Below are 52315 nucleotides of genomic sequence, written 5' to 3' on the forward strand. Positions count from 1 at the left end.
TTGTCAATCCATAATATGGATGTAATAATAAATATTAATGGATGTAATAATCCTTCTCTTCCTCTCCTTTCCAGTTTTATGAACCTCTTTGGCATAGCAACTTACAGTATCTTCATTGCATTACCAAGCCATCACTGAAGTGTTATAAAGCCTGTCCTCATTACAATGATTTTGACACAACAGTGTGAGGCAACTCTAAAAGGTGCTATAACTTGAGAATGGGGATTTTGATGCCACTTTTAGTGACATCAAAAGCAAAACAGCAAAGGAAATTCTAATGTCTATATGTCATTTATTTATGATAATTTTACTGGTCAGGCAGTATAGGATGATTGTTGACAATCCTACAACATAGAATTACTTATAAGGAAACAGTTCTTCTCTCACGACGACTCTAAATGATAATAAACCAAGAGGAAAAAACAACTGCTTGGGAATTTTCTGTATTATCCCAGAAGTGCTAGATCTTTTGTGTACCTGTAAGTTAGCTCACTGTCTCATTGGCATTTACTAGGAACATATGTTGTATGGCAATTCAAGTATTTTGTTATTTTTTATTTATCAAATGTTGCCACCACCCATCTCCCCACAAGAGAGGTTATGTGTTTGCATGTGCAAATATTGTTTATGCAGGATGTAGAAAGGAAGCAGTTTTAAAGTAAAATATATAGGCCTGACAAGACATTTAAACAGCACATTCAGATTGCTTGTGATGCTCATGAAAATACTTTAAAATGCATGTGTTCTATATTAAAAACTCCCTTATTTATGAAAGAAACCATGAGCTCTGTACTGTTAAGCAGAGTTCACTTGCTTATTCTAACTTCAGCACAAAGATGCCTCACTAATGGTTTTTAAAGAACAGTGTAAGACACAGCCTAAATTTCTCTTTACCTGTTCTATTTTTAAAATAGTGTGTTCCTCTTATCCCTATACGAAGTCTTATCATGTGAGCTTTGTTCAATTTCTCACTGACAACATTGTTGAGGACATGACCGAAGGTTGGGATTTGCCCAGTGGCTGATGCTGCTGCAGACACCCAAACTTCTGTCCAGTCCAAGAGCCTCTCCCTGTCCTTGGCCATTTTGTCTTGAGGTAATGGAGAGGCCAAACATCTGGCTTTTGCAGAAACATGTGCTGCATGATGCCCAGTTTTCCAAGCCAGTGGTGAATTATGCAGACTCCTTAGAAGCACGGATTCACCACTTTTTTGAAAGATCTCTCTTAAAAAGAAACAGCAAAAGTTCTCAGCTGGGAAATAATACTAATATTAATAATTTCTTCCCTCCTTTCTGAATGTCAATTAATTTCAGTTCAACACAGAGCAAGTTTCAGACCTGCTTGAACTACAGAATAGTGATTTTTCCTTTAAAACTTACCGCCCCACAAAAGTCCCAAATAACTTCTTCCATCTCCAAGATGGAGATCTTGAAATGAAGGATCTTGAAATCTCTCTTAGATTTACAGAAGATGCCTTTGCAGTGATGCCCGGGTGTGCCTCAGTTTCCTGCTAGCACTATTCTAGAAGCTTAACTATCAGCTGTTAGTTGGCTGCCTTGAATGCACCCATGCAGAGCTCTTACACAAAACCAAGCAAACTCTAGGCAATGACCAGCCAACGTCCATGGCCCATCCCACGTTAAGAAGAGTGATCGGTGGATGTTTTTCCTGCCAATTAGTGAGCATTGGTGGGAGGGCAAATGAAGCAGAGTCGACCAATCACTTTCCTTACCTTGTCCCACATCAAAGCTGTGAGGACAGCACCAGCCAGATAGTTTTTGTCAAAAACACAGCACAGAAAAATTATGGAATAATTAAAGTATATCTATATGAATATTCTTTATTAAGAACATATAAAACTTATTTTTTTTTACTTGCAAAACAGATACAGTACAAACAACTGCATATTTAAAAGGCTATTGTTGGAAAATGTAAAAGGTTCAGTAAACTAGGTTTTCTAATGTAGAACTGCTTATAGGAGAACAATGCAACCGTTTTGGATTCAGCTCCTATCAATAGCAGAACGGACAGTGGTTAGGGATGATGGGAATTGTACTTGAAGAATATCTAAACAGTTACAGATTCCCTGATTAAGGAAATGGGGAAATTAAAAAAGCCTTTACAGTACACAGCAATCTTCTCAATTCTTACCTTTGTCCAAACAATAGTAGGTTACACCTGCAGGTTTTTCAGAAAAATGTTATTGCTTTTTTTGTTTTTAAAAAGCTTGAATTTATTGTGTGACATATTATTTTATTTATTTGTCAAATTTTATCACCACCCATCTCCCTCCAAGCCATTAATGAGAGGATATGTTATATGACACATATAAATAAATATAATTCAACTACGTTTTGGAGAAACACATGCACACACAGGGTATAATTATTATTAGAATTCAAGTTAGACAAATTTATACTATCAAGAGTGCACATTAGAAATTTAGTTATAACTATATAGATTCTCTGTGCAAAGATGTTCACATATTCAGTAGTCATCCTGGATTATCAGGATGAATGTAGGTAAAGAGAGGAAAGTGCCCCATTTTAAAAAATAAATACCTCTATTTTTAAAATATAAAACATAAAAAGAGCCAAAGCACCATACTGCCATGGATATGTAAGTTTCCTTGATTTGGCCCACAATCCAGAGAGCATGTAAACAGTCTGCAGATCTAATGGATCTTTGAGTATGTTTATTTTTCAAACATTAATTTTTAAATGGCCTGACAGAGCACTTTGAATATCAGGAGAATGTAAAAGGCTGTTTGATACAGCAAGAAGGTTGAAAATTAAAAATATACACTGATATACAAGGCTAAGTGCCAGATGTGCCTCTCATTGCTCAAGGGATTATGGGCCTAGTATTAAAATGTTTTAAAATGTTCCTGAGGAAAAAATAACCTTTGACTTTTTAAACATCTGGTAAAAGAAGGAACTCTTGGATGGTATTTCTTCTAGGGTCCAACTACCACTATAGTAAAACCTTTTAAAGTTTCCACCGCAGTTACTACGCCATCAGCATAATGAGATAATTTCACCAGTCAATGGAAAGTACTACCGTTCAAGACGAAAAGTATGTAAATTCAAAATCTAGTAAGCTTTGCAAAGTTTAGGAGGGAAAAAGTCTTTCCCAGAAGATACTTCTCTGGTCTTACAGAACGAAGGATGGGAGGGGGCCCTTCCTTGCCTTTTCCTCAAGGGGGAGAGCAGGAAGCACCATCTAGGCTCCACTGGTGAGGGTTATTGCCCCTCTGAATGACTGAATAACAAAAAAACCCACATACATCACCTAAGAGGGATCAGGTAGTGGTGGCCTTTTCAATTTAGGATTTTCTTCTCCAGATGCAGGTTGGCTCCTGCATCTCCAAAAGGATTCAATGAACCACTCTGTAAGAATTTCCACATTAGCAATTTATCATATCACCCAACCATAACTGTGGTTGTCTATCCCTGATACACCAAAGGAATGGTCCATGACTGGCCATTCAAGAGTATAATTCCAGCATTCTTGCTTCCAGGGAGCCTGATTAACTAACTGCAGTTTGTGCATAACACCAATCACAACATTAGAGTTATTGACTTGGAATGTCATGGCCAAAGCTTGCTTCCCTTAAATAATTAAAGAGGCTAGAGAATCTTGCTACTATAACATTATGCAAGCAGGAAAAAGAGTTAAAAATAGAACTTTGGGTGTATAAATGTGTACAAACAGCCCTAAAAGAATTAAATGGCCTAAGGAGAAAACCATAAAATAAGCTGAAACGAAAAAAAGATTTTGCATTTTCAATGCTACCTATAAATTATAGTTTTAGTTTATTAAACATCTGTGGGAAGCAGGAGTCTGGATTGGGGAGGAGGAAAGGGAAGCACTTCAGCCACATGTTTGCCAATGCTAGCTTAGTGCTATGAACAAAATCCAGATTTTAATAAAGAAAGGGGTGTTCTGGAGAGGGAACATGTTCTTGGAAGCAATTCCAGGTAACAACCAACAAATCCACCTGCAAAGGGTTTATATACTGTAATGCCATCCTTAGGCGGAATGCTTCTCAACTCCTTGTTTAATTCCAAGCACAAGATGTAGGAACCAGTTGAACTGCACAGTCCAGCCTTTATCCCGACAAACTTCTATCTGGTCTAGAAAATACTTCTTAGCATCGTCTTCATGTTTTCCAACCGTCAGTGCATCACGGATATATTCAATATCTTCTTTGCTAGTCAGCTGGGGCATCCCCGTCATTAGCATCATAGAAAAGAGGATGATGAGAAGGTCTGTGTGCTTCCGAAGAGCAAGGTAAGCCCGCACACAAATATCCTATGGAATAATCAAAACAGTCTAGTGAAACACTTTCTTCATTCTAGTTGAATACCAAAATTACACCTAAAACATCTTCCATTTGAAATTAGCACTGGCTTTGCATGGTCTTTTTCAGTTTCTAATCTCAGCCTGAATTGTGGTCCTAAGGAAGAACTTATGACACTAATTGGTCTTACAGATCTGGAATGATGATCCACCCTGCACCAGATTCTTAGAACACGTGGTGAGAATCTGAAGCATAGAAAAAAGAATCCAACAGAGGTGTCCACAGAGTTTGATCCATGAAGTCAAGATGGCAGCTGCAACGATGGGATCAAAGTTCTGCCTGGTTTTATGTGCATCATGCTTCAATTGCATCAATGCAACCACTATTTTTACTTTGTTGACTACCCAGGAAAATGCGATAAATCCTGTTGGACTGATCACAATACCCTTGAAAATTATTGTTCTGTGTACTTGAAGGAAATGCACTGCACTGACCTATTTGAGAAACCACAGATCTAACTCCTTTCCATCACTGACATTTTACACTGAGTTTTTCTGACAAAGGACTCAAGACAGCAGTTTGTTCATGAAAGGTTTTGATTGAGCAATTCATGATAAGCTTTTGAGAAGATTCAGATTAGTTGGAACAGCAACTGGGTTCACTCATAGTGTAAGCTATAATTTTACCCAATGTAAACCAGATCGTTGTTTTGGGCTTAGCAAACAGGCAGACAAGATATGTCCACCTATTTGCAATTGCCAGAGCAATCCCAGGTAACCCTTCAGAAATTCAGTACAAAACAGCAAAAATGGGAGGCGATTTTTAGCTGCTTTTAAAGGACAAAATGCAGACATTAACTGAAGCTTGACACGCTGTAAATCTCTCATGGCTCCCTCCAACCATTTCAATACAGAAAGACTTGCCAAAACTTCCTCCCCATTGGAGTAACACAGCACCAGACATGATTCCTATAGCTAGGAGCTGTCTTTTCTTTTTATAATTAAATTTGCCCCACTGAAAAAAGTTGCCTGCCCCTGTGTATGTTCTGCAGACCCAGCTATTTGCATTTTATTCAATAAATCATGGTTAAAAGAGCCACAAATTACTACGAGGCATGACCAGATCACTCTACTGACAAAATGAATTACTTGAAGAGCAATTATTGCAACTGAAGAAAATAGCGAAGGAAACTCCCAAGGTTTCTGAAACAATATATGGCTCTAAGATGACAAAGGAAACAGAAAAGGAAAGTTTGCATTCTGTATTTCACACAACACAGATATGTTTTATTTAGCACAGGAAGAATTACCTTCAGGTGCTACTTACTGTAGAAGCCAAAGGAAGCTGAAAGATATGGATTTGTGCAATACTTGCTTATATTGCCTCTTATATTTATGCTTTTATTTGTCCAAGATATACAAAATAATCCTACAGGAGCACCAGAAAGGATGCAGTGTCGGTTTTGCAATAATACTCAGTTCCTGTATATTTCAAGTGGTAATTTTGCTGCAGGGAGATACCCCATCATTCATTTTTAAAACTCAAAAAGAACCAGTCTAGTGCTTATGAAAAGGAGCCTCCAAAAACAACTTATCTCCTTCAAACTTTTTTTTACAACAATGGATGAGAACGATTACAACTTTTTAAATCTATGTTACATCACAGAGGTTTATTTCATTGCCAAATTACCTGAAAATTCTGAAAACGCAGACTTGTTTTCTTTCCAGATGTCCCCATGACAAAAAGAAAATCTGGTGTTAACACAAAAGGAACTCTTTCCTTATTAATTCCAAGGAAGCTTTTGTAATTTCCAAGAATATGGCCAAAGTCAATATGAAAGAGATTACCTTGGGAAGAAAAAATCAATATTATGCTGGGCAATTAAAAGCAAGTCAACAAGGCTCCTAGGATGACTTGTTTCAAAAAGCTCTCTTGGGCCTTCCATCTGTACCTTTATTGTATCTTTCTATGGACGGAGGTCTCCAATTTTGTCAAAATCTGCTTTTCTATAATCAAATGACTGTATTCTTGCCACCTTCTCTTCACTCGCCTTATTTGTTCGATCTCCACCCCACTGTCCTGTTCCAGCAAGCTCTCAAAGCAGCCAACAAAATTTTAAATGGAGGAAACCAACTTGGGGGATACGCAACGATGTCAAAATTAACAGTATACATTTAGAACCAAAGTTTGACTAAATAAGCAAAAATGGTCCCCTTATATTTCATGTCATACAACATGGCAAATTCTTAGAATACTTAGAATATGATTTTAAGGGGGAACTAATTGATATAAAGAAAATAATTAGAAAGAATTTTCATGTTTATAAATATGTTGATTCAATAATCAGTCAGGTACAATGGAAAGGAATTTAAAATTTAAATGTAGTTTCCTAATTTTGTTTTTATTGATTTTTCTCTTATTTTCTTTCTTTTAAAATTGTTTTTCCTTCTCCTTCTCCTTTCTATTTCTTTTCCATTTAAATGATTACAAATAGTAGTGATATCATGTGTAAAGTTTTATAAAGATTTCTAGTTATTTCTTAAGGTGACACAAAAAACTTAGTTCTATGTATCAAATGAATGAATGAATGAACACATTTCAAACATGATGGTAATTGCAAACTCTTAGTTGAGGTACTGATATTTTATTCTTTATCCACCATGCCTCCCTCCTATCTTTTTTTAATTCTTTGATGTAGCTATTTTTTCTGTTCCTTTAAATATTTTAATAAACTGTGAAAACAAATTAAAATAGAAACCAATCATAAGTGTTTAAAAATAGATATTAAAATGAGCCTCTGTAATGGAGATATCTTCAAAAGAATTGCTCCTGCCAATATTGCAAAAATGGACAACTTCCTGATGGGAAAGGCAGTTCTTCAGATAAGCTCTATGTCATTAAAGGCTTTAAAACTCAACATAAACACCTTAAAAGATGCCCAATAAGTAGTGGCAACCAGTGCAGATCTTTCAGGTCAAGGGTGAAATATTCCCTGTATCTTGCACTAGCTAGCAGTCGAGCTGCTACTTGCGATAACAGCAACTTCTGGAGATGTTTCAGGGTAGCACCATGTACAGCACACTGCAGAAGTCAAGTCAGAATGTAACCAAGGCATAAATAATCATCACCAAATCCAACCAGTTCAGGAATGGATGCCTTCCTGATGTGATTGTGCAAAGGGGCTTCTCCCCATGGTCACTACCTGTGAATCCAGTGTCAGCTGAGGACCAAGGAACAATTCTGTATTGCAAATCAGTTATTTCTGGGGCTGATTTCATCAGTCAAGAAGCACAAAGATTCTAGCATAGCTTTATCCAGGGTGTGTCAGCTGCCTGCTTCAGGGGGCAGAACCACCATCCCCCCCATCAGAGCATGTAGGATGTACATTTGTCAAAACTTGCCTGCTCCCTTAAGAGCGACTGATGATGGTTCTTCTCTCCCAGCAGAAAACCCATCAATCATTATCCTTAAGTTTTCCCACATGAAATGTATAAAGATAGCCCCAGCCATAGGCCTGAATGGCTGAGGCAAAATAGGGAATAAGGAATACTCTCTATCTAATATCGTGCTGCCTTAGGACCTGGAGGGAAGCACATTAATGCAACCTTGGAAAGAGCTTCAAGGCTGGATATCACAATGGTTGCTCTCTAAACAGACAGTTATTTTCTTTCTGGTGAAGAATTTAAAAATGCATTTGCAGAATTTCAATGGTTTGTCTTCAACAAGACTAAAGCCAGTTGTAGGTAATCTCCAGTGACCCCTGCAAGGCAGGACAGGTAACATCTATTTTCAATGTCCTCCTCTACTGTTAATTTTACAGGGAAAACTATTCTGCTTCTGATAATATTACAGAATTTACCAGCCTACAATGTGTACATTTCCTGCTATCAAACACTGGCCCTAAAATAACATGTGACATTACATTAGGTTCTGCAAAACTCAGGTAAAATAAGGCACACAGTAACTAAACACAGATGAACCTGCTTGATCATGGTCTGCTAGACATGGCTTACTCCTAGCACTAACTCCTAGTGACTGACTTTTTTATTAGCCAAAACTACTCATAGTTTAAGTGAAACATTTTATCTTTAAATCTTCTTTTAGTTAAGATTACTGTTTTATACCTACTCTCTGTTACTTATTGATTTGAACTTCTGTAGTGCTCCAAATTAATAGTTGTTCAGTGCTGATATTTTGGGAAATGTAAGGGTTCGTGAAAAATACCAGAGTGAAAGGAGTACATTGCATCAAACAGAAAACTGGTTATTTATCATTTAATGATCCTTTTCTCTCAATAATCATTTTACACTTCCCAATCACTAACAATTCTTCCATAGGGAAAGAATAACTATGAACCATAAATCACTGCTTCGTTACTTGCAAATGAATGGTAAGCAACAGACAATAAAATAAAAATTCACATTAAAACAACAATCTAATTAAGACATAGCCCAATATCCAAATGCCACTGAAACTGCTGTCACTCATCAAAGTCCACAACATCAAAACTCACCTGATCCTGTGATCATAATGTTGTCATTATGCCTGTCTCCTATCCCAAGTACAAAGGTTGCCACACAATAACCTGCACAAGAATATACAAATCGCTCCACTGCTGCCTGAAACTGTTAAGAAAATGGTTCAGGTTATCAGCTTTGTGCCAAACTGCAGTATACCCCAAATCAATATAATCAAAATTGTTGCTTTTCAGTCATTATTACACTTCCCATCAGGTTGGTGTTGCCAGCTCAATGACCTTCACATTCTTGTGTCTCTGTGGTTGTGATTGTTTTACAAATGTTCAGACAAGACAGAGAATTTACTGAAGAAAAGAAAATGGGACGTGTTCATCAACTCACAAGGCACAATGAAAGTAAACTTTTAAAAAAAACACTGATCTGAAACAAATGCAGGGCACTGAAACATACAGATACTGTATGTATGCTATATATACACAGAGAAAACTCACATATATGATCTCTCTCTCTTAAGTGAATGTTCCTATCCATCCCGTGGCTTTTCTGTTCGAGTCCCAGCTAATTGTCTTATTTAATGTATAGCAACATACAGAGAAAAGGGATATCCCATATCAGTTGCAGGACAGCTCTCAGCCTTAAAAGAAGGATCCTGAGATACAACCTACTTAACAGAAGGACAGTTCGTGAAAGGTTTGCTAGACATGTGCAAATTGCTAAAACTCCTGCAGTATTACAGTCTGTTTTTCCCCCTAAAGAATTTTTTAAGCAACGTTTTTAACATCACAGTTTCGTAACTGTTATATTCATTATATCTCTAAACACATAAAGACTTTCTCTGCATCTTCTCCTAATTTACTAACATAACATAAATGGCCAACAAAGCCTTTTTTAATTAAAAATATTTGACTTTCAATCTTCAGTAATATACTTCCATGATCCCAGGTTTTTAAATGCAGATTTTTCTGATGTAAGCTCTTTGTCTAAAAGAATAAGTAGCTGTCACTGCACACAACTTTTAGTGGTATAACTTTTTTTGAACTTTCTGTTGTGCTTTTTTGATTGAGGAACAACAAATGCTAGCAGATGAAGTGAAGTGAAGTGAATTTTGGGGTGCCATTCTTCTATATTCCTGCTCACAGTAGATTTTAAAAGTTTCATAACTTCTCCTGTTGGAATGAACTGCATGAAAAGTGTAAGAATATTAAAACATTTAAAAAGTACCACTAAGATGATAAAGCCCATAGTGGCCTACAAAGAAATAATACTGTTTTTCAAACCAGGAATGCTTACCTTATCTTCAATTACACACTTCTCCTTAAGCCACTGATTTAGTATTTCATCTTTAAATGCCCCAGTGTTTCCAACTGTGCTTTGCTGGATTTTGGCAATTGTATTAGCATCCTTTACAATTTCAATCATTCCTGTTTTTAACAAAAAAAGCAGGGCATGAACCAATAGTATCATTCGATGTGGCAGAACCACACAATTTCTTTCTCTTCTTCTGCTCCTCCAGATCTGCTACTTTCAGTTCTATAAGGTAGACCAGACTAAGATGCCATATAGGTCAGGACTACTTTTATTGTAACAACTGTAGTAATGGAACCTTGAAAGTATGAATGTGCTTTCCCCCCCCCCCACCTGAATTTTGTGTGAATTAGAATGGGGTGTGTCTGAGATGTTTTCTCAAATTAGTTTCTTGCAATGGGCTCAAGCCCCGCTTATCTGACCATTGCCTTGGTAGCACCTTTTCCTTCTGTCCTTCAAGAACATTCCCTATTCCCTCTACAGCTACAGAGAGACTTGTGGTCCCTGTCAGCCTTACTAGGTAGACCAGATGGGAAACACGACCAGATGAGCTAATTCTACTTTACTGTAAGGTTACATTAACAGAATCTTGCAAGTCTGAAAGTACATCTCTCCCTGCCCCCATCCCCTTTACAGCCTAAAAAACTAGGTTCTGTTCTGAGCCTCTTGCTCTGCCCACGTTCCTGCTGTGGGCTACGTTGCCTTTTATCTGACCATTCCTTTGGATGCATCTCGTTGCCCTGTCTCCCAAGGTCATTCCCACTTACCATTACAGTCCCTCTGGAGGAGATCTGGGGTATATTTAGCATGGTGATAAGGAAGGAGAGAGGAAAGTCTTAATTTGTGATTCGATGGCTGCTCATAGGTCATATGAGAGTCAGTGTGGTGCTGGACTAGAAATTGAGAGACTGTGAGTTCTAGTCCTCTGTAATGGTATGTGGGAATTGATGGAGTTTTTAAAGGTTAATAAAACTTTATTAGTTTTATAATAAAGCAGCTAACAGCAATCTTGCAGAGTAGAAGTGTGAACCAAAAGAGAACTTGCACATTAAGCTTAATTATGTTCAGAAATAAATTCAGTCTTCACACTGTAGTTAGATGAAGAAAAAATAGAGATAGCTTACTTTTATTCAGTAGATCTGGATACAGGTAGGTTCCTGGTAGAAAGCACTTAATCATCACTGGTTCTTTGTAGACACTTTCTAAAGTGTAAGAGCTGCATCCTGCAGCAGCTCCTGCTTGCATGCTTGCCAGAAGGGTAATGGAGACTGTTAATCCCCAAGCCCGAGGAGGAGGAGGAGGAAGTAGAAATCAGGTGACCGATGTGACATCCCACAAGCACAATAGATATGTGTTTACTAGAGAGACCCCCTTATGCTTATGAGACAATGCTGAATTGACCCCTGATAATTCCAACAGGAATGACCTTGGGAGACCGGAGGAAGAGCCGCAGCCTAAATAATAGTCTGATAAACAAAATCTGAGTCCAAAGGAGGGGTGGGGGTGGAGAAAGTGTCTCAGAAGGGGCCCTCCCTAGTTTTCAGGAGAGTAAAAGTGAGGTACAGGAGGGGTACTTTCAGACTTGCAAGCTCCTATTACTGTAACCTTATAATAAAGGTAACGTTGGTACTCATGGTAGGTGCTTCTTGTCTAGACTACCTCTAAGTGCTGACATCCTCCCTCAGGGGGGAGAAGCTGTCTAGGTGACTTTGGGCCACCCACTCTCTTTCAGCCCAACCCAGCTCACAGAGTTGTTCTTGCTGGGAAAATAGGAGGGAGCATTAGATAACCTGCCTTGAGAATACAAAATAAATAATAAATATGTTGTCTGTGACAAGATTCTTAGACTACCGCTATGACAGACATCCCTCCACCTCCTCTTAAACAAAACAAGCCTGAACAAGGAGGGAGAGATAGGAACATGTCACAGTTCATCAATCACCTCATGAGCAGCAGTCAGTATGTCCCCATATTTGCACAACCCCAGTTACACCGAAATGGAAAAAGAAATCGAGGTACCAACTGATAAAAGGATTTAATCTCTGCAGAGCAACTGGAAATAATCTAATCAGTCACCAAGGTCATTTTTTTAACTCAATACTGCCAAGTGTGACATTCAAGTCAAATTAGAAACTGTCAGATTCATTGTGACAAATTTCATGTGCCATTATTTATATTTACTTATGTAAATGAAGGGAGCTCCGTACAGGAAGGACATCTTGTGTGAGATGGCTGTCAGTGTGAGTCTGAACTAGTATGCAACCCACAGATCCAAAATCTCTGGGGTACTCTGAGGATGAAAAGAAACCCACCTATTTCTAAGAACATTCAGTGAAGTTTCTTGAGAGAAAATATTCCAGAGATAAAAAAGCCAGGGAAGACTGCAGTATAATAAGACAGGAATTCATCCCAACACCAAAAGGATTTTAACTCCTGCAGGTTCTGTGATTTTTAAAAGTCCTGGTTTGGGCAAATACACTACCTATTTTATTTCCCGTAGAAATACAGCCATAGGGCAATAAACATAAATCCAGGGATTCTTCTTCCCATATCGATGCCATTATTCGAAGTATCTAATAGGAATGAAAGACAAACAGCATCAAGGGGTTTGTTTGTTTTTTTTATCTTATAAATATTCATCTGAGATAAGTAAGTTATTTCAAATCAAATTCAGATCAAGTTCTTTATTACAAGACAGCAACCCAGACTAAGCAAAACTTACTAAATAAAACCTACAGCGTAGAGCTACAAAATAGGCCGCACAAAATAAAAGTTGTTTCAGCAGGCAGGAACCTAAATGTCAGCCTCAACTAGCATGCCAATAATCAGGAATTTAGTTGGTCATAGTCCAAACATCGGGAGCAGTGTTTCTCAACCTGAGCAACTTTAAGATCTGTGGACTTCAGCTCCCAGAATCCCCCAGCCAGCCAAGTGCACCAATCTGAAAGTTGCTGAGGTTGAGAAACACTGATCTGTAGGGCCCTGGGCTCTGAATTATGCTATATAAATTCTGCAGAACAATCCTGACAAGACAAATAACTGAAATAGCTTATTAAGAAACATGCAGCAGAATTCAAAAAGAAAAGCTCCAGGTAAGTAAAATGCATGAACATCCTGTCTTCTATGCTTGTTTCCATCACCTTCATCTCTGGGGATCAAATAAAGATTTGTTGAGTGCCACAAGAAGAGATGAAGTGTCCTTTGCACAATTAACCTAAACATCTGGACACATCAATTCTAATCTGTGTTAGTCAGTGGGTGGAAGTTCTAATGGCAGAGGACATACCTAATCTTGATGGGGTTTTTTTGGTTTTGGTGCCTTCGAGTCAGTGTTGATTCTGGGCAACTGCCTGGACAAGTCCCTGCAGTTTTCTTGGCAAGATTTTGGAAGTGGTTGGCCATTGCCTGCTCCCTAGGACTGAGAGAGGGTGACTGGCCCAAGGCTTCATGCCTCAAGCGGGACTAGACTTCACCACCTCCCAGTTTCTAGCCTGGTGCTTTAACCACTACACCAAATTGGCTCTCAATCTTGATGGATAGTGGCAGCAATTTCATCCCAATACACAGTACAAAAACCAAGTAGCAAGCTTTCATAGAAATATTGGAATAGTCCAGGAAAAAAAAAACTATCTCTATCCCTGGTGGATTAGAAAGGAGGATTGTATATCAGGAGACAATATTATTTCAGCAACATTGCTGGGATTGTTCTGGAAATCAGCTAGAAAAAATATATACTTGCTCAAGCATCACTGTAATTTAAAAATACTTTAAGAAGTTAGGGAATCTGGAATAAGAGTTTGAACTTTAGCTAAACAGGCAAAAAAATCCAGCATGCATCAACTGGTAGGCTTCTGCACAGATAGTCCTTTTTAATAAAGGACATGAAAAAGAGGACTGCTATTAGTAAGAATGTCATTCAGGAGAATCCGAACATACTCTAGCCACACTAACATCTGTATTTATTAGCAGCCACTTAAGACGCTTCTGTTTATTTCCTCTTTTCATAACTAAAGTGGTTCTTTAGTGGTTCCCACATCTCTCTGGCTTTCATCAGTGTGTTACATACGTATTACCTGTAAAATGAGCATATCCTGTCTCAGGTCATCGCCGTGTTTGAAGATGATGCCAATGGTTTCACTGGACAGAGATGTTGGATCTGCACATTTGAATTCTAGCCAAAGCGGTTTTTTCTTGGATGCCATAACTTTACATTTTTCTATCTGCAAGAAAAGAGAAACACTTACACATCTGTTGCAACCAGAACTGATGTCTAAGGATTAAAGGCTAAGACGGTACATCCACCCTCAAAGTGAATGAAATTAAAGATGTTAAACACAGATTTTGAAATTAATCTCCCTGGGATCAACCCCATCTGCTGCTATATATCAACTTTTTTGTCTTAGGACACTTGCGTGTAAGAACTCTGCATCAATCATTGGCTCAGCTGTGGTATATGTAAAGCCACAATAAAATTATTCTTCTTTTAAGCCTGCACCTCTATGGGTCTTGCAGGCAGCCATCTGCAGGAACTTTTGCCTCTCCATGCCTCCTGACTCTTGGGCTTCAAAGTGAAAGGAGGCCTGACAGCTGTTCAGCTCTCCCTCATAGGAATTTCTGAGATTTTTTTAAAATGACTAGAAAAATGTTTACAACATGGCTAGGGATTGGTCTATGTGTTGTAGCCATTTATGTTATTTCCCCTTTGCTCAGAGTAAGGGATCTTCATTATTGCAGGATCTATCACAGCAACTTTCGTTCCTTGGTCTCACCACTATGAGGCCAACAGTTGAAAGATGACTGCAGAATGTCCTCAAATTGCACTGGGGAGAGTGTAGAAGCAGTAGGGGGGGTAGAAGTGCTCCTTGATTCCTTTTAAACCTTCCTACCAGACTCTACTCAAATTTTTTTAATTCAAAGAAATATAATGAAACGTAAAGTATTTAAAAATCACTTAGGTGTACAACATGGAATTGATTTCACTTTCAGATATTTTTCACTCAAAGAATATCTGATTCAACAGGTCATACGCTGCTTCTCAACCTGTAAACAGCTGTGCTCTTTTTGAGGTTTCCAGCCAGCCATGCATTTCTCTAATTTCATAGCAGAAACTCAACGAGGTCATTTGTTTATTTCTTGCCAACTCCCATTCAAGATTACACTGAGCCCTCATGGATGTTTTGCTCAATTTTCATTCTATTAAACTTTGGGGGATCAAAAAATATGCTTTGTACTGTTGCATATATCGGGATTTACTCCTTGTTTCTCAGTGGCCCTATCTTGGTTCTAATCCTTTTGACACTCGTTTATCAGACTTTGCTATCAGAGAAGGAATTATATTTACCACAAGTGCTCCTGCTTTCAGTCCAGGGTCATATGGAACTCTAAAACATTCTGGAAATTTGCTGTCCTGTAGCTTCTCAAGCTTTTGTTTGAGCTGTGTGATGACTAAGAAATGAGAGTGGAAAAAGAAAGATTTAAAAAATCAGAAACTTATTCTGATGGTCATGAAACGGAAAGATAGATTGCTGGTTTCTGTAAAACACACAATTTTTCCTTGAGGAAGTAAGGTTCGGATTTCAAGAGAATATCTAGAGGCCATTATTTATTTATGGTCCCAGACCAATGAAACACAAATACAACCTTTAGCAGTATAAGGAAACCAAACCTGAAACAATGATGAAAAGAAGGTACCACATTACTTCTGTAAGCCCTAGCTATTGCTAAAAGTTTGGCTTCAGCCATATGAAGTAGACAAGATTGGGAAACTGACTCTGTAGGAAGACTACTTGATTGAGATAGCCTATAGTAACAGAATCTTCCCTCCCTCTTATACCATTTGGCTCTGCTAAGTTAGGAACAGCTATCTATGTTTGCAATTATCTCTGATGGGGTTGTACCAACGCAAGTATATTTTTGGTTTTTTGATCTGGCTTGCAACTGACTCTTCTTGAAACTGCAACTGTAATACAACGACACCACAGACTTTGCTGCCTGTGACTGAAAACGAGAAAAAAATGTGTTATGTGTTATGTATGAAATTCTGCTTAGAAAAACCGTGCCTACCTTGAGGGGTGATATCATACTTCTCTGCAGAAATGGACTTTATCTCCCTTGTCACTCTGTGCAGCAGCTCAGTGACTTGAACTTGCTTGAGGAAGTCCTGTAACATCGCTTTTCCACAGCCTCTCAGATAGGCTTCTAGGATCACAGCAAATCTTTGCTGATAGTGCATTGACTGCGCAATCTCACTTCTCAGAAACCAAAACAAGAAGTGTCCGATTCTTTTGTTCTATGAATGGAGGAGGTAACATATGAGGCTTATTCTCAACAGATCTAATTTTGGAAATATGACTACATTTCATCTAATTTAAAACTTTTCAAATACTTACTCTTAAGCCGCGCTTTAGAAGAAACCGGGCCAAGGCACTGTCATGGTAAGGCTCAAATTTCAAAGCCTGAAGTAGAGAGAAAAAAGTATGAACATGATTTATTTCAGCTTTGTGTTTTGTTTTGTTTTTTTGGAATTTTGGCGTGAAGTCTGTAAAATAGACTTGATTTGAATGAAATACAGCTAAAAGATTTGAATGAAAAACAGCTAAAAAGGTTCTTGATATCAGTGATGCTCACAGCTTTATTATGGAGAAGTGGCTTGGTTTGATACAATTTACAGTTATGTTTTTCGCAAGGCCTTGTGCAATCTAGTTACGATCTAATATTATGGAGTTTTCTTGCATCATTTTCTAGGCAACAAGTAGTCAGTTGTATATAGGATTTTGAGAAGGATGGACCCTATGCACCTTGAACTGGTGACTTTATTTTATATTTCAAATTTAGTCACCACCCATCTCACTCAAGAGTGACTCTAGGCAGTTTACAATAAAACCAGAATAAATAGTCATTAAAATACAATAAAAACAATGTTCTTAAATAAAAATACATAATCCAAGATACAGATGTTAAAAAAGTTCTTAATTTACAGGAACATCTTCAGGATTCTAACCACCCCCAGGGTTGGTTACCCCTCCTCACACCCCATGTGAGATGGCAGAGCCAAGTCTTCACCCCTTTCTGGAAGGCCGGGAGAGTGGGGGCCTGCCTCACCTCTGGGGGAAGAATGCTTTTACCTTTATTTTTACCTCTATTTATATTATTTATTACTGTATTTTATTCTGTGTATTTATGGTTATGGTTTTTAATCGATCGTTGTAAACCACCCAGAGTCCTCCGACCGGAGGAGATGGGCGGGGATAAATTAGATAAATAAATAAATAAATAAAATGTTCCATAGGGCAGGGGTAATAGATGCTTCATCTGGAAATATGCACTCCCATGCATGTAGGAGCATATATTTCCGTAAGAAGCATCTACGTATTTCCTCTTTCTTTCTTTATAGCTTTGGATGGATGATAATGTAAGGACAGTAGGAATAGAGACTGTTCAGGCAAAAAGTTGCTTTGGGGCATGCTGGGGCCATACCTAGCACCTTTTGGTAACACCTTAAAGCCCATCTTCTCCCTTGATCATGCTGCAGCTATGAAAGGCAGTCACACAATCTGGGAAAAAATGCAGCTGGTTTAAGGAGCTGCTGAGAGATCACCACCACCACCACCACCATCATCTAGGTCCTTAGGAAGGACTCAATAGGTGGATAAAAATGCCAAATCCAGTCTAAACATCTGGCTGACTATGCGACCAATCATCATCACCACCACCACCACCACCACCACCTATTAAACTTGTATGCTCTGTTTGTGACCCCAGACAAGGTGGAGCACCGTTTCGTCTTTGTGAATATGTGAATTAAAATAGTGACATTGCTTTTATGAGAACTGGCTTGTGACCCACCTAAACAGCTCTTTATAGGAAGAGTAAGCTGCTTCAGTGAATTCTTCATCAAGCATTATAAATGGACTACTTAGGAAGTTTTTAAAAAATAAATAATTTTTTTTAAAATCCCGATTTCTAAAGAAAACAGCATGGCTACCACATGTAATTCCTTGTCTCAAAGTGGGTGAACTTCAACATCTGCTCCAGTATATGATACATATTTTTTAAAAAAACAGAGATAAGGAAAACTTCAAAAACAGTATTGTAAGACTAACCTAATCATTTGTATTATAAAAAGCCTCCATAAGGGTCAATAATGAGAAAAGGCCAAATTATTATTGCACATTGGCTTCAAATTCTGCAGCTTCTGCCCATTTTATAATCAGATATCCAAATCAAATTACAAAAGAGCACTCCATGAATGAGGATCTAAAATGGTGTGAAGGATTTCCCATGTATAAGGCAATTTAACTCCTTTTTCCAACAGCATCCCTCAAGACACCAACAACACTCTGAAGGACAACCTCACACAATTCCTGTTTGCAGGAATTGAAAGGAATTGTTGCAGTTTGGAATCAGATGTTCCACACTGCAAGAACCAGTAAACATTATGAGTCTCTGAAGTTTTAGTTCAGAAACGCCCAAAGCTATACAGAACATACTATAACGAAGTGAGCAGAGAACACCAAATATGATAAAGGCATTATTTTTAATTGAAAGCATACAGCTAGTGTGCTAGTCATAAATCATGAAGTTCCCAGCATGGCTATCCAGAAGCACAAGCTGCATCCAAAAGTGTTTCCAAATTGCAAGCCTAACTTTTAAAGTAGAAGTCCAACCCATCTGAGACCATCCAGATGGCAGCTATTAAAAAACAGATTTAAGTCAGAAAATGTCTTCAAATTCCTAAGCAGGAAACCTCATAATATCTAGAAGATCTTCAACCACAGAATATGTAACTATCCAGTACCGTCACAGTTAATATTTCTCTCTGCATATCTTTTGCACTTGCCACACCCAAAACACCAAGCTGCCTTACCAATTACCACTTTTGCCTTCTCGCAGGGGCGTTTTCAAATTAAAGCCATTCTACTTCAATTTGGGTTATGATGTCTTTGGCACCTCTTGAATGTTGGCAGCTGGAAAAAAATCTCATCCAATTTATGACCAACTTATCACCTATGCTAGTACTTAATATATCCTGAGGCGTAAATTCAAATAAAGAGCAGATTTCTTACTAAGTCTTCATCAGTGGATCAATTAAGCATGTGAAATGTATTCCCCGTTCCCACCATTCTCCTTCAGTCATCCAAGTTGCCAGGACAATCCTGTGCCTCATCCTTCCCTTTGCTAGAAATAGCAGACAAATGTTAGTGCTAATAAAACTTCCACCTTTATCAAGGGAAACAATTCCAGCAATGTAGTTCAGAGTCATTAACTCTGCTTGTTGGAAGCCCTGTACAGAAAGCAGCAGCCGCATCCCTGGCCTGGTTCTTACTTGGTGTAGCATGGAGTTGGATGAGCTGATAGCTCTCCGAAAGCCTCTCACTGGCACTTAGATCTGTGAATCCTTCACTACTCACATAAAATCTGAGTTTTATCTGTCTTTTGGGTACCCAAAACGTTCTCCACATCTGCTTGTCAAGTGTCGTTAATTTTGTAATTCTTGCATCCATTTTTCTAACAGAGAAATGTCTTCTAGATATTCCAGAAAATGGCCATGCCTTCCATTTACATATAGAAGGTTCACCTTTTTCTTATAATCAGTTCATTATTATTATTTCATAGTGCTGACTTGTCTGTTAAGAGTGTTATCTGGATGTATTTTCTTGATTTATCCTCTGTACCTCTACAACATCCTTAAAGAGCATCCACCATATTCCAAAATGTTTTCAAACATCACCAGTCAGATGGACAGCTCTCACACGCATTTATGAAATTTCAAGCAATTGTGGAATGGGAGGTGAGCTTATATGGCTATCCAGCGAGTTTATAAATGGCACCCAAAAAGATGGCTGGCTGTACTGTAAGGGAACGCAGAGAGAACCCTGGTGGAGGAATGCCACTATATTTGGCCAGATCTTTTTGCAGAGTTTCTCCTAGCAGAGTATAGAACCCATTTTTTCTCCCCTGCCTATCATTTCTTTTAAAAGCTTCATGAAGACTAAGAAATTCAGACAGATTAAATTTGGGCCAGCAGACACCTGAAGAAAAGTGTAAACTTCATCTGTTCAACTTCAAGACACCATGTAGCTGTTAAACCACAGGAGATGCATGTGGCACATTCTGCATGTATTTAGGCAACTTCATCTATACCGGTGTTTCTCAACCTTGGCAACTTTAAGATGAGTGGACTTCAACTCCCAGAATTCCCCATGCTGGCTGGGGAATTCTGGGAGCTGAAGTCCACACATCTTAAAGTTGCCAAGGTTGAGAAACACTGAGCTAAACACTAGCTAATATTTTTTTTCCTCTTAAAATGACTGTCTTATGGATGCTTACACAGCACATATTAAGTATATATGAAGAACACACAATAGAATAGGTGCTACTATTTGATAACACCAGTTGCTTATACTGTAGATCCTGTTGTAATAAGGGAACTTTGGATAAAACGTGATTTCACATGCATGCCATACCCAACACCTAATAACTGCAAGATCAGAAGCAACTCCCATTTGCAAATGATCCATCATTTAAGCATGTTCTCAGCATCCAAAGATACTTCTGTGGGGCCAGTTCACACATTCCGTTACCAAAGATCAAATACTGAATAATCAGAGAGACAGGCAAGTACACAGCAGCTTGCAATGTATGAATGGTTCTGCCGATATGGTTTATGATAACTGTATTGTCATGATGGCTGTGGACAGCATTCAGGATACCTAGCCTTAAAAGGATGCAGCTGCTTTAATGCTTCGAGGAGGACATGAACTGCTTGTACTACCATACTTTGGGAAGTGCCCCCTTTTCCCAGGCTGACCATGGTATTATCTAAATACAGTTGCTGCACTCCACCATTCAGAATACTCTTGAAGGAAACAGAAAGGATAAAGTCTCTCTTGAGTAAAGCTTGATTCCTAATGGTTACATGTACATGCTCATGTGTTTTCTTGCCACTGTCTTCATCTTTTTTTTTTAATTTCCCTTTAAAAAAAATATCCCAGACTATTAGCTCCGGCATCTTCTGATAGTCTTCCACCCAAGTATTAAGCAAGGCTGGGCCCACTTCAACATCAAAGATGTCCATCTATTTTACCTGAACAAGCTGCAAGAGATAGTGGAGAACATCATCATCTTCTAACCCTTCCACCTTTTGCACAGCCATCGCTCTCACGGTCTCATCCGAAAAGTTGCAGTCCAGCAGTTGCATTGGCAAGCCAACATCCAAAGTACTCCGGTCCCATGCATTTCTTTTAGCTAGCAGTTGGTATGTTTCAGCTACTATTTCCTGCTGTCCCCATTTCACTGAGCTAATCAACTTAGGATATGCCTTGGGGTGCCTTATACTTTCATATCTGAAATGCCAGAGCAATTCTTTGTCTTCAGAGGTGAGCGGATTAAGCAGATCAGTAGCTATGATCTCTTCAAGCTGTTTACGCAGCTGGTTTGGCATTTCAGCTCTGGCCCTGTCCCCTTGTGGATCAGGTGCTATCTTGTGTTTAGGCAAGGCTATTGGGTGACAGTATTTGTCCAAAATAATCGAAATAGCCATTGAATTCTCTTTATCTGGATTGGTGGCTGAGGTCAGTTTATCGGCATTTATGCTTCCCTGCTCTTCCCCTTTGTCTGGAATTTTCCACATATGGAGCACATAGTCCCCCGTTCTGAGCAGAGAGCGGTGGTCTATCAATAACATGTTGACATAATAGAGAAGCTGCGTTTTGTATTTAGGATCAGAACAGGGGGAATCATGGGAGTGGAGGTTAGCTTTTGTGGATGGCGCTGGAGTTTTGCCACAATATATTTGCAGAGTGAGTAATGCTCCTTTAGGGAGGTCCTTAATTTTGATGTCAAACTCAAGCCAAACGTTCCACAGAACTTCTTCAGTAAATGGTTTAGCTGTTGTTCTCCTCTGTGAGAGGAGCTGCTGGCCATATTGAATATTAGCCTCAACAAAGACTGTAAGGTCTGTGTTTCTTGGTAACACGGGGATATCAATGCCAATTATCTTGACCCTGAATTTCCGATTGCAATCCCACAAGGATATAGTAAATACCCTTTCGTGATCTTTGCCATGTATGGTGAGCTGCTCATGATATCCTGAAACTCCAGTGCAGTCATCAACCAAGTGCCACTCCTCTTTCTGAACTTCATCCTGGTTTGGGTCTGGAGGTTCATCCAGGACAAGGTGGATTTCATCCCCATTTTTAAGACACTGTCTTATCCAGTGGAAGTTTTTGATTGGTGTTTCTCCTACAATATACTCATCTCTGCCACTCACTCTAAGGACAAAGTCTAGCTCACTGTAATCTTCAGGAATATTCATTAAAGACTTCTTCTTCGCCATTTTTGTGAAGAAGCTGTGGAGGATTACATCTGGTGTGTCATCAATAGCTACTTTAATCTTTTGGCTAGTTGTTCCTCTGTGTATATTTATAAAAATATTATTGTTGACAATTCTACTAAGCAAATATTCTGGAAGTGGTTTGGATGTAGTCCAAGGGTGCATGGAATATAGTTTTGGATCCCTGCAAGTTACTTCATTTGTCCGTGGAGTGACTAGTCTGCGGCGGGCAAACTCAAGTTCGTCGTCATGCACATTGCTCACATCAGTGACGTCATAGCCAATCAAATAATTGAGCTGCTTTTGAAACTCCTGAACTTCCTCCGTGGGGTTGGACTTTTCAACCACATGGATTTTGCCCACTTTTTTCTGTAACACTCTCCAATATAATATACAATCCAGGGTCTGTATGATCTGGTGTTTGTCATAAATTTCATACCACTGCCCCTTCTTCTGATACAGGAGAAGAAATTGATCTGGTGTGATCTTGCGGAAGAAATCTGAGGTCTGATTGCTTTCCACTGCTCGCATCCAAACTTGGGCTTTCATCTGCTCTACTGTGCAGTTGCTAGCTATATCTATGATGATGCTGGCTGTGGGGAGAACAAACTCAATAGAGATGAGTTCTGTTGAAGAGAAACTGTTTGCTGCACAGTGTGGCTTCATCCTCCTCCTCCTCCGCCGTTTGTTGTCATCTCTCATAACAACAGGTTGATTGCTGCTCTCCAACTCCATGCCACAAGAGATCTAGGAAATCCAACACAATGCCAGGTTATTTCTTTTCCCATGGACCAGAAATGTCTGTTGAGTTTTTGTTAAACACAACCTCAAAAACCATTTTTACGTACATCAAATGAAGGCTAGTCCAACTGAAGGGAAGCCTTTTTAAATCCCTTTGATTTCCATTAAAGATAATGTATTATAAAAAAGAAACATAATACTGTAGCATGTTTGGGCATGGGGCAGCCAAAATACACTCTATATTAAGAATAGCGTCTGTGAATAATCCAATTGCCCAAAAAAGGCAATTGCCAAAATAAGCACAGCAGTATGTTGATCTATAAACCTCAGATCTGACTCTGTGAACTAAAACCTCAAGATTAGAGTTCCTTAGTTGAGTGAAGACTTTCCGTTCTATTACACTGGTAACATACATGTTTTGTAAGAATTCCTGATAGTATACATAAGCCTGTTCTTCCAGATAATGGCTAGACATCCATAACTACCCCAAGCAATTTAAAACTGTTTTAAAGTTCACCAGCTTCCATCCCAACCTTTTTGTTCTAGGTTCTTATAGGAAAACGCTTGAATCATGATGTAAGCGTTTAGTAATATCAACAGAGGAACAGCAATAACAAAGCTCAAAAAACATTCACACGAAGAGCATATCCAAGTCTACCAGGAAAGAATGGTTTAAATAAAAATCTCAAGCTTGATTTGGCTTTGGTTCCGGCTTCCAACATCGTGCAGTTTGATACATGGGAATTTAAACAAGGTCAAAAGAGCAGGCAGAATGAGAAGCAGGTAGCCTAAAACCAGACTAGTTTATTACAGTAACAAGGGAGAGGCACCAACCTTTCCTCCTGCCCAAAGGCATGGAGGCTTCCACCCTCTGTATCACACAGGCAGAAGAACTGAACTTTCGTTCAATAAATGAGATTCATGTTTTATGCTGGGCAGTCACTGGAATTCTTAACAGCTTTCCTAGTTTTTGCAATAAACTTATTTATTGGAGAACTGTGCCTATGCATCACTGCCTGCACAGCATCCAATTTCAGCGTTAGCCAAGAGAAGTATTAGCCTCACACAGAGCACAGCTTCTGGAATTCTTTCCCACCTCTTTCCCGGCAGTGCCCAGATGTTGTCTATATGGGAGTGGGGCAAACATATTCCGCTCTGGGCCATGTGACCTGGTAGGGGAGGGCTTAGAATGCAGCAACCACCAACATTCTGAGTCGCTGCCCAGCTGTCTCTCCTGTAGGGGTACTAACACTTTTTCCCATAGCCTTAAGCCTGATCTCACCCCCAACTGTCCCCAGCAGATTCTGTCCCTTCTATTCCATTTTTTAGAATTTTGCACTGATAGAGTGACTTCATCTGCTCACAGAAGATGCTTCCCTCTACTTGCGGGAATCAATTTTTACCTTTGCTCCACAACCCAACCCATTCATGAGACATTCCCTTTCTCTCCGTAGCATTTTGGGGAACCAGACAGTCTGCCATAGAAAAGAAGGATTTTTTTAACAATCTGTTCTACTGAGCCCAATTGCATGCACTTAAATCTGGATCCAACTCATAGATTCATACTAACCCGAAGGACAACACTATTTTTAATATTTTACCATCATCATCATCAACCACTTCCAGATATTTAGTACACTACACGCAGTTTCTTGTAGATATGTTTAAAATCTGATGCATTTTAAAGCATTGGTATTTTAATAATTAATGTTTAACATGTTATTTGCTCTAGAAATGTTATGTCCCTATTTTAAAAAAAATATTTCAAAGTCAGCATCATTGCCAATTGCAAAGAGAAGAGAAAAAAATTATTTGGGGAAAAATTGCAGGGGATACAAGAGTATTTTTATGTCATTAATTAACAGTTGTCTTCCTAGATTAAATCAAAATTCACCTACCCCAGGACACCAGCAGTTCATGGGCAGAGAAAAGACTTTTTCCAATCTGTTTCAAACAACATATATCTTAGATCACACCTGACCAATGACAAGTGTTTAAAATTTGTCTTACAGCTTCCATTCTGCTGCTGCATCACATGAAATGAAGGATAAATGGATACAAGCTATTTCAGTTTCTCCTTCACTAGTAAGGGCTACATTGCTCACCGGCGTTAAAGTTTCACAGCAAAACTTTAGACACCAAAACTCCTTTTCCAACCACCTCTTCCCCATCTTTTTATCTCCAGAAAATTTCAGAACAAAAGTTGAGTAGAACAAAACTATTCCAGAACACCGTCAATGATTGAGCAAAATTGTTAAGTTTTCCAAGATCCAAGAAAGCCGCAGATGAACTATTTAACGATACTTTACCTGATTGGTAAGCAGGAACTGAGTTTCTGGAGAAGCCTCATTTGTATAGTTTTGAATCCTGCCTGTTTTAAAATGGCAACAATTCACAACATGGAAAGTTGTTCGTTCAGTAAGGTCTTCTGCTTTTCTTGCTTCCTTTCATAAGCAGATGCAGAGGAAGTGTTTTGGTAACCAGGAAGGAAGTTTTAACCCGCTCAGCTATAAACAAATTCGTTGGTTTTAATTTTTTTTTAATGCTTTTCCTGTTAGAACTGTCAAATATACACTTGCTGTACTAGCAACCTTAAAAAAAAAAAAGAGGAACATATTTCTGAAAAATACAGGTTGGACCATGCATTAAAAATTGCTCAAGAAAAAAATCAGAAACTAATTCATTGAGTATGGATGAAACAGTAGACAGTTTATTCTACTGGGTAATGATTATTTTTTGTTCCCAGGGTTTGCAACTTTGTGACTTCTTAGAAGACAGAGACAAATGGGTGGAGGAATGCAACATTTAAAAAAAGAGGTGTTTTTTTTAAATGAGAAGTGATAAATACATGTCTTCAGTAACTGAATCCCGAAGCAGATGTACCGTTCTGCTCACCTCCATGCAAGCACTCAAGTATTGAGGAGTTTTATTAGTTCATAGTAGATTTATTGAGTTAAATACTCCTTCACTCACCCTATCAGCTCAACTTGATTCGTAAAGAGTAGGTGCTCTGTCCTAATGTTACCGCCTAGGAAGGTGGGTTCAGAGATGTCTTCTCCCATTTATCTTTTAATGCTCCATCCTGAAGATGGTTGCAGACTGTGGCAAGCACCCAATTATTTGATGTCTGCGCCAATGAATTTATTCCACTACACCAGAGAAATAAGCAGCCCAACTTTAGATGCTCTCAGGGATACTAGCTTAGCTCCAGTTTGGTGTAAGGGTTAAGATGCTGACTATGACCTAGGAGATATAGATGTCAGTCCGTGGAAGTTCAGAAGCTCACCTGGTGACCTTGGCCTAGTTGCTCTCTTTCAACCCAACTTATCGCAATGGATTGTTGAGAGGAAAATGAGAGCAAGGTGCGCATTATGCATGCTACTGTGAACACTTAGAGGAAAGGCAGGATATACATTTAACCAGTTAAAAAAAAAAATGAGAATTCAGATAAATGTCACAATAAAATGTATTTCTGTTTATGAACAGACCCAATGTTTTTTTGAAAAACAATAGAATATAGAGAAAATAAATTCCCCTAGGCTCTCTCTCTCTCTATATATATATATATTTTAAAGTCTTCCCAATAAATTGCCCTTTTAAGCATTTCTGACCATTTTCATTGATACCCGATTTGCCCAACTGAACAGCCTACTTTATTAGTATCACTAAAACATTAGTTCCTTGAATCCAAAGGGCCTGCTACTAAGAGCATCCACCACGCACATCCATTGATATAGCAGTAGGCACCTTGCATTCCCAAGTAGAGTACATATGGCTCAGCCCAGTTTCATGTAAGTGGAAGAAGGGTGCAAGGGACAGGAGAAGGACAAGAATGAAAAATAAAGGGCAGAAATGAAGAACGACAGTGAAGGATGTCATCTGTTAAGTAAACAGTTTGGATCTCTGCCATGAACACAGTAATGCTCTCTGGAGCAAGGGAAAGAAAGGAAAAACAGGGTTTATTGGTCTCCCCACAATTAGAACATGTTACGCACCTTCCTCCAAGGAGATCCTTTATTCCACTAGTATCAAAACTCTCAAAGGTGAGCTTCAAAGCTAACAGATTTTGAAAAAAAAAATTGTTACAGAAGAAATAAATCACCCTTTCACAATATAAAAATCCACATAAGCAACTCTATGAAGGAAGCAAAAAGATCCAGGGCGGTCCATTCATTTGATCCAGCTGGTCAAGCAGGCTTTGGATAACAAGAGATGGTAGCTGCGTTTCCCACCTTACTATACACTGAGCAAATCAAAGCAGAGTCACTCAACACTCTCCACTTCTCAGGGAGCCTGACCTCCTCCTGAGCATTTTGTAGAAAATCACAGGAGTAAGTGCTGATGTGCCCAAAGACTATTGCTGAAATAGCAAAGTATTTGGGGAAAAACTTGGTTGGTGCCTCTTCTGGCAGGTACCTACTGTGACATTAAATTTCCCTTGCAGTTGTCTAGGTTCCTGGGCCTGAAAACCAAGGCCAAACCATCCTCGTGCATCCTGCCAGCAGTTTGACTTGGCTCTATATTCCAGCCAAACTACTGAATGGATTTCATACCATGAGGCACTTGTTGTAGAGAGCATAGAGAATGGCCCTGAAGGAGAGGAGGAAGAGACACTACTATAATGGACTGTGGGAATAACCCTTGGGAGACAGAAGGAGCAGCTGCAGCCTAGACAATGGTCAGACAAGAGACATCTCAGCCCAGAGAAGAAATAGGGGCATGGAAAGTGTCTCAGAAGGGACCCTCCCTGGTTCTCTGGAAAGTAAAGGCAAGGAAGAGAAGAAGTGTTTTCAAACTTGCAAGATTCTGCTACTATAACCCTACAATAAAGGTACTGTTAGTACCCACAGTTTTGGTTTCTTGTCTGGACTACCTCGAAGGGCTGACAATTACCAAGGCAATGGTCAAATAAGCGGGCTTTAAAACCCTTCCAAGAAACTAATTTGAGAAAACTTCTCAGACAGACTTATTTACAGACTCAGAGTCATGTTAGGAGAGGAGGCTCAAGAAAGGAGCTTCATTCAGTCCCTGACAATGGCAACCCAGTGATCAAAAATGAAAACTGGGGTCGTAATTCAAAGAAAGTAGCTTTGTAAATACCAATTACTTTGGCATTTTATTGCAGACTTGCATCTATATTTAAGCAGACTCCTTCACAAAGCCCAGGTCTTAAGGCTTTGCAATATATTTTTAAAAACAAAGTTCCCCGACACAGAGGAGGGAGAAAGTTCTGCTTTAAGAACCAAACCTCCAGTTTATGCAGGTTTTGAATATGCAAATGTTTGCACGTTCTAGCAGCTGCTATGGCTCGATATTATGCTTGTGTATGTAAAAGATACCTGCAGGAACTAGTCCTTGAATTAATGAAGAACAATAGAGTTAAAGAGATTACAACACTGTTAGGCATTCATGGTGTAAGCTTGAAAAGCATGCTTTTTCACCAAGACCTTTTAAATGCTAGCCATTTATGTCAAGTTCAACTCATCTAGAATGCAACTGCAGCACATCCTTAGAGTTTGAGCTGCTCATCTGATTAATTTTCCATTGATAAATCTAGAGAAAGAAAAGTGATTAATCAAATTAAATAAACCTGCAGATTAACAAATTCGCAATGTGTGGGCTTTTGGGGGATACGTGATACAACATGAGATGGTTATTTGCTCATTCTGAAAAAGGAAATTAATATTTAGTATTGTTTTAGTTTTATTTCTTATAATAACATAAAGCAGAGGTGTCTGCAGGGTATGGTCAAAAAAGTCAAGATGGCAGCCATGATGGCATGACTGAAACTCCACCCATTATGTGCATTGCATATAACCCATCACACAGAGAATGAATCTAGATGAAAAATGAAACACATATCCAATCTTAAACTTTAGCCTGGAGAATTCCTTAATTCCTTAATTTACTTTAAATACTCCGCTTAAGTTAATCAAAGCTTTCATTGTAACCTTAAAACACTACAAGAGATTCCTCCATGGCCAGACTCATTAACACAAAGAAAGCTTCAGAAATTGTGGCAGCATGCAGAGAAATTGCTGCAATTCACACAAAACTTTCTTTGCCCTGGCTCATAGATCTTACATTCCAGGTTCCAATGGTGTGTTGATCCTTAGAACATCGGATTCGCTGTTCACCACCAGCACTGTCGGCGGCTAGCCCTCCTGGACTTAGTAGATAGGGTCCCGGAAGAACTATGGACAGAAGTTTGCAACATTGTTCAGGAGGCGGCAACAATTACATCCCAAAGAAAGAGAAAACCAAGAAGGCAAAATGGCTGTCTGCTGAGACACTAGAAGTAGCCCAAGAAAGAAGGAAAGCAAAAGGCAACAGTGATAGGGGGAGATATGCCCAATTAAATGCAAAATTCCAGAGGTTAGCCAGAAGAGATAAGGAATTATTTTTAAACAAGCAATGCGCGGAAGTGGAAGAAGACAATAGAATAGGAAGGACAAGAGACCTCTTCCAGAAAATTAGAAACATTGGAGGTAAATTCCACGCAAAAATGGGTATGATCAAAAACAAAGATGGCAAGGACCTAACAGAAGAAGAAGAGATCAAGAAAAGGTGGCAAGAATATACGGAAGACCTGTATAGGAAGGATAACAATATCGGGGATAGCTTTGACGGTGTGGTCGGTGAGCTAGAGCCAGACATCCTGAAGAGTGAGGTTGAGTGGGCCTTAAGAAGCATTGCTAATAACAAGGCAGCAGGAGACGATGACATCCCAGCTGAACTGTTCAAAATCTTGCAAGATGATGCTGTCAAGGTAATGCATGCTATATGCCAGCAAATTTGGAAAACACAAGAATGGCCATCAGATTGGAAAAAATCAACTTACATCCCCATACCAAAAAAGGGGAACACTAAAGAATGTTCAAACTATCGAACAGTGGCACTCATTCCACATGCCAGTAAGGTAATGCTCAAGATCCTGCAAGGTAGACTTCAGCAATTCATGGAGCGAGAATTGCCAGATGTACAAGCTGGCTTTAGAAAAGGCAGAGGAACTAGAGACCAAGTTGCCAATATCCGCTGGATAATGGAAAAAGCCAGGGAGTGTCAGAAAAACATCGATTTCTGTTTTATTGACTATTCTAAAGCCTTTGACTGTGTGGACCATAACAAATTGTGGCAAGTTCTTAGCGGTATGGGGATACCAAGTCATCTTGTATGCCTCCTGAAGAATCTGTATAACAACCAAGTAGCAACAGTAAGAACAGACCACGGAACAAGATTGGGAAAGGAGTACGGCAGGGCTGTATACTCTCACCCTACCTATTCAACTTGTACGCAGAACACATCATGCGACATGCTGGGCTTGAGGAATCCAAGGCTGGAGTTAAAATCGCTGGAAGAAACATTAACAATCTCAGATATGCAGATGATACCACTTTGATGGCTGAAAGTGAAGAGGAACTGAGGAGCCTTATGATGAAGGTGAAAGAAGGAAGTGCAAAAGCTGGCTTGCAGCTAAACCTCAAAAAAACCAAGATTATGGCAACCAGCTTGATTGATAACTGGCAAATAGAGGGAGAAAATGTAGAAGCAGTGAAAGACTTTGTATTCCTAGGTGCAAAGATTACTGCAGATGCTGACTGCAGTCAGGAAATCAGAAGACGCTTAATCCTTGGGAGAAGAGCAATGACAAATCTCGATAAAATAGTTAAGAGCAGAGACATCACACTGACAACAAAGGTCCGCATAGTTAAAGCAATGGTGTTCCCCGTAGTAACATATGGCTGCGAGAGCTGGACCCTAAGGAAGGCTGAGAGAAGGAAGATCGATGCTTTTGAACTGTGGTGTTGGAGGAAAATTCTGAGAGTGCCTTGGACTGCAAGAAGATCAAACCAGTCCATCCTCCAGGAAATTAAGCCAGACTGCTCACTTGAGGGAACTATATTAAAGGCCAAACTGAAATACTTTGGCCACATAATGAGAAGACAGGACAGCCTGGAGAAGATGCTGATGCTAGGGAGAGTGGAAGGCAAAAGGAAGAGGGGCCGACCAAGGGCAAGGTGGATGGATGATATTCTAGAGGTGACAGACTCGTCCCTGGGGGAGCTGGGGGTGTTGACGACCGACAGGAAGCTCTGGCGTGGGCTGGTCCATGAAGTCACGAAGAGTCGGAAGCGACTAAACAAATAAACAACAACATACTAGCAGAACCTCCCACTTGTCTTTGTTGGCCAGTTGAACACACAGGGATTCACACTCTGTCCCTCCTGGAACAGAGACTCTGGTAAGGTCTCTCCACCCCCATCTCTGCTCCCCTACTACCTTTCCTGAGAGTCGAGGCTGCTGAAGAAACTGAAACCCAGTCTGAAAAGTCAGAATGGCCTTGAATCAAACTTGATCACACTGGCCCAACCATGCAGCTTTCCTGGCCACAATAGGGAACTAGATTGCCACTGCCACCTTCCAGGTTGTTTATCTGACTTGCCAGTCTAGTTTACAGCCGTAGTATTTCCTGGTGGCCTCCAATCCAAGTATGAACCAGATCCAACTCCGCTTAGATCAGCCAAAATCAGGTCAGGGCTGCCACCTAGTGGGACTCTCCTGCTCAGCAGCAGCAGCATTAATTTGGCATTGCTTTTTGGAATTGAAGATTAAATGATGGCGTTATCAACAATCCATGTTTATAGTCACCTAACAATGTCAGAACAAAAACAGTGTTAATTTAATCTGCATTAGTGGAACTGCATTACTTGCAGTAACCTTGGTATTTTTTGGAAGTCCCCCATTCAAATAACAACCAGGCGCAACCATGCTTAGCTTGGTCACTCAGACAAGGTCAGCCAGATGCTACTCCCTTCTGCAGAGACAAATTTAACTTCCCACAAAATAATCAGCAACAGCCAATGCCTCCTTTACAGTTTAATCCTTCTCAAATAGCATAAAGGTTAGGTCATCATTATTCCTCTCTGTTTACCTCTCATGCACCCCCACCCCACCCTTGCCTCACTAATGGCTAACCTCTTGTCCCTTCCCTCTTTATTTATTTTAAAGATGTGTATCTGTTATACAGCTATAATAATCTTCAGGGTGGCTTACACCTCCTACTTACACATAGTTTAAAACTTAAAGACAAGTTAAGTAGTGCGGGCAGACAACTAAAGCTTATCTTGATTTTTTTTTAAAAAGCAGAGAGAACAAATTAAAAACACAGCAGGAAAGTTTGCTTGGAATTCACCAGACCAGGCTGTAAAGCAGAGGTGGGGCAGTTAAAGGAGGACATCACCTACAGAGATCAAATAATGGACAATTTTGCATAGCAAAGGGTGCCATGTACACGCCTAATACACCAATAGCAATCAACTTCAGTTTATTATTCCCAGCATGTCTGGTTTCAAATATATGCACTGGTAGCAATGAACTGAACTCACTTCTGAATTCTTCAGACAACTGTTGGTTCCTCTACCGAGTATCTGTAAAATGAACCTATGTGGGTCCCCTTTCTAGGCCAAATGAGCAATATTCACACACAAGAAGAAAAAAGGAGTTTGAAGCCATTGCCAGTGTCAGAGAATAAAACAAGACCATCTTTTAGAGCCATGCATAATTTAATGTAAGGATCAAAGGCCCACCCAGAATTTCTACCACCACCACCAGACAGATGCCAAGGAAGTCCACAATCCAGGTATAAGTCCAAAATGTCCAAGTCACTGGTGCTTAAATGTACAGCCACTGATAATGACAGCCTCTTCCTCCATGAATTTTTCAAATTCTTCTTTTAAAGGTATCACCCTACAGAGGCAAACTCTGTAGCTAGTATATAATTTGCCTGTCGTGAATCACCCATTATTTCATTTTGCTGGATAATCCCACATTCCAATACTGTAAGAAAAGCGGAAAAATCTTTTTTCCCCCAGGATATGTGCACAAAATCAGTGCTGAATCATATAATGTTTAATAATTGTTGACAGTTTCTATGTTAATTTTCTCAGCGACAGCCCTGCGAAGTAGGACAGGGCCTACCCCACACTGCAGATGAAAGTGGAAACTGCTGTGGTGCAGTTAGATGGTCCAAAGCCCAGGGACCCCCAGAACATCTCCCTGGAGAGGAGAAATTGCTGGAAAACTAATGGGGCAGCAATAAACAGGCCCCAACAACATTGCTGGGGAGTTACTGGAACCCAATGGAAACATATTGTTCCCTCCAACATGTTTTGTCTTATTCTTATATAACACAAACACACACCCCATGTGTCTGTGTGTGTGTGGGCATCCAAGGGCAGTTGGCTAGACTTGCACACACTTACAAATCTTCATTTAAAGATTGTGGAAGAATGCAGGTCTAATACGGTATGTGCCTCTCTCTGTGTAAATTGTCTTTACTGGATAGGATAACTCACCCAAACATTTTCACCCCCAGAAAGCCATTCTCGAGGTCCAAAACCATCAATTTCCTTACCCAACCCCACCTGAAGCAGAATAAATTTTACCAGGGCAAATTTTACCCAAAGCATAATAACTCGAACCAGGTTATAAAGAAAAAGCAGCTAAAGACCAAAAGCACACCGCCAGAAGTTCCCGGCCTGGGAATCCGTCCAGAGACCAAGGGATTCCGGGGAAAACTCCCCCACGTATTTCCACTTCGTGAGCAAACTTCTCCGGCACGGTTAGAAAAAAGGGGAGGAGGCCCACCCCGCAGCCCCCGGCGGCGGCGCACAAGCCGGAGGGGTGCGGCGTTAAAGCCGGTAGGGGATCGGCCGGGCTCCCCACGAGCCTCACCGCGCGGCGTCTGCGCCTCCTCCCCAGGCCGCCCCTGCTCCAACGGAGACTTACGCCCAAGTTGAGCGGCGGAGGAGCTGCCTTTCCTCCGGGCGCCGATCCGGGCTAAGACTCCGCAGCTGCGGAACCGGCCGAAGGACCTTCCAAGCAGGGAGTCCCGCAGGGAAGCGAAGGCGGAGGCGGTCGAGTCCGCAGATTCCCCGACCTCTCCGGCACCTTCTTCCCCTTGCGCGCGGCAGCGGGGAGACCCCAACCCGCTGCCCGGGTTCCCCCTGCGGACAGGTGCTCGCCTCGCCCCGCCCCGCCGTCGAAGCTCAGCCCTTGAGCTGGCTGACCCGTCCGTCCCGGGGCGAGCAAGGCCGGCCGCCCCGGCCGAATTCCTCCTGGCGGCCCTCCCCCGGCTCCGCCGCCCCGCTCGGCTTTCCAGCCACGGCACTGCCCGCCGCCGAAGCCCGAACAGCTGACTGCAGGCCTCGTGAAGCGCGCAGCTTAGGAGGAACCGCAGGCGGAGCCCGTCGCTGCGGGAGGGAGGCTGGCCTGGCACCGCCGCCGAGCAGGGAATCGCTTCGGGGGGAAACGAGCGGGGGTTCGGCCGAGGGCCCGTCCGGGGCGGTGGGGAGAGGTGCCGCTACGATCGGCGAGAAAATCTCAGGAGTTGAGTCGAACTCGCTCGGGGTGCGCTGGCGCGCCTCGAGCCTTTCCGCCTTTCCTTGCAAGCAGATCCAACTTCAAACCACATTTTATCTAGCAAAAGGGTGTATAAGTCTGCAGCCTTCGTTGGATTTGCTTCTAGGGAAATGCGGGAAGCGTTTAGTCGTTACTGGGAAATAAAATCCACCGTGAGAAAATTGTGCCTAAGGTTATACCGTCTGTTTTTTTCTTCTTCTGAAGTTCCTCATCTTCCTTATGTTTCCTCCTAAACTTCCAGCGTTCCTTATTCTCCACCCCGCTCCCTTTTAACTCAACAGTAAGGCTATATTTTAATAGCTACTTATCAAGCTGAAGGTGAATAAGGGAGTCGTTTCCCTTGCTATTCATTTGCTAGAGACGAGTTGGAAAAATAATGGCGGCGGCTCTTGCTCCTAACTTTTTTTTCTCCACTCAGGAGCGGCACAATACCTATGCATGCAACCAGTGAAAGTTTCGGGCAAGTTGCAACACAGGAAATGTCAGATTCTGTAACATTGGTGAAAAGGCATAGAACCTTTAAAAAAGAACTTAACACAAATTGAAATGTGGAAAGTTGCAAAACGCTATGCATTACATTTTTTAAGTTAAGGCTTAGAGGTGTGGAAGGGGTGTTAGAGGTCATCTATTCCGCTCCCCATTCAGTTGCAGAAGCTATTAGGGCAGCCTTTCTCAACTTTTTGACCCTGGAGGAACCCTTGAAATATTTTTCAGGCCTCCAGGAAGCCATGTATATTCAGGCTCAAATATAGGCCACAAGTTACAAAATTATTATATTTGTTTCATGTGTAGGCCTGTATATATGCATCAACAGTGTTCTTAAACTAAAAATAAAGAATGAAACTTACCTCTTTCACATTAAAGTTGCCCAAATTTGAAATGTTGTTAGTAAATTGTGGTCTCCCAGGGAACCTAGTGACCTCTCGTGGAACCCTAGGGTGCCACGGGACCCTGGTTGAGAAACCCTGTACGAGGGCATCTCTGACAGGTGACCATCCATCCTCTTTTGAAAACATCTACTGAAGGTGAGAGAGAGAGTTTGGTGTAGTGGTTAAGGCACTATATTAGAAACCAGGAGACTTGAGTTCCAGCCCTGGCTTAGACACAAAACCAGCTGGGTGACCTTGGGCCAGTCACTCTCTCTCAGCCCTAGGAAGCAAGCAAGGACAAACCACTTCTAAAACACTGCCAAGAAGAAAGCAGGGATTAGCCCATGCTGGCTGGGGAATTTGGGGAGCTGAAGTCCACACATCTTAAAGTTGACAGGGTTGAGAAACACTGTTCTCTAGGCTAAATTTAAATAAATATAGGCCTAATAGTTTAACTATTCTTCACAGAGCTTAGTTTCCAGATTTTTCACCATCTTGGTGGCCTTCATCTGTACCTGCTCCAATTTATCACTTTCCCTTATAAAATGTGGCCAGACCGGACTGGACTGAGCCTGACAGGGCAAAGTAAAGTGGAACAACGGTTTCCTATGAGTTGGTCTCTAGGTTCCCGTTAATGCGCCCCAAATAGCATTTGCCTTTTCAGCAGGTGCACCGCACTTCTGGTTCATGTTTAGCTTGTGGTTGACAAGTTAAAGACGGAACTGTGTTCGGTGGCCTAGAGTTTCCTTCATTCCAATCTCACTAGAGGTTACCCAGATGGACGTTTAGTGATGTTCAGTGTGGATGGCTGCTAGGGAAGGATGCGAAGAAGTGCAGCTAAACTTAGTCATCCGCATGTCCTACTTGCCCAGTTGGGAAGATAATCCACTAGCCATTTTGCAAAAACAGGAAGGCACAATGTTGATGTTATTCCACATCAAGAGTACTGTAGCGTCTTCAGACTTCTGCTGGTGCACCAATGCTGCATGGTCCTTCTGCTGTGCTTCATTTCATTGTAGGTGAAGGCTTCCAATTTTGAACAGGGTACTGTGGCAGGAACAGCCCTTCCCTCTGGTCACTGCCCTCCGTGGCCATTTTGTGCTGGCTACCCATCTCCTGCAGAGAGCATCTCACACGAAGATTAATGAACCTCGGTTTTGTTTTTAAAATTTCACCAATTGACGTTAATGATGAGCCCCTTCCCATTTTTGTTTTAATGGTCTGTTGATGGACTGGTGAAAAGGCTGGACATGTGTTTGTTTGCTTTAGGGTCTTCACCAGGCTTCTGACCCTGGAGGAACCCTTGAAATATTTTCAGGCCTGAAGGAACTCCTGCACATTCAGGCTCAAATACAGGGCAGAAGTTACAAAATTATTATATTCATTTCATGGGTAGACCTGTATATATTAACAGTGTTCTTAAACTAAAAATAAAGAATGCAACTTACCTCTTTAATATGAAGTTACCCAAATCTGAAATAAATTTTTAAATAAATTTTGTTCTCCCAGGGAACCCCTAGTGACCTCTCATGGCACCCTAGGGTTCCACAGAATCCTGGCTGAGAACCCCTGCTCTAGCATGTTGTATGAACATACCCATCAAGATGTGTAAAATGCATTATGGCAGGCTATTTTTTCTGGTCAATTTCTTATGAATGTGCAAGATGTTGCTTCAAATTTCTGTTGGGTTTTGAGTTTGTAATGACTGTCCATACCATAAGAATTTTAAATAAAGCAACAACAAAGATTGAAGAATGCTATTTAAATGCACAAGAGCTTCATAGATTAATAAAAGTGGAGGTCCTTAAGTTGGTATTCAGATGAAGCAGTTTTAATGAAAATTAGCCATGCAAACAGGCAGTTTGTTAATATAAAGCACAGGAAATACATTTAGGAGGTATTTATTTGCTGGGTGTGAAAATAATTTGTGAAAATAATTACATGAGCCTTGCAATCTTAAATGACAATACTGAATCACGTGGAAAATGACATTGTGATTTTCAGACTGGCAAATAATTATTTTTCAACAGTGTAGTTATCTGATCTTAGACCTCTTTCTTTTATTTATATATATATATATATATATATATATATGTATGTATGTATGTATATAAATAAAAATAAAATTCTATTTTCAGTCCTTTCGCAGCTTCACTTTTGACATTGTTTGTCATAAGACAGTTTGCTGCCAATTTTTCTAACAAAGCTTTCTGAAGACATAATTTAAAATGTGGCTATTGAGCTGCTATAGAAGCCACCAAACTTCTGCCAGAAAAAAATGTTGTTTTGAAGGCAACAATAAACACTTGATTTCAATGTGGGAGGATGGGGGGATATTGTGCTCTCTACAATGCCAAATAGATATCAAAAGAATTAACATGCATGACTGAAATCTGGGGTCAGATCTGAGCTACCCAGAGAAGGTAAGATTGAAGTGCCAACAGAAAAAAGACACTTAAGCCATTAATCATATTAGTTGCAGTTAGTTGGTTGATTATATTTGCAGATGACTAAAACCAATAGTTTTGAAGCAAGTAGCATTTTTTAAGATGATAGATTTATGGACCATCTAGAAGAGGCATTTCCTTCCTTCCTTCTTTAACTGCCTTCCTTGTCTAGTGGGTGGGGTGATTACCAAGCAAGTACCCAGGATCCACAGATACCTTCATTGGCGTTGGAACCTTCCAATGGTGTTGGTTTATTCGTCCATTGTTTTTGTTTCATTTGTAAGGAAGAAAGCTTTAATTGCTCTACAGGTAGTCCTCGTTTAGCGACCATTTGCACTTACAACAGTGATGGAAAAGTAACTTTATGACCAATCCTCCCATTTATGACCTTCACAGGTCTGTAAAGCAAAGGAAAGCTGAAGTAAGATCATAAGCACAGTTGGTTTTACTTAATGACTGCTTTGCTTAACAACCAAGTTGCCAGTCCCAATTGTGGTCACTAAATGAGGACTATCTGTACTTCTAAGAAAGCCTCATGGTCTTTTAAAGGGGGGTCTTAAATTAAAGAAGCAAACACAGCATCTGACTGAAACATGCTTAGGGAAAAAGAATGGTGATGGGGCAGGGTTTTTCTCAGTATCATCAGTTTGCCTTTGGTGCAGTAAGCAGGTATAATGGGCTGTGAGGATAACCTTGAGGAACAGGAGGAAGAGACGCAACCAAGGCAATGGTCAGATAAAAGAAATCTGAGTCCAAAGCAGGAATCAGATTGGATTGCAAGTTTCTGTTAATATAACCCTATAATAAAAGTAGCTTTAATATTTATAACTTAGGTTTTCTAGTCTGGTCTACCTCGAAGGGCTGACAGCAGGTTGTACTTTGAGAGCACATAATCAGTTTGAAGACTAAAATCATTCCTCTGACTTTTCAAATTGGCCAAATTCATACCTCATTGGCGTACCTTCTGAGAAATGGGCGCTGCAATAGGAAAATGTGGATCCAGAGGGATCAGCGGCATCTGTGAGATGGGGTCAATAAAGGCAAGATGGCGGCCACAGCTGCCCAATCAAAGCCCTGCCCCTTTTTTTCGTGAGTATCATAAAAAAGGGACAGGCCTTCAATTGTATGGTGCCTCCCCTGCTATCTTGTTTTTTTTAACCTCCCCCATGAATGCCCCTGAAAGGGACAGTTTTGTGTTTTCGAATTACAAACCTTCTTACCTTCTTGGAAATGGTGTTTACTGACTAGCTATACCCAATAGGGTGGCCATTTTGTGAAAGCATCCACAATACTCTAATTCCCAATAGGCCTACCATCCTCAGAAGGATATTTTATACTCAGAATCTGTAGACAGTTTTGCCTTTGCACAGCAACATGTATTACTTCAAAATATGGCCAAATGGCCCTGCATTGTTTTATTGCTCAGCTGGCTGAATTTCTGGATTAAACCAAGTAAGTCTCAAGTTCCATCCTTAATACAGCAGCCAGTGCCTGGATCTACATGTCATCATGCTAAGCAATAATGTGATTTTTTTAGTTTATGGCTTAGCCTATGATAGCAATCCAGCCACTATCTGGACCAGCCTTTCTCAACCTTCTGACCCTGAAGGGACCCTTGAAATATTTTTCAGGCCTCAGGGAGCCCCTGCACATTCAGGCTCAAATATAGGCCACAAGTTACAAAGTTATTATATTTGTTTCACAGGTAGGCGTGTATATATGCCTTAACTGTGTTCTTAAACTAAAGATAAAGAATGCAACTTACCTCTTCAATGTGAAGTTGCCCAAATTTGAAATATTTTTTTAAATAAATTGTGATCACCCAGGGATCCCCTCGTGACCTCTCACAGAACCCTGGTTGAGAAACCCTGGTCTGGTCTAAACTAAAATATCTGAGCCAAATCATCTTAACTTCAGACCAAAGAACATTTTCCATCTCTGCCTAGTCATCTGTTGCTCTGCTATCAGAATATACAACACTGATTAAGGCTTCACTAAAAAGGTACAGGTACGCCTCAGTTAATGACGCTGGACAAGTGGTACCAGTCCTCAAAGTTCCACCCATCCTGTATCAATAGGTGGAACTAAGTGGTAGAGTCAGGAGGACAAAGTTGGTAACACAGAGGAAGGACTGAGATTGAGGAAGCACACCCTCTGCTGGGAAGTACGGCCTTTGGCCCTGGAAGTAGTTCGTTTTATTCAACAAGTAGTTAGAATAGGAGGCTGTATGTGGGAGCTGTTAGCTAATAAAGACATTTAGGATAAATGAACCTCTAATTCATTGTTATTGGAAGAGACTTTGAAACATGGTGTCAGAAGTTAACAACTGAACCCACTTTGGAGGATTAGCACAGCGGCAAGCGCCAAACTAAGAAACAACTTCAGGAAGCATGGAGCGTGACTTGCAGCCCCCTGCACCATTGGATTTCAGTCCTCCCAACCTTGCTCAGGCATGGAAACCAGAGACGAAAACCGGCCCAGAGTCTGGACTATGGAACAATAAACTGTATTGCCTGGAATTCATCATTATCCGTGGAGAAGGCCACAGACCACTGCTGGGAAGTAAAGCAGCTCAGGCCATGCAGCTGATTCAGGTGTGCCATGACAATATCTTGCAGGCAGTGGAAACCAGAGACGAAAACCGGCCCAGAGTCTGGACTATGGAAACTATACTAAAGGTTTTCGAAGGTGAAGGACAGTTGGCAGGAACTCTGAGACTGGAGGTGGAGCCCAGTCTATACTGTAAAGAACCCCAGCAGCCAGTAAAGAACCCCACTAGGAGAGTACCTAGAGTACTAGTAGAACCACTGAAGAAGGAACTGGCAAGTCTTCAGGTGAAAGGCATAATTGCACTGGTAGAGATCAGCATAGGCTGGATTAGCAGTTTGGTCGTTGTCCAGAAGCAATTGGGAAAACTGCGCATTTGCATTGACCCGAAACTGCTAAACAAGGCATTAAAATGCAACCATTATCCTTTGCCCACTATTAAGGATGTACTATGTGATCTGCCACGTGCCAAGGTCTTTTCAGTATTTGATATAAAGAATGGATTCTGGCACATACAACTGGATAAGAAATTCAGCTACATGACCACCTTTGCAACTCCTTTTGGCAGATATAGATGGATATGGATGCCAGTGGGCATTAGCCCTGCCCCAGAAGTGTTCCAGCACAGACTAACCCAAAAGATGGAGAACATCCTGGGTTTGAAAATAATTGCAGATGATACCCTGATTGTGGGAGAGGGAGATACTGAAACGGAAGCTGCAAGGGATCATGATGAAAAGTTATGCCACTTCTTGGAGTGCTGTAGGGACAGAAATATCAAATTAAACCCAGATAAGGCCCAGTTGAGACTGAAAGAAGTACCCTACATAGGCTACCTGTTGACGGCAGAGGGGTTGTAAGTAGATCCAGAGAAGGTTAAGGCCATCCAAGAGATGCCAAGGCCTGAGAACGTAAAAGGAGTTTTTAGGGATGGTAAACTACCTGGCCGAGCTTTACAAAGGGTTGGCTAAGGACTGTGAGTTACTCAGACAGCTGACACACATGGAAACAGTATGGGAATGGTCAGAGAATCATTAGCAGGCATTTGATAAAATAAAGGACAAAATAACTAAGACACCTGTGCTAAAATACTACAGCCCAGGTGAGCCATTGGTTTTATAGTGTGACACTCAGAGAAAGGGCTAGGAGAAGCCCTACTACAAAACCAACAACCAATTGCTTTTGCTAGTAGAGCACTGTCAGAAGCTGAGAAAGAGTATGCCCAAATTGAAAAAGAACTGTTGGCGGTGCTTTCTGGGGTGGAACGCTTTTATCAGCTTACTTTTGGACAGAGTGCAGGTCCAATCGGATCACAAGCCACTGGAAACCATTGTGCGAAAACCCTTGCTGAGTGCTCTGAAAAGACTCCAGAGAATGCTAATGAGACTTCAAAATTATGATGTGTGCATCCAATATTTTCCAGGTTCTCGTAGTGGCAGATACCTTGAGCAGAGCATATTTACCGGAGCCTAGTGAAGAGGGCTCAGTAGAAAAGGACATAGAATCAATAAATATGCTGCAGTATCTACCCATTTCACGGCCACGCCTACAAGCAATACAGGAATGCACAGCCCAGGACATGGAGCTGCAGACAGTTAAACAAATTGTCCTTGCCGGCTGGCCGGAGAACAAGCATCAGCTGCCAGTGGAAGCTACCCTACATTTCTTCATGAGGGAGGAGCTCAGTGTACAAGATGGCATCCTCTTTAGAGGAAACCAAGCTATCATCCCAGTGGCTATGCGCATGGACATTATGAAGAGAATACATTCATCACACATGGGAATAGAAAGTTGCCTGAGGAGGGCACGAGAATGCATATACTGGCCTGGTATGAACGATCAGCTAAAACCCTACATGGCGCAATGTGAGATTTGCAACTCCCTAGGAGACAGACAGCAAAAGAAAACACTGCACCCACATGAGGTACCGAGTCAACCATGGGAAAAAGTAGGGGTAGACCTATTCAAGCTGCAAGAGAAGGACTACCTCGTAACAGTGGACTATTATTCCAACTTCTGGGAGATAGACCCTGTGCCAGACACAAGGTGTCTGACAATTATCAGAAAGCTAAAGGGCCACTTTGCCAGATATGGCATACCCGACATGGTGTTCACAGATAATGGTCTGCAATTTACTTCCGAGGAATTTAGGGCATTCAGGTCACAGTTGGAATTTGACCACCAGACATCATCCCCTGCTATCCTCAGAGCAATGGGAAAGCTGAAGCATCTTTTAGTCAAAGCCAAGAAAGCGGGAGCAGACCCATACCTAGCAGTCCTAGACCAAAGGAATGCCCCTTCACAGGGTTTGGATGGAAGCCCCGTACAGAGCCTCATGGGTCGGAGAACTAAAACCTTACTTCCCATGAGGGGGATCTTGCTGCAGCCAGTAGGTCACACTAGTCAAGTGGAGCTTATCACGGAACAAAAAATAAGACAGGCTTATTATTACAACAGGACGGCTAGAGACCTACCTAACCTACACAGTAGAGAGCAAGTATGGATACAGCCCAATGGACAGGAGAAAGGAATGGAGGAAAGCTGAGATCCAGAAACAGGTGAACACACATTCCTTTGAGGTGGTGACCCCTGAAGGTCAGGTACTCAGGAGAAATCGACACCTGCGCAGAAGCAACCAACAGGCAGAGGTACAAAACTGGGACCAACAGCAGCTGGTGGAAGAAGTGGCCACTCCACTGTCTGGGCCCCAGGGAAGAGACAATTTGGAATTGTATACAAATGGGACTGAGGGACCAAGCAATTCGTTGTCACACCCAGGAGAAACTATGACCACCACAACAAATGGAGTCAGAACTTGGGCAGGTCACCTCGTACAAAGACCAAAACACTTACAAAACTATGTTTAAACTGTGGGGGTGAGAAGGAGGTTTGTCTGTTGTTTGTTAAAAAAAAAAAAGAGGAAAGATGTATCAATAGGTGGAACTAAGTGGTAGAGTCAGGAGGACAAAGTTGGTAACACAGAGGAAGGACTGAGATTGAGGAAGCACACCCTCTGCTGGGAAGTACGGCCTTTGGCCCTGGAAGTAGTTCGTTTTATTCAACAAGTAGTTAGAATAGGAGGCTGTATGTGGGAGCTGTTAGCTAATAAAGACATTTAGTATAAATGAACCTCTGACTCATTATTATTGGAAGAGACTTTGAAACACATCCCAGCACCCCTGCAGTCACATGATTATGATCCAGATGCTTGGCAACTGGCTCATACTTACAATGGTTGCAGTGCTCCACGATCACATGATTGCCATTTGCGACTTTCCCTGCCTGCTTTCCACAAGCAAAGTCAACAGGGAAGGCTGCAGATCGCTCCTGTAAGTTGCTCACATCCCTGTGGCTTTTTCTTCCGAGGAGCCTGGCTACAGAGTACGAGATCCCAGGATCTTGTAGTCTTTAGCGCACCGGTGTGCCCGCAGCACCCCCCGCATCCATGGCAGCAGCTACCCCGGCCCTGCCTTGCTTGCACCATGCTGCAGCAACCACTTACCTGCCCCCTGGCCTGTTTGCGAGCCACCTGGGACCTCTGACTTCCCACCGGCTTCCCCATTGACTTTGCTTGTTGGAAGCTGGCAGGAAGTTGCAAGGAGGTTCTCACTTAACGATCCATGATCCTCACTCAACAATGGCAACAGGGAGTGCTGGGAGTGCTGTCGCTAAGTGATGTGGTCATGTGATGCACTACAACTGCATTACTTAGCAATGGGAATTCCAGCCCCAGTTACTGTTGTTAAGCAAGGACTGCCTGTAAAATCATCTTCAAGTCAAGCTCAGTTCCTGTTAAGGTACAAAAGGCTAAGATTTGGGTTGCGACATCGCAACATGGGTTTTATCATTCTTTCATCAGCACATACAGAAGATGCTTGCTGTGTCTTTGTTCAGAGTTGGGTTTTCATCTCCTCAATTTAATCTACAGCCATGGGATTTCCTGATAGGCTCTCATCCAAATATGAATCAGGACCAACCCTGCTGAGTCTTTCTGAGATCAAGCAAGGGTAGGTAGATGTCAACTAAGCTACATGTGGCTCCAGTGAATAAAACAAATTGCCTCCTCAAAGTTTCCCTTTCTTTAGGAGAAGTATACTTTCCTAGAACAGACTAGCTCATGGGGTTGTTTTGGACCACCACAGCTATGAGATTTTTGAGTTAAAACTGTCCATTCTGCCATATTCCCTATTAAAAGCTACAATCCTTTGCACAAAATAGGTTTCTGAGTAATGTTTAGGATCATTCTGCAAGGCACTACCCAACAAGATGTATTTCAGAGACAGTTGATAAATGTCTGTTGTGGGTTTAAGGATGTGAGTATGGGCATGTTTCTACTTTTTAAAAACTCATCAGACAGTGACATCTACTGGACAGGTAGAAAATAAATGAGCAGTGTTTGACTATTATGTTTGTCAGAATGTAAAAAAATCTGTGAACGTATCTGGCATAATAAGTAACTGCCATTAAGTCTTGGTGTTTATCTAAGCAAAGTCAGACCTGGTTAGCACTTGGGTAGAGGTACCTGAAACATAGGCTACACTGAGAAGTTTAAAAAACATTGTGGAAAAAGGCAGTGGTGAACCACTTCTATGCTGTACCCAAGAATACTTCATGGATACGAAGACACTTGGCATTGAGTTTGACTCGAAGGAACATGATTTTTTACATACTGCAATAAAGTGCAATTTTGTATGCAGGTTCCCCTTCAATCCTTTGATAGAATTAGAGCAGCCTTTCTTAACCTTTTGACCCTGAAGGAACCCCTGAAATATTTTTCAGGCGTTGGGGAACATCTGCACATTCAGGCTCAAATACAGGCCAGAAGTTATAAAATTATTATATTTGTTTCATGGGTAGGCCTGTATATATGCATTAACAGTGTTCTTAAACTAAAAATAAAGAATGAAACTTAGCTCTTTAATGTGAAGTTGCCTGAATTTGAAATCATTTTTTAAATAAATTGTGATCTCCCAGGGATCCCACCCTAGGGTTCCACGGAACCCTGGTTGAGAAACCTTGGATTAGAAAATTGCAGAATTAGTCATAGGCTCCAGTGGCTTGCATTTTGTTTCAGATGAGATAAAGGCAATAATTTCTTCCTAAACTCATGAACCTAAAAATTGAGAAGATTAAAAATAATTGAAGAATATAGATGTAGATACAGATACGGAGAGAGAGAAAGAGAGATCTTCACATCATTTTAAATCAAAGGACTGTCTTCAGTATTATACAAAACAGCCTCTCATAAACATTTTTATTGAAAGGGAAGAGGACTTGAGTCTTGAATTCAGTAAGTCACCTTACAACTCTTTATAGTATAAAATCCCTTTCATGTTGGCAAGTCATCAAGAATGACCATAAAAACAATCCACAGATGACAGAACACCCTTTTGAAATGGCATCATATTAATCAAAGTATTGTGAAGGAGGGGATTGTGATCAAGTTGATACTGACTATGATTTCTGGTGATTCCTCACTTTGGTTAAAAGAGAACTGGAAAAACAACACAACATTGTTTGGAACCTAATTCTACTGTGGATTGCCTCAAGATGTCCATTTTTGTCACTGGTTGCCAAACTTAGTATACACAAAAAAATTAGACAACTAGAATCATAGGATTCAAAACATCTGCTCAGGCCATTGAGACCAACCTCTGAGTGATGAGGAATCTAAATAAAATAAAAACTTCCCAGACAGATGTCTGCCTTACCTTTGTTTGAATTCATTTGAGGACTGGTTGGCTCATTGGTTCCACTGCCAAACTATTCTTACTGTTATTTCTGAACTTCAATCCAAATCTGCCTTCCTGTAATTTAAATCAATTATTCTATGCTCAGTCCTCTCATTCCAGTCAGATTTTAACCTCCTTCGGTGGCATCCTTTTAAGGATTTGAAGAATGATTGAACATCTGTCTTCACTTCTATTTTCTAAAGGCTAAAATACCCAGCAATTCTATGCTTTCTTTATGGGATCCTTTTTTTCTACTCCTCTGATCATCGTCACAAATTCTCTGAATCCATTACAATTTTCCTGAATCCTTCTTAAAGTACGCTGCTCGGAACTGTACACGGTATCCAGGTGGTGGTCTGACCGAAGCAGAATATAGTGGCATAACCATTTTCTATGATTTGAAAATTATGCTTCTGCTGATGCTACTTAAAATTGTGTTTGCCTTTTCTGCAGCCACATCATATTGCTGGCTCATATTTCCTTGCAATCTGCTACTATTCTACTGTCTTGTGCACAAATACTATTAACAAGCCGGGTAACACTCATCCTGTACCCATGCTTGATTTTATTTTCCTAAGAGAAGTGAACAGGTTTCTTTTAGATTCCATTCTATTACTTCCAGCTCATTCTGAATTTTATTTCTATCTACTAGGATATTAGTTACCCTGCCCAAGTCTGCATCATCTGCAAAATTGATAAACGTTATCTCCACCTCTTCATTCAAGTCATTAATCAAACTATTTAAGAGTAAAGGACCCAGCACTGATCCTTGTGACAGTCCATTTGATGCCACTGCCCAACCTGATGAGGCCACGGATGAGTATTCTTTGAGTATGATTTCTAAGGCAGCTAAATATTTATTTAATCATCATGGCATCCAGCCCACACGTGCTAATCAGCATGTCTTTGGAGTACTTTGTCAAATGAATTGCTGAATACAAGATGTATTATGTTCACAAGAGACTCACAATCTCTTAAAGATGCATTTTTGGGGGATCTATATTATTTAAAAATGTAAGATTTTTAAATATTATCTGAAATTTTAACCCAACAGCACAGTCTTAAAGTAACTTTTATTTCAGAATGGTTTTACTCACGTTTGGTCTCAATTTTTCAATTATAAAGTGAAGTAATTTCTAAGAGGTACCTCAGTCTATTCAAATGCCTTGTTGGGTAAAAATGCTGAACACAGGTTTAATATTTTGTATCTCTGTTAAGATTATAACTAAATTTCTATATATTGTCAAGTTTTGTATTGTTTTTTACTCATGTGTAGGTTTGTGTGTGTGTGTGTGTGTATAATGATTAACCAAATGTCTCATAGTCTTTGTTAGCCTTATCCTCCACAATTTTTTCTAATTCTTTTTGAAAACCTTTCTTCCATAAATTAATCAGAATTTCCAAAAATTAATCAAGTGGCATCATGAAATGGCATTTCCTTTATCTTGAACCAGCTGTGACTTGGTGTTATTAGATAACCCTCATCTTCTGACATTTTGAGACAATAATTCCATGTCAGCCATAGTTCCATTATCTTTATCTATCCCACTTCTCTGCTAAACTAGAAAGCCCCTGGTAATTATGCATTTTTGTGCCCCAAAGATAATAGAATGAACAAACTGTAGGCCACCTATCTAGTCCCACCTTCTGCTCTGTGCAGGAATCCACTAGACCAGTGTTTCTCAAGCTTGGCAATTTTAAGATGGGTAGACTTCAACTCCCTTGGTGGCTGGGAAATTCTGGGAGTTGAAGTCCACCCATCTTAAAGTTGCCAAGTTTGAGAAACACTACACAAGACCGGTTCTGATAGGTGGCCTTCCAACCCCTTTGAAAACCTACAACACAGGGGAGACCAACAATGATCCAGACAGGTTTCACTGTTCAACAACTCTATGGCAAGAAATTCCCAGCTTGAATTTCCATTCTTTTAATTTCAACAATTTCACTGTCCTACTCTTAGTTTCAACAGAGAACAAGTCCCCACCCATTGCCATAACAGTTTTTTTAGAAATTAGTAGACCGCTATCTTAACTCCCCTAGCTTTCTGTTTTTACAAGCTGAAGGTTTTATTGAATCTATAGTCAATAACTTCTTATATTACATTTTTATAAGGATGCAAGGGCCTGCCTTATAACTTCTTATTTAACAAAGTACCCAGACAATTCTGATTTATTGTATGTACGGCTGCTATTATACTATTATTGTAGTATGATTCAATTGCTATCAACATAGCTATATTGCTTGCAAAACCAGACACATTTTGATTGCATTGATGATCTTACCATAAACTATACTACAATATTTTGTTTTATCTGCTATTAACTTGCTGAATTCTGGTGATCATAATAAAGTTAACACCTCTGCAAGCTGAGTATGTCCACCTCCTTTAAGCATTCCTTCCAGACCCCCTATCATCCTAGTACCTCTCTTCTGGACCTGTTTCAGCCTCTCAATGTCCCTTTTAAACTGTGTTTGCCCAGCACTGAACACAGTACTCCAGGTGTGTTCTAAACAGTGTAGAATACAATGAAATTATTGCCTCCTGTAATCTGGATGCAATGCTTCTACTAATGCATAAAATTGCAATAACCTTTTCAGCTGCTACATCACACTGCTTGCTCCTGTTCAGTTAGTTGGTCAATTGGTATACCTAGATACTGCTCAGATGCAAACTAGGTGTCCCCAATCCTGTACCCATGCATTTGATTTTTCCTATAAAATAGTCACAGTTGAACATTATCTCATTGAATATGGCTCAATGTTCAAGGCTGCTGAAGTAATTTTAAATTATGATTTGTCCTCTAAATTATTGGCCAAATCTGCCAATCTGAGAAGTATTTCTTCCATTTCATCCTCTAAGTCATTTATAGAGAAGCTGGATACAATTGGGTGAGGACAAAGCTTGGGGAACTCTTGATATTTCTCTCCAGAATGATGTAGAACCACTTATGAACACACTTGTACTGTGGTGATTCAATCAGCTGCAGATTCACCTGGCTGCATCTCATTCACAAGAAAATCATAAAAGATCTTCTTCAACGCTTTTCTAAAATCAGGGTATACTTCATCCAAAACATTTCTTGGGCTACCAAAGTAGTCACTGGGTCTACTAAAAAGAAATGAAGATTAGTGGGACAGGACTTGTTCTTGACAAACCTATTCCAGTTCCTAGTAATATTATAGCATTCTTTTCTAGGTGCTTGTAGACATACTTCTTGACAATCTGCACTAATACTTTGCCCAGTACATTAAACTAATTGTTCCATAGTTTCCTGGGCCCTCTTTCTTCTCCTTTTTGAATACTGGGACTATGTTTGCTCATCTCCAGTCTTCTGACACCTCATTACTTTTCCAGCACTTTTCAGATTGCATGTGATGGTTTTGAGATCAATTCTGTTAGTCCTTCAACATTGTGGGATGCAGCTTTGCCTGAAAACCTTAATTTATTTCTCAGTCCTGAGCAACCTTCCCCTCAATCATATAAGGAAAGGTTCTTCCTGAAGGAGAAAGATGTGAAGAACATGTTAAGCAGCCCCATGCAACAGTCCTTAACTCTTTTAGTTGGACCTCCCTCCCTCAAAACCTCTGTATTAAATTCTGCAGCCATTATGTCTTCCCCAGCTCATGAGTGAGACAGGCTTCAGTTGTCCTTAGCTGTGCCAATGTTAAAAAGCAGTAACTTCCCCTTATCCCAATACTGTCAAGGCCACTCTCAAGATGTCCAAAATCTTTGAGCTCTGTCACCCATTATGTTGGAGGGAAGTCAGGTAACTAGGGCTAGAAGTTAAGGATCAACAATAAAGCCAGGATAAAATTGGCCAATTGGAACAGCAAATCTCATGCCAGTATAATTTTCTGCCAAAAAAAGGATAGATGGATCACACTTCAACTCAGCAGTGTTTACTTATTTACAAGTACTGGTTTATTTGTGGAGTCCGTGGTGCTCTCACCATCAGTGCTGGTGAGTGTGGCGTTTGCTCCCTGTTCATATACAGTGGCTTGCCCTGCCAGTGTTGGTGGGGGTGTGGTTCTCTCCTTGGTAGCTCCTTGATTAGGGCATTGTTTTCTGCTTGATTGTTTGCCTGGTGTTAATCCCTGCTTATCTGGGTGTTGGCTGCTGGAGAGGGTGTGTTCTGGTCTTTTTGTTCCTTTCTTAGCTTTTTAATTGTCTCTTTCGAATAGTGTGTAAATGTGGTCTGTTGATGGCTGATGTGTCTGAGTGCCAAGCTTCCAGGAATTCCCTAGCATTTTTTGGATTTAGCTTGGTCTAGGATGCTCACAGTTTCCCAGCTGAAACTATGGTTGAGCCTGTCCATGTGTTGTGAGAGTAAGGAGTTCTCATCGTGTCTTCTGACTGCTAGTCGGTGTTCATGGATGCGCTCTGCTAGTCTTCTGCCTGTCTGTCCTACACAGTGGCTGTTACAGTCCTTACATTGTATGTATGTATGCATGTATGTTGTATGTATGTTCAAAAGAGACAATAAAAAAGCTAAGAAAGAAACAAAAAGACCAGAATGCATCCTTTCCAGCAGCCAACACCCAGATAAACAGGGATTAACTGTCCATATATGAGCTACATATATTCTCTTCTATTGGAACTTGATTATTTATTACAATTATACCACAGCTTTGTACAGGAGCTCATAGGTAGTGCCCCCTCCTCCTATTCTTCACAGCAACAACTCTGTGAGGTAGGTCAGGCTGAGGGAGAATAGTTGGCCCAAAGTTGCCCAGACTTCCATGTTGAACTAGACCCTGCATCTCCTCACTCCTAGTTCAACAGCTTAAGAACTACATCATACTAGCTCTCAATATTATCTGTATGTACTACTGATCCTTTGTACACAGATCTCTCAAAGCTCTGGCCAGCCCTTTCTCTCACAGCTCAAAATACATATTTTTGCAACGATCTTTCTGCACGGCCATTAACTTCCTGAGTTTTAGCTCAAAATACATATTTTTGCAACGATCTTTCTGCATGGCCATTAACTTCCTGAGTTTTAATTTATCTGGATGGGTTGGTAGTACAGAGATATAGTGTTTTATCATCTCTTAGGGTCAGAAAGAAATCAAGGATTTGCAAATTTATGTAGCAAGTTGGAAGGGAGCTGCAGAAAGTAAAGAAGAAGTCCTTTGATGAAGATATGCAGGCTCCAATGCCTAGGTAATTCTTTTAAGTCCAAAGAAATGAGATAATATTTGGAAGGGGATCGGGCAGACACCTCCCTGATTCACTGGAATATAAGAAAGGGGAGGAGATACAGCACAATCAAGACTTGCAAGATTATGTTATTATAGCCAGTCTCAATAAAGGTACTTTGAGCCTTCTTGTGGAGTTGATTTCCTGGTCTGGACTACCTAGTGGGGCTAACAGGAGCACAAGGTTATTAGGCCTCACCTAAGAAAGATCTTCCCAAGGAAGGAAGATGCATTGGATGAGATCCCAACTTTTGATGGATCTGGTAGAAGGACAGCTGGGGTAAAACCTGGGGCTTTTGGGGCAAGCCTGTGAAACGCCACAACAGCAAAGTGTTAATGATGGCTTTAAGCATGGGACTGAGTGTGTGTCATAGAGACAGCCCGCAAATTTGGACTTGGCAAAGTACGTGGCTGCACTCAATTGAGATGATGGGAAAAGGAAATACTACACTTTATCTGGAAAGGAAATACTACACTTTTAATAGCAGGGATTCCTATTCCACAGCACCAATTCCAAATTGTACATGGCCTAGACTTTCTTGAAATCGAGGAGTTAATTTATAACCCACAGAAGAGCTGTTGGAATAGATAAGCCTTAGTTGTAATCCTAAGGACACACTGTACCTAAATCCTGTGCCAGAGCCTTTCGAAACAACGGGCGTATGCTTTCTCCAAAATAACCCCAAATTGGGTGGATCTTCTAAGTGGATACCTGGGCACCAAAGCTCAAGTAGTTTACAGTCTGGATTGGCTGCACCTTGATCTTAGATGGGCTCCCTCCGTAGGAAGTTCCACGGACTAGAGCAAAGCCTAGGGATCACTGAGTTCAGATCAGAATGTGTGCAATCCCACTGTTTACTTGAAAGCAAATCCCTCCCAACTTCCTAGGGATTGTGGATCGGATTACAAGCCCGAAAAGAAGAGCCTTTTTTGGTTCCC

The 52315-nt window shown here is 40.6% G+C and overlaps 1 protein-coding gene across 2 annotated transcripts; it reads right to left on the minus strand.

Moving 5' to 3' along the window:
• Positions 1–1820: 1820 nt before the first annotated feature.
• On the minus strand, positions 1821–34436 carry PIK3CG (phosphatidylinositol-4,5-bisphosphate 3-kinase catalytic subunit gamma). Of its 2 annotated transcripts, none has more exons than XM_063308001.1 (11): positions 33950–34436; positions 21173–23167; positions 16476–16541; positions 16150–16375; positions 15428–15531; positions 14160–14306; positions 12569–12659; positions 10072–10202; positions 8817–8928; positions 5993–6150; positions 1821–4314 (listed from the first exon to the last, which is right to left on the minus strand). In XM_063308001.1, the coding sequence occupies exons 2-11, from the start codon at positions 23153–23155 to the stop codon at positions 4033–4035; spliced, it is 3300 nt and encodes a 1099-aa protein (XP_063164071.1). In that variant the 5' UTR covers positions 23156–23167; positions 33950–34436; the 3' UTR covers positions 1821–4032. The 2 variants fall into 2 exon arrangements, with proteins under 2 accessions (XP_063164071.1, XP_063164069.1); XM_063307999.1 differs by lacking the exon at positions 33950–34436 and adding an exon at positions 25471–25629.
• Between the last annotated feature and the right edge of the window lie 17879 nt (positions 34437–52315).

Source organism: Candoia aspera, chromosome 7, assembly GCF_035149785.1.
Source record: "Candoia aspera isolate rCanAsp1 chromosome 7, rCanAsp1.hap2, whole genome shotgun sequence".
NCBI classification, from domain to species: domain Eukaryota; kingdom Metazoa; phylum Chordata; class Lepidosauria; order Squamata; family Boidae; genus Candoia; species Candoia aspera.

What these genes read in the sequence shown, in the direction of transcription:
- PIK3CG (XM_063308001.1), bottom strand. Translation starts at nt 23,155, where the DNA reads ATGGAGTTGGAGAGCAGCAATCAACCTGTTGTTATGAGAGATGACAAC. An exon ending in GTATGATATCACCCCTCAAG is followed by an intron (nt 15,532 to 16,149) that starts GTAGGCACGGTT and finishes CTCATTTCTTAG; the next exon opens with TCATCACACAGCTCAAACAA. An exon ending in AGTGTGTAATTGAAGATAAG is followed by an intron (nt 8,929 to 10,071) that starts GTAAGCATTCCT and finishes TTTTCTTAACAG; the next exon opens with TTTCAGGCAGCAGTGGAGCG.